The sequence below is a fragment of the Solea senegalensis genome, linkage group LG7 (assembly GCF_019176455.1).
Source record: "Solea senegalensis isolate Sse05_10M linkage group LG7, IFAPA_SoseM_1, whole genome shotgun sequence".
Classification (NCBI taxonomy): domain Eukaryota; kingdom Metazoa; phylum Chordata; class Actinopteri; order Pleuronectiformes; family Soleidae; genus Solea; species Solea senegalensis.
In genome coordinates this window covers 13,967,522-14,039,610 of record NC_058027.1, presented here as the reverse complement: position 1 = coordinate 14,039,610, position 72,089 = coordinate 13,967,522, and the positions used below count along the sequence as shown (strand labels likewise).

Genomic DNA, 72,089 nt, shown 5'->3' with positions numbered 1-72,089 from the left:
AAATTACCCATCAAGAATATATGGTGTAAAAAGAACAATGCTTAGAATGGACAATTTTCACCTTCAAATTTCAAAAGCTCCACACCAACCCCCTTGCTCATTCGCCATTACATTAAACAAAAATAAAAATCCTGGCATGTATACTTGGAAATGTTTATATCTGGCTGTCTCAGTGTGTCTGCGTGTGTGTGTTTGTGGGTATGCTGCTACTTTGAATGGCGACTCAATTCCGGGGCTGTGGCTGAGCACAGAGCTGTCTTTGGCTGTCACTTCTCATCATTTGCCAGTCAGGGAGACGGCTGAACAGAGAACAACATATGAGCAGTGAAGAGATGGAAGAAGTCCTCGTGTTAAGTGACAGGCTGGCATTGAGTGGTGTGCCCTGTTAGGACCCTTCCCCTTTCATGGAAATGCTGACACTCAAGTGGTATGTAAAATATAGATAATAACACTGCATATCCACAATGTGCATCCACACGCCTACACTTCCAAACACATGTCAGCAGATGCAGAGGCTTTGGAACGCATGCATGTAAATGGGTCTGCAAGCATGCGGAGTCTTACACAGCCACACGTGTGCCGAGCGGGGTAGAAATGAAAGCATTCATTTTGCATTCAGCTCGATGCGCGCACACACACACACACACCGACAATCACATCGTTGTCTCTCTCTGCCACTGATATTCCTCACAGCTGTGGTCTCCGTGCACTTACAAGTCGTCATAGGCTGCCTTCATTCAGGATGTATAATGGAACTCTTGATTTCTGTCTTTCTTTTTGTCCCCCCTCTGATGAGAGAATGTGATTGCATGCAACAATTAATTTATGCGCGCACCTGTGAATTCAGTGATACAGCACCAAAGACATACACTCCCAGAAAGCTATGCATTTAGCAACACAATAAACCATCTTTAAACTACGAGGGCCCTCAGCCATAGAGGTCTGTGATTAATGCAAAGCACAGAGTCTATGAAATTCATAGGGTGCTTTAATAAATGGGCCCTCCTTGGGATTATTATACACAAGAAAAACTGGCTTTACCCAATGTGTCAGCAAGATCCCCTTATAGCACAATTTCTCTCCACAGAAAAAAAACATCAGCATCATCTCTGAGCAAAATGTTGTACACAGAGGACTGTAAACGGGAAAGGCATCAGTGCCCGGCAGAGATTCAGTAAAGAAGACTGACAGCAAGAGAACATGGAGCCTTTCATATTCAGAGCACGATCCAGCTTCCGATAACCATCGCCCTCTTAAAATTTAATGATGATAAGACAGGTATGCATTCATATGTGGGATAAGTTTAGTGGGATAAGATAGGGGAATTTTTCTGACACAAAAACCGATAAATTCTGATCTCCAACTCTGAGAGTTAAAAGTTCAGTGCAGTGTGACTTACACCCAGTCAAAAGGAAACTATTATATCCACAGTGGCAGTGACAGCACCCTCTAGGAAACACTGCAATGTTTTTGAAAGATTAAATAGTTTTTCCTCCTTCTCTATAAAACATAATTAAATATTATAGGAGGAAGTTGTCAAAATATATGAGACATTTTTGATTAAATGAGCATACGGGCAGTGTATCAATATAATGCCACCTTTTCCCCAGCTTTGTTGTCTTTTACAGAGTTTGACAGAAAATGTTTTCCTATGAAACTACTCCCTACAAAATAACACATGTTATTGAGCTTTAATTGTGTCTAAAATATAATTTTGCTTTTTCTTTTTGCTCCCATTTTCCATTAATTGAAGTAAAAGACGTAAGATTGCTTTATTTGTTTCGCTCACATTTGGCTCACAAATGTGTAAATCTGTATTCATGAGCACTTCACCTTTACTATAATCCAACCACCTGGTAGATAAGACATACAGTAAAGATGCTGATTAAAGAGCATGGTTATTGCACTGGTGTTCCTTGGACTGGTCACAATCAAAGACTGTGCAGTTTATCTTAAAGAAACATCTTCTAAAGCTTCACACAAGCCATTTTTAAAGGGGACAGAAAACCTGTCAATAACTGTATGACCACCATTTGCAGGACAGTGTCAGGAATTGGAATCTGCTGTTGCACAACGCATGTCTGTCCATACCATAACCACCACCACTCTTCTCACACCACTGACATCAGCAAACCACTTGTCAACACAACGCCATACTTGCTACCTGTCGATACAGTATAAGCCGGGATTCATGTGTGAAGAGAACACTTCTGTTCACGCTTAATTGAAGATTGAAGAAGTTTGTCCGCGCTCATCTTCAATTAAGATCAGTCGGTTATGCCGACTTGCTGCAGTCAGCTCAAGACACTGGTAAGACTGACAAGCACTCTGCTGAGCTTCCCTGAGATGGTTTCTATGCAGGAATTCAGTGTCTGTGGAAAAACAACTTGGCGCCCGATGTCAGCTGAGATTGGCACAGCACCCCTCATCGAGGATAAAAGTGGTAGAAAATGGATGGATGGATGAAAAACAACTGTTTAATCAGCTTTTACCAGGGTCTTTGGTGAGGACATCTCTCAGGTGAAGTCACCTGATGATGCGTCCGGGGCTAGCATGGTGAAAGTGTACATGTACTGCCAACTTCTCTAAGAAAGATGTTGGAGGCGACTTATGGTGATGAAATCAACCTTCAGTTCGCCAGCAACCGCTCTGGTGGACATTCATGCAGTTAGCATGCCAACTGCTCGCTCGTGACATGCATGAAAGAACTGCACCTTTTCTTGTGACCAATCCTCTGCATTAATCATGCTAATAAATCAGCATGTTGATATGTCTCACCTGCTAGGTGGATGCATTTTTATAATAAATGTGCAGTGCCCAATCATACAGATTTGAACAAAATCATGATACAAATTTGAAATAAACCTCTTTTGTTTGTCTATAGCAAACCTTTCAACTTTTACCTCAATACATGGAAAATGGGTAAAAAAAAAACAAAACTCTGTTTACATTTTTGTGTATCTACCTAGATGGGGAAGCTCATCGCTGAGCTAAAAGGGAACTTGAACTGGGGAACTGGGGTAACCCTGAGTAAGGTACCCAATCCCAATTTCTAACTGGACACTCCTAGTTGAACCCAGTGGGTTGCATCAGGAGCGGAATTACGAGTAAAATCATGTGTGTGGATCATCCGCTGTGGCGACCCCAGATAGGGAGAAGGGAGAAAAAAAACAAAAAAAAATCTACCTACAATCCCAACTGTAGGCACAGATTAATAAACCTATGATACACTTTCCTCAAGCAGAAATCTCCCTTCAGTTAATACCTTAATTCAGGTCACGGCAGAAAGTACAGGTCTTAAAATTGACTTAAAACATGATCACTCTCCTCTTTCCTTAACCTTAATCTAAACAGAACATGCACCTGAATCTTCAAAATGTGTCTCCTTATCTGTTATGGTTCCACTTCGGGTTGTGAACCAGCTTTGGTGGATTAAACCCACGTTGTCTGCCACAAATTAAGGTAAACTCATTCCTAACATGTCTAAAATTAGGAAAAGTACATGCCTCAACGGAGCTATTCAGTAGTTTCTACAGCCACCCACTTGCCCTTTGCTCCCCGTCTTTGTCCACATTATTCACACTGTTGTTAGCACCACGGATGGAGGCATGATTGTCTGCTCTTTAGATATTCTACATATCCAGTCCCTAAAATACAACACACAGTGGGTACTAAACTTTTTGTTGTTTCTTGCTCTGGTTACCTGCTGAGATACTGTGCGTGAGCTTTGTGCGTGTGTGACAAAGAGAGAGAGAAACAGAAAAAACAACAACTGTGTAGTGCATAGCGTGACAGCTCTTTGTTTTCCAAAACAGCCAGCTGTGAGTTTGCTCAATGTGTGTTGAAGAAAAATATACAGTTGTCTAGGTTCAATTTGTCTGCCATGTTTGCCAAGTTAGTTACATTTCCAATTGTGAGTTATGGATGTTTCCAGTATCAAAATTCCCCCAGCAACTTTTTTCTTTTTTTTGCTGGGCGACAGTAGCTCAGTGGTAGAGCGAGTCGTCTTTCAACTTGAAGATTGTGGGTTCGATTCCCGGCTGCTATACAGCTGTTTCAGTAATGGCGGACTTCTGAAATGATTCACATCACATCAGCAGACATTTATAACTCTTTATAATTTTATTTGAAGATAGTGCAGACATAAACAACCCCAAGTAGAACTAAAACCCACAGGTGGCCTACAAGTGGGACAGTGTGTTCTATTTACAGAACATACACACAATAAGAAATACAAATGTTACGACTGTCAGTGTGGTGCATGTCTGTTATACTTGTGCCATCTGTACTCATTTGAGCTTGGGTGTGTTTGTTCTTCTACATTAAAGACGCCCAACATGTCAGCTTTTGGCTCAGGATGACAACTTTCCTCCTGTGTATCTACAGGCATGCAGTTCTCCATGTTTCTCAGCCTCTCTGACACAAAAGTAAGAGGCTGCCCAAATGGAGTTCTCATTTTCAAGGGGAATGGCTGCATGGCATAACGCACTTTGTCTTGGGAATTACTTTTTCTCAGCCTGTGTGGCTCAATGGGATGGACATGGCTGGCTGGCTCTAGGGGAGACAGATGGAGGCTGCTGGCTGGCCTGACACATGTTGAGAGGCTGTGATGAGTCAGTGACGAGGGGTGGGTGGGATGGCGGGGTGGGGGTGGGGTGGGGGGAGCAGAGCACTCTGTGTGATGTGTTGATGAGAGCAGGGAGAATTGGAGGGCGGAGGCCCTGCTTGGCCTGAAATCTGCTGTAGCGAGAATGGATATTGGAGGTGCTCTAACCTGTACAGTGTATGTGATTTGTATATAAATGAGCTCTTGTAGCTTAACTACTGGAGCACTCAACAGGTACTTACATAAACATGTATCATTTTAAGATTAAAAAAAATGTACGTACAATTACAAATATGGCTTTGTATTCTTTGTGACTAAACAAGATTAAGAATCCGCAGCCTTACAGAGTTCTTTGAGCTGTCTACCATGTTCAGCATCTCAGTTTAGGCAACATTTTTGACTTGGCACATGAGATACACCCGAGGCTGAATGGAACATCACTCATTTTGTAGATTACTTGATCTGATGTGGTGCCAAAGTTAATCGTAAAACACAAAGTCAGAAGAATCGATCCTGTGGACCATGAATGTCTCTACCTAATTGTAAAGGTACCCGTGGTGGATAAATACAGGATGATGTTAAAGTCTCAGGGCACCACCAGATATGTTGTTTTTATGGCTGTCAAATTCTGAGACCTTCAGCGTTTGGATCGGAATGATGTGACTGTAAGTTGGTCTTCTATTAGCAAGCTGTCAACGCATACATGTGTATGTTATGCTCAAGCATGTCTGGAATAAACCTAGAGTAATAGACATGAAATAGCAGGACAAAGACAGGTTTTACAAGTAACAATAAATAGGGTTTGGCTCCAGTTTAAAGAGTTATGCTATTTTTCAAGTGTAAGGGTAGGTTACACGATATGATAGCGATGCACCGAAAGAGAGAATCTGTCCAAGATCGGTTTGGAACACCTATAAAACGGTTCCAACAAGATGTGAGTGCACGGTGAAACAGCACCTTTTTAAATGCTGGAAAGCCTCTTTGTGTAAAAGCGAAACTTGGCTGCATACAGCGCAGATTATGAACTCCCCGCGACATTCACTTCAGACCAGAGAACACCCTCTCTCTTCTCACCCCCTTTGAGGGTGTTAACTAAAGAGATCAGCTCATCTGACGCATCTGTTATTCCCTTAATTGCAGCACTGAAGCATCTTCTACACAAAAAACGTTGAGTGAAAACAAAAACAAGGTCCGTAAGGTCCGACAATTACAATGCCTTGGCTTTAGTGAGGTAAGTGCACACAGATCAAGCCATAAGTCAGATAAAAAAGAAACTAATGGTACAGAATTGGTAATTGGTGCATCCCGACTAAATGATTGACACTTTAACCTGTAGTAGGAGTAGTAGTAAGATTTTTAGACATAGATTTTTCCAGTATTTTCTGGGTGTATTCCAATGAAGTGATTTCAAAAATAAGAATTATACAGTATGGTCATTTTAACATTGCTAAAACAACCAAGCCACTGGTGGTCTGAGACTTTTGCACAGTACTGTACATGTAAGCTAGACGTGCTGCACAAACAGCACACAATACTTCACCCACTAGATACATGCACAACTCATACTCGGAGGAAAACAATCAGTATTCTCTCCCCTGAAACCCTGGGGATGTGTCAGACACTGACACTAACCTCTTGTAAGCAGTCTCAGTTTAGTTTTATTTTAAAAGTGTTCAGGCACTTAATTCGAAAACCAAACTAACCACAGGTATGAGAGAAAAATGTGATCTCCCACCTTCAAAAAAGCTTTAAAAAAACCAAAAAAAAAACCTCTAATATCTCTGCAAGAGCTATAACGTTACACAGTGAGACAAAACAATCATCAGTGTATGGAGTTTAGCAGGTGATGATAACATTACACAAGAGGAAAATAAGATGTCCTCACTCCATGTTGGCTATGCAAACTTTAATAATGAACACATCAGGCAACATGCACACATTAATTGTGTTGTTGGGGATGGCGCTATAGATTTCCTGGGGGTTTCATTCATCCTCCTAGAAATTTTAAATCAAAGTTGAATGGTGTTGTGATATAAATGTACAGCTGTTTTTATTCAATTGGTTCTGGTCTATCCCTGTACTTTTGTAAGGGAGAATAACTATTCTTGTGATACTCCCACCTTATAAAGTCCATACGATCTCAAAGCATATCAAGAACTTCCTTACTTACTACTAATAAGCAATAATTCCGAGGTTATTGAGGGAAAACTCTTAGTGAATGGCTTACTGCTTGCATAATAAGGCCATGCAGAATAAGGCATTAATAAGTACTTAACAATGACCAATTAAGAGCCAATATGTTACATATTTGCATGCAAATAAGCAACTATTAATGGTGAATATCCGTTCCCTAATCTAAAATGTTACCGAATGAGATAAAAAGTAAAGATACAGGAAGGTATAAGAGGGTGGTTTGAGGTTAACATGGCAAAATACACGGACCGCTTCCTTATGTCATCATTCCTACAAAATGTTAATTGGTAAAGCTTGGCAGGACAGATGTGTTGCTGGCTTGCAAACTGTAGGTAGCAGGTGGTGTATTAACTTGATACTTGAGGTATGTGCACATTCTTTTTGTAATATTATTGTTTTAGGAAAGCCAAGTACAGTATCCGTGCATCCATCTATCCATCAGTGGCCCCAAATACAAAAATGATGAATAACAGTCTAACTGCACTACTCAGTTATATATAAATCTGTCTTTTCACATGATTTCAGCATTTTTAAACATCTATAATGTAAAAAAAAAAAAAAAGTACTCTCCCTTCTGTTCATGGTGGTATATGTATGTATTGCAGGATGGTTATTGGGATGGTTAGAGGTCATCATCTTCAGTGGCTTCAAACCCATTCATTTGAACATCATATGAACTTTCCTTACAAAACACGGCTCTCCATTCACAAAAAAGCTTAGCAGGGGCTTTACTTTGAAGTAGATCATAAGGCACTGCTCCACTAATAGCTGCCTGCATCCTTTCAGCAGATCTTGACTAGTTCTGTGCAAGCGCTAAGTAGAGAATAGCAGTCTTCGTCTGTAGTGTCTTCAGTGAGATCCCAGACCATGGCTTTGGGCTGCCTTAGGCAATGACATGAAACAAGAAGACACTAGGCATCAGGGCTGAGCTGAATAATTCAGCCCCTGGATCGCAGTACATTTTCATATTCATATTTTCACTGGCACGTTTATTTAAGCAATCCTCCCATTCTCTGCTTGAATGCATCTTCTCTTTCAGACCCCCATACATATCTGACTTAACTAATGACTCCTCTTGAGGAATTAAAAAGGCATCATTAGCCAGCACCTGAAGGTTGGGTCTGATGTACTGTGAGGATTTTGTCGATGCTGATTAGGGAAAACTGTCTCAAGGGTTAGAGTCTGTATCACTGCAAAGACATACAGCAGGTAATGAGGATACACGGGGTGCATTTCGTGTACAGCATTTGCCTTTGTTGACACACGATCTGAAGATTCGTTATGTCTTATTTACAAGGTATTTGTGCAGAACTCAATTGGGATGAACTTGATAAACATAGTACATAGTCAAGAACTAATACATGTCTGTTGTGTTGCAGCTCTTACGCCGACAACTGACACATGCATTACAACGTCCGCGACAGCTCTCTGAAGGTATAAATAGCTAGACTTTATATATACTTTTGAAGTCAACACAAATAATCAATACAAATGTTATATAGATACAACTATACTTTCTCTCTTTTTTCCTTGTCATGTCATTTCAGCTCTATTTACATAACAGGTCCATCACAACAGCAGCACATTGCTCTCTTAAAGTGAATGTCTAAATTCCCAGAGGACGAACATATCAAATTGATTTGACACATGAAGAAATGCCAGCAGTTCTCAAAAGCTTGCTTTTAAGAATCTTTCTTCCAGAATATCCTACTCTTGAGTGCGCTCTTTAATTGAGCCCTTGCTTGTACTGGTGACAGGTACATTAGTGGTGATTTTACTGTACCACTGAGCGAGGTGCTTGCAAGAGGAGGAAGAACAAATCTAACTACTGTCTTTATTGCAGCAAAGACAAAATAACGTATGGGACAAGGTCAAACGGGTGAAAGACCAAAAAAAAAAAAAAGTATGTTGGGGAAAAGGTGGATTAGGAGGAGCGATGAGAAAGACGTAGCAGTGGCAGAGATGACCCACATTGGTTTGACTCGTTATGAATTTGCAATGATGCTGCTGGGCTTGTTAGCACACAACGGGGGAGCCGGCAGTGATGGGAGATGCACAATCGGCTATCTCAGCTCACCTCTCTGCCATTCTATTACACTTGTTTATCGCTCTTGGCAAACATCACACCAAAGATACTTCTGACTGAGCATCTGAGAGAAGGACAGGGTTAAAGGGGGGGTGACTACTTAGAACTTCAAGTAGTCACCCCCCTACAAGGAGATAGATGGATAGATGGATAAATAGATAGATGCCAAATCAGCATTTAATATGGGATTAAATGCTGATTTGGATTAGTTTTGTCTGATCTGTGCGTGAATGTGAACCTTTATGTCTTATTCCAAGCGTAATTTAAAAAGGATTTGTAAAATTCTCCCTGGACTGGAGGAATATTGATAATAATTTCCGAGTGACATTCATTCCGTCATGCAGTCTCAAGTGTTGTGCCAGTTTAAGAGATGCCAACTGTTACAGCCAGTGTAAAGGGTGCTCTGCTCATTATTCGGCAGAGTGAGAATAATAGGAACACCTGCAAATCAGCAAGTCTTGTATCCAGCAGTAAACAAACAAACACACACAGATACACATACACCCATCATATGTGTCTGTGCGTGGATGAAACAGAGATGATGCTCTTGGTCCTCAAACATGATTGGTTATATTCACTTCTTTTTTTTTGCTCAAATGGGTCTGACCTTCAGGTGTGTTGACATGCCCTTTTTCCAGCATAAACTAAATACTTCTGTAAACTACAAAGCTTGAACGGTGAAACATTTACAAATGAACTGAACATGTTACAGACAGCTTGAATAACAACTCTAATTTGTATTCATTTGCTTGCCAAGTTAAACACAAATATATCTTGTATGACCACAGCTTCGAATAACTCGGCTGACGTTATCCATTTATTTTCCTGTTCAAAGACTGGATTTTGATTCGATATAATGTATATTTGATAATGCACATTTTCTTCCACCTTTCATCATGCAAATATTATTTCCCACTGATGCTATGAATTTAACATTTCTTAGCAGCTCATGCAGAACTGTAATCAGGGTGAATGTGCTATCAAAGCTAATCCCCTAACCCACTGTGTGTGTCATGATTAATGTTCAGAAAAGGTTTCCGTTTACTGAATTGTTGTTTCAACCTGACTGACAAAGCCAGCACACAATACACGAGCACTCTCTCTATTAGATACAGCGATTAATGTATTAACAAGCAATGCATCAACCAGCGGCTGTTATTGATGTTTATGCATTCAGAGTTCTCACTCCACTGGGCTTTTCACCCTCGAGGCAGTTAAAGTATGTATAATGGTAAGTACTGCGTGTCTTGTCTGTGCCCATGTCTATTGAGACTGCATCAGAACAGCAGGAGAAAACCACACCCACCCACAGTAAGCAGGGCCAAACCATGCATGGTAGTCGTCATCCTTGAGGTTGATGCCACAGTTATCTCAACAGTTATGTTCATTCAAGGTGTTTCGTGTTGACTTGTTGTGATTAGTTCCCAGTCGTGCAGCAGATTAAGTCAATTATCCAGCAGAGTCTTTCACTTTGTGATACAAGCACCAATTTTGGCATGGACAATGGCAAAGGCTTACTTTTTCAGAAAAGCCAATTAGCCATCTCAAAAAAATTTTAAGATGGCTGCCACATCAAATGTCTACTTAGGGTAGAATTCATGTGCCAATGATCTAAGCATCAAACTATTTGTTTTTAGACATGACCAATTCAACGGTGCAAATACAATTTCAATTTGGTGGCTGGTCAAAATTTAAGATGAAATTTAAATTTGACAAAGTGGCCCAAAGTCCACAAAATTCATGTTATAATCAATTTCAGATTTGAGAAATATTCCATGGACAAAGTCAGAGATGCTACTGCATATCTGAATGCAGATCCGGTCCCTGTCCTACAGTCACAGCAGACCAGTCAGTCTATTTACATGCCGAACAAGTCCAATGGCAATGGGCTGAACTGTATGCTGAGCATACATTTGTCATGGGGGCTCCACATAGGAATGGCTGTGATCAGGTGTCTTCATACTAGAGTTGAAACAATTACTCGATTCTTAATCGATGACTCAACTAATTGTCAACTATTTTGATAATCGATTAATCCATTTGAAGCTTTTTTCATTATTAAAACAAGATTTCTGATCGTTTCAGCTTCTTGAATGTGAATAGTTACCGGTTTCTTTGCTCCATACAACAAAGAAACCACTAAAAGTGAATCATCTCGGTTTGTGGACAAAACAAGACATTTGAGAACATCATCATTTCCAAGTTTGAACACGGATCAACATTTTTTTTTAACGTTTTCTGACATTTTTCATGGGCCAAACGATTAATCGAGAAAATAATCGACAGCGATGATGAAATGAATTGTTAGTTGCAACTCTACTTCATACCTTGCTACAAGGTGGACAGATGGAGGCTGGGTGGCTTGCTCTGGAACAGCAGTGTCATTACTTTCTTTTTGTGTTTGTCCACAAGGAGTTCTCTGGCTTGGCCAGTGGTCAAGCCCATGAACAGCAGACTAACCACTCACAGAAGGTCCAGAAGGTATTTGGTGTGATGAAGGACCTGGGAAACCCTTTTCAGGAGTGCAAAAACCTTCTCAAGTCAGACACAAAAACTGTTGCGCATCCTAGTCAGTGTTTCCCTTACCATTATATTATTGGGGCGCCAACCACCTGAAAAGCAGACAAAACCAAGGCACTAACTAACTGCATATGATTTCTACGACACAATAACAACAAGACTGAGCTTTTGGAATTACAGAATTGTGATGTTGTGTCCAGGCAATTTGGTGATTGTGCAGTTGAGCAACAGAACACATCTGTGTTGATTAAGGCCTGTGACACAGACATTCTTGCTTTTGCAATCAGTGTTTTTGTGACTCTCCGGGATGCAGGCTTAGAATAGTTGTGGATTAAATTTGAGATAGTGAAGAATGTGGGAAATAAAAAATCCTGTGGCATCCTTTTCTTTCTTGTGACGTCCCTTATATAATAATTAAATAAACATAACACTAAGCATCCTTCCTGACTGATGTTTGCAATCAAATTAAAGTTTCATGCACATAAACCTTTATTTTGATACCAAGATCATCAAAAGCCACTCATAATACAGGCCAAAAAAATAAACTTCAATTTTTTGTGTGGCTATTTTTCTGAAAAAGGGAGTTCAGGAGGGAAAACATCACCTTGTTCCACTTAGACTTAGACTTCCTTTTATTGTGGTGCATACAGGGAGATACATGCAACCCCCTTCCTCCCTGTTCTGTCACCATGTCAAATTCTAAATTACTGAGGTCTGCATTGATCCATAATAAAAAGACAGAGGTCTGCTTAGTAATTTCACCTCAAAAGCATGTCCTGAATATGATATAGGACCACTCTTGAAAATTGAACCACAAAGACCCTCTCACACCAGGGGCCCTGGTACAGTTGCATGCTCATTCCACATTTCCACCACTGGTGAGGAAAGTAAATGAGAAATCAATCAAACACTTGAGCTTCATTTCACTGTGTAAGGGCACTGATCCATCACGGGTGTTATGGTCTGAGACAGCTTCTGCTCCTCTGCATGACTGCTGGAAAAAAACAAACACACACAGACGCACAAGACTGAAATATCAAAAGGTCAAGAGACAGGCAAGAGGAGAGACGGTGTCGATGTAAGACAGACTGGGCCTCTGAGGTCGCTGTTCCTTGGTGTTTGTGTGGAGTCGAGTGCACAAGTGGAAATTGTAAATGGAGCACATTGTCAGTGCTTGGCTATATATGCTGTAGATGCCAAATGTGCCCTCAAATTTCCTTGGGTCATGGATCACCATTCGCCCGCAGTCATCAAAAAAGCCAATAATTCAACCAAAAGGAAGTTTATGGAAAAAGTCTTCAGCCTCTTAGTGAGCGTAATTTTTATCAGTGGAAGTTATGTGAATATTCATAGATTTAAATAAATAATGCTCAACATGAAGTGACTGCCAAGTTTACCACTTATTCATGGGGATGTGTTGAATTTGTATTAAAACTGCCATTAATCATCCTTTGATTGTGCCATATTTTATTATGTGATTTCCTTCACACAGGAACCTTGCCATGTAACAATAAATATTTGTGTGCAGCTTTTCTGAATAAACTGAATAGAAAAAAATAAGTAAATATTAAAATAAAAATTACTAAGTAAACCTTAGTGCCACACAATGTCCAGGAGAGGAAAAGCATATTGTAACAAATTGATTAAAGGGATAATAGACGATACTGAGGCTCATATATATCAATGGCTAAATATTAAAAACAAATCTAGCTGACATTTAAAGAACTGGCAAATTTAGTTGCGGGATGTATAGCCTTATAAGGATTTGAATTGTCCGGCATACAGATTTTGGATGCTGAGTGTTGTTTCAAATAAACAAGGCTGCATTATGTGAAAGTCTCAGACATACTGAGGTGTTATGTCTCAGTCACTTTGCAGGGAATGAGCGACTACAATACAGAAAAGGACACATTTATCAATTATGCACATCGTGAGGATGTGTGTCAGACATTTATGCAAATCATTCCAGCCTTAAAGCTCAAAATGGGTAAATGACCAATGCTGTGTATGGCACAAACAAAATGAACACTGCAGAAGGAGGAGGACATGAAGAACACATGGTCAACAGAGCCAACACAATCCACTGCAGAAGACATGGTTCTGTGTCCATACTTATTCCAATTTTTGTTTTGTACACACAATAGATTGTTATTGTCTGGCAGGACACTTATTAAGCACATTCCCAATATGTCAGTATATGCGTTTAATATTTCCTCTCATGCAACTTTGATATTCACCTACCAGTGTCAGGCTTTAAACAAACAACAGCTTTTTGGATGACAGGCGGCATCTTTTATTTCATCATCTACTGCCAAGGATTTTCTATTACACATTAAATTGGCATCACTTGAGTGAACCTGCTTAAAAATAATACAAAATGCACTAAAGTTGGTCCTCTGTGTAATCAAACATACTAGAGCTATTGATTATTTTACTAATCGAGTATTCTACAGAGTATTCCATCAATTAATAGAGGATAAAAATACTTTGAAACCACAGATAACAAACTGGATTCTTTAAATAGTTTACATCATTTTATTTTTATATTATATATACACATACATGTGTATATATATATATGTATATATATATATATATATATATATATACATATATATATATATATACATAGTTTCATACTTGATTTTAAAGTGTATATATATATATATATGTATATATGTATATATATATATTTATAAATAAATAAATAGATATATATAAATAAATATATATACATAGTTTCAGGTTTTTTTGTTTTTTTTTGGACTTTGATTTTTAAAGTGTATATATATATATGTATATATGTATATATATATTTATAAATAAATAAATAGATATATATAAATAAATATATATACATATACAGATATATGTATGTATATATATATATATATATATATATATATATATATATATATGAATAAATTACTTTGAAATAACATTTGAAAACTCAAACAGATATAAACTATTTATATCTGTTTGAAAATATATTAATCCATATGACTACACAATAACCATTGCCTTTAGGTTGTGCATCTTCACTTTCAGAACCAGTTCCTCAGGCCAATCATGAGCCTTACTTTAAAACACTTGAGTAAAGTTACAGGAATAACCACAAAAAAAAAAAAAAGCAGCCATCTGTCTTTATCTTAACTGAAACTTTGAATGCTTCCCTGCAGTTCCGAAATGATCTTTGAAACAGATGTACATATCACATTGTTGTTGCTGGTGTGCCTTACCATGTCCACTGCTCGGAGATTACTGTCCGTCAAAGCCGTCAGCCTTGCCCTGTGCTTTGACGCCATATTTCCCGCTGCAGAAAACAGTTGCTCTGACGATGTTAAGGTTGCAGGAATGCACAGCATGTCTTTGCCAGCATGACTGCATTTGGCATTCAACATGTTGTGGCATTACTGGCACCCTGTCCTCCGAGCAAAACGCAGAGCTCTGTTCAAACAGCAGTCAAACCTCAACGCCTCAATGCGAAGCATTTTCGCCGCGAGGATTTTTTACATTCAAATGACTCAAGTTATTCGAGGAATCGTGTCAGCCCCAACACATACTGTATGCATGAAGTGCAAACACAAGGAGGGGTATCTGTATTGATCGCTGTTGTTTGTCTCTCTCTACTTAGTAATAAAAAATAAATCCATTGCACATCTCGTTTCAGTGGCCATGAACCCAGAAACCATAGGAAACCACTGCTTCTTTGTTTATCAGATAAGTGAGAGTATGACAGCTAGGGAGGTAAACAAAGCAAGCCAACTAAAATCTATCCCAGCCTTTATTCTTATGGTACCAAATTACTAATGTAGTTTTCTCTGGATCGAAATGCCCAGCCTGCTGTTTATTTGTGTGTACTCAGAGTATCTGTGTGCCTCAGTGTATTAGTGTGTTTGTATTAGTGTGTTTATGCATATTTGTGCTTGTTTGTGAGCCTGTGCCCAACTGGGAAAAAAGAAAGGAAAAATTATGTTCTGTAAAATGTCTCCATAAATGGCATGGCACAATAAATCCAAGGCAGAAATATTAAGTGGAACCAATATTTTGCTGGACCCACTCCAGGTGCCTAGTGAATTTCACGAGTCAAGATGACCTTAGGATTAAAAAAAATGTATTTTACAGGGGAAGATATTCCAATTCCCTCCCATCGAAGGCATCACTGACATAGTGCTATCTATGCTGTGCACCTGGGCCTCCTCAACTAAGAGGTCATCGAGTATACATTCTCTCTTTCGGGGACAGTTCAATAAAATATGCCATGCATATCCAAGCAAAGGAGGTATTCTGCAATGTCAAGGAAAACAGAAAACAATGAAGAGGGGGAGAAGAGAAACGTGTTGCAAACTGAGATGGAAGCCTCGCATATGTGCAGACGGACAAAAGTAAAGTGAGGCTAGAAAAGAAACAGGGTCCAGGACACCTGTTTCTGAGAGGGAACAGTTTGTGAGCAGCATCTTGAAGGTGTGATGCCGCATCATCAGACGCAGGCACATGGCAGTTTCCGTCTTCCACACAGAGCATCATTGTCCATCGGAATGTGGCACGTAAAACATCAAGTACTAACACAGCGTGATTATGCGCAAATAACTTCTTTAAAAATGAACCAAAACAGAAAAAAAAAACTTGTTCATTTATTAATCAAAGAATTATACAGCAGAGTATTCCCCCAATTAGCCTTCGAGCATCAGCCGAGCATCTGCGATCCTGGTAGCAGAAACCACAGAGGACTGCGTAGAGGGCCTGTCTAACTTTAACCCACTCTACTTTTCTCTTTACAATTATGCAAAAGAATGCATTGACCCGCTGGCTGTTCACTACAGTAATCTGCCAAACCCCCCTGGTAACTGTGTGCTTTGCTCACGAAGTTGTCATTGTGAATTTATCTTACTGTTCCATTATCTCCTTTAGAAAACTAATTTCATATTAGGGTAAACACCTCCGGTTGTCTTGTGTTGAAAAACAAAATCCTGATGAAGAGGACAAGGAGAGGAAAAGTCACTCTGGCCCTGCCTCCCTATTTCTGTCTCTCAGTCAGATGAGGTCATCAAGCACCAACCTGCTTTGTATATTAATGATGCAACAACCCAGGAATTTTGATAATTTACCGAGACCCTAGAGGCTGCTTGGCTGGCAGTAGAGAAAGTCTTCACGTTGATTTAAGGGAGAGCTAACACCCTTGAAAGAACTGTGACAAAGGCTAGATAGGTAGAGTGAGGCACATATAGGCGCCAGCAGAGAGAAGACGGGAGAGGAGCGAGGCACAGGAGGGACTGTGCAACTCACTGTGCCTTTAAAGCACAAAGCCCCTCCTCCACAGAGCTGAGCAGAGCAGTCGAGTGGTGCTGGCAGGAACCTGAGCCCCACGATAAACTCTGGCATCAGCTTCCCTTCATCCGGCAGTCAGAGAGGACACAGTGAGGGCGCAGGGGCAGAGAGACGGGGACAGAGACAGAGAGTGACAGAAAGGGAGTAGTGCGATAAAAACAGGCAGATTGACAGAGCAGAAGAGGCTGTCATTGGAATCACAAAGCTCCTTTTTTTTTTACAGCAGCAGAACTGCCGCTCTGTTTGCTGCCTCCCAATGCAGGCGAACGCTGCCAGCGATGACGGGTGGCTTGTTTCCGGCAGCACAGCGATCTGAGTGATGGTACCGGCTGCAGCAGCATCACAATCCAAGGCAGGAGCTCTCCTCACTGCTCTAGCTCTTAGTCATCCTCAGCCTCCTCTCTCCATTCTCAGAGTGCTATCAGGGCCATTCATTGCTCCCATCTCATGCTGCCTGCCTCCTCCTCCTCCTCCTCCTCCTCCTCCACAGCCTCGTCCTCAAAATCTACTCCTCCTCTGATGAGCCACAGCCTCAGAGTGAAATATCCCCGCTAATAGAAGCTTCCCTCTCCCTGTCAAGACAGTAAGTAGAGTGTGTGCGTGTGTGTGTGAGCGACAGAGAGACAGAGGAGCTGTTAAAGATTGGGTTGTGTGTAGCTTCAACGATCTTAGTGCATGGACAGTGAGCTCAGGGCATAGCAACAGCAAAGTGATGCACAGGAAAGGGGTGTGTGTGTGTGTGTGTGTGTGTGTGTGTGTGTGTAAGTAGTTCATTCCTGTCCATCTCTGGTTCTCCCTTACTCTTTTCCTGCTTCTGTGAAGTAGAGAAACGGGGAGGAATAGAAAGGACAGAATAAGTGATTGCTTTTTTTTTCCCCCCATCTGTCCAGGTGCCATGTGTGATTGGCCAAAACACCCTGTGGTAGTGGCATCGCCCTGGATTAGGCAAGTAGCTCTCCCCCCTGCTTGTTCTCTGGGGCTCCTCTGGGAAGCTTTCAGGGGATTTATCTCATCCGACTGGATGGCACAGAGCTCTCTGCCTCTCTGAAAAGAGTCCAGAGGAAAAAAAACACATACTACATGGATAAGAAATAAAATAATTATCCAATCACAGCACAAGGAGGAAGACTGGGTTCCCTTAGCAACAACTGAAGATGAGAAGATAATCCTTCTCTCTTTCCGCTCCCTTGGTTTTTGGGCACACCCCTGTGGACTGCTGGGGGTCAGTGTTTTGTGAGAGGACTTGGAAAGCACTGTTGCTTAAGAAGAGCTGCCACCCAAATTCCAGAAGAAGGTGCTCGTTTCCCTCCCAGCCCGCTTTGTAACTGTGGCTCATCGATACCATGATCGTTTTGTTATCCCTCCACAAATTCTCATCACAAGTCACGTTCCGCTGGCTTAGAAATCAGTTCACTCCGATCCCACGCCTCCTGGAATAAGCCCTGCTTTTGGGAGATACTGGACGCTCCGTGCAAAAGCCCACACCTACCTTTCTCACTTTCATAGGAGAGAAATAAAGGACAACGTGATAAAGTCATCATTTTCAAAGAAAATGGATGTGAGGCAAAGTTTGTACTGAGAATCTTTTTTTTCTTTTTTTTTTTTAAATAATTTTTCCTGGAGGAGAAAGCGTCGCACTGCACAGAGGAATACCCCCTTTTTCCTTTTGCTCTATAAAGACAGTGGCCCTTGCTAAAGGACTATAGCAAGACAGTAAATTGTGTCCTCCCTCTAGCCACCGATAATGTAGAACAGGATCATTTTGCATTTGAGCCACTGCTGGGAATTCTATTTTTCTATCTATGCTACATAGCTCCTTTGTCTGCCATTATGTCGCTGTGTTTCACAAGTGAAAGAGATCATACAGGACACACTGACGAGGAAAGAAGTCTCTTCCCTGTATAGACAGGTGTTTTAAATAGCTCCTCCTCAAGAACAATTTTAAACACACACAATGACACATGAGATGAGTTGGCTCAACATGATTATGTAAGAGTTTCATACCAGCCTGAGCCTGTGCGTTTTTCCCCTCATCCCTTTTTCCATGGATTTACTGCATATGACTTTTCCCATGCTCATTTTCGGTTCATTTTTGGAAGCGTCTAGGCATGAGTGTCAGAGTGTGACCCGGTGCCGAGTGAGTGGGCCAGGCAAGGCGTTTCGGCTGCCCAGGTGCTTTTAAGATGTTGAGGTATCCCTGCGTGTCCGGGGCCCCTGTTCGGATCAGTAGCACTGAGGCTCCTCGTAGCCAAAGACATGGACCCCGACTCGGCTCCCCCACGCCCTCAGCCTGTTGGCCACTGGCCCCACGTCACCCTGTAAAGGATGTCCCTCAGCAGAGCTCCGGCCCGGGACACCTCTGAGACCCCCAGCCCGAGAGAACGCATCCGCAGCCACATGAAGATGGTAATCGACCAACTGGAAGGCATTCTCAAAGAGCTCAAGGATGTGGCCAAGGAACTTCGGGAGGTGAGGTTCAAAATCGTCTCACAGACACGAGGCTGTGGAGGGGGTTGAAGGAGGGAGGGAGAGAATGAGGGTGCGCTTATCAAGGAGGGTGCATTTAACTAGGTGTGAAATTCTTTTCACAGCATGGAGATTTTGATTAAGATTTGAAAGTGATGAGATATCAATTGTCTATTCTTATAACGGAAGGATATTGTTGACTGCAAATCTTTCTTTTTTTTTTCTTTTCTTTTATCAAAAAAATGGCTGATCAGCAATGACAAATGTTCGTCATGTGTTCAGTTCGAGCAGCTGAAAAGCAGCAAAGCCAGGCTGAAAGGAAGCAGGCAGAGCTTAGATAAGACACGAGATTTAGCGCTGCGGTAGTTATATAACTATTTTGTTAAGGATCGTAATGTATTTTTCAGACTGCCATAGTAACACTGGAAAAATGTCTGTGTTTGTGCAAGGGTCAGGAAAGACATATTGCGTGTGTGCATTTGCTAATAACCTGAGTGTGCTGGATATTTCCCGAGTACTTTTGTTCATGTCTGCAAGATTATAAAATGGCCATCATCATCTTTTTGAAATTATCTTTACAACAGTGAGTTCTTCTTGCAAAGCTTCTCCAGAGAAAGAAAGAAATGCTGAGCAAACAGGTGTGTGTGTGTGTGTGTGTGTGTGTGTGTGTGTAGCACATCACAGGATTAGCCTCAAAACTGTCTCGGATCAGATGCAGGGGAAACATGCATGCATCCGTGTGTGTGTGTGTGTGTGTATGTGTGTGTGTGTGCTGCCTGAGGTGAAACAGTGGATGTTGGTGTATGTAATGACTCTGGAGGTGAGGGTGGGCGAACAGCTACGGTGAAGCCGCCATAACTCACTCCATCACCGGAACCCCACAAGAACCTTTGCCCTCCCTTCTACCCGAGTCCCAGCTCTGTCCAACTCACCATGCTTTACTTTATGTACTTGCACAGTTGTAGGTGCAAGGCCACAACTAACAGCGCACCCTCTCTCTGGTGAGCAGGAGAAGCCGGCCTGTGCATGGGGGTGATTGATGATTATGGGACAACTGCAAGTGGAATAAAGCTGGCTGGAGCTATTTATAAACAAAAACACAGCCTGTGCCTCTGCCAGCTCCAACACATTTTACCATTCTTATCCCAGACGCCATTAGAGGGGGCTCTGCACAGTGGCTCAAATGTCATTTTTCTTACTGGGAGAGCAGAATCCCACACATTGCAGGGGCTAAGGCATCACATTAGCTGCAGTGGTGGACACAATACGGGTATCAATATCCTACAATTAACTGACCGGTGAGTTTGCAGAATGTATCAATGGAAGATGAAGAGACAGAAGCAGAATAGTGCCATCAGATGCATGGAAGCTTAATGTTCCATTAAATCTTTCATTCTTAGCCACATGAAAGGAACAACCTAATAGATAACAACTGTCACATAAATAAATGATGAATTGCCACATGACTGTGGTGAAATAAATAACCCAGTGGATGAGCAGTAATGACTGATTATCTCCCACAAGGGCTTTGGGGAAAGTGGAGACACTGCAGTGCTCTAAGGAGTTAAAGCTGACACCACAGAGCACGGAGCGGCCCAGAAATTAAGAAGTTACTGGTGTGTTAGTACTTCATAGCACTGCTTTCATAGCTCAAGATCACATACCTACAGTGTCCTTGTTCACTTCACAGTGCACAGAGCCAGCTGAGTCACAAAGTATATCCAGAGAGAGAATTCAACCCCACATTCGAGACACGATTAGTCGCAACTGGAAAGCGATTTGTTTTCTACACCCAATTTTGTGATTATCCATCAAATCAAACCTGCACACATTATATACTGCAGTGCTCATTTTGTCGAAATCGGTACCTCTGCATGAATTAAAATGTGAGGTTTTCTAGTCAAATCATCTTTGTGGTCTAGTGCAGCAGCCATTCAAATCTGTCTTGTGTAGATTTTTGAGGACATTGGAGTGCGAGGAATGCTTTCACAACCGCTGTTTTGTTTTTGAACCAAGTTTACACAGGGTCCAAATTGAATAACTATCAACACGCAATATTAACCAGATGACAATGAAATGAATACGGCCAGTGTGATAGTACCGACAAAACAGAGAAAACACACAGGAACATGTCCTTTGACAAAGACCTTCACCTCAATTTAAAAGACCTTTAACGAGAGAGAAAAGGGTCACCCATGACTCTTACTTTCTTGCCTGCCAGAATCCATCATCCTCATTGCTAAATATCTCTTCCCTCAAGGACCGCCTTAACTCACCTCTTAAATAATGGCGAAAATAGGTTCATCATTTTCACCAGAGAGCTTAAATCATTGCAAGCAACACCAAGCGCAGTTTCATCCAACCCTGTGGTAATGCTAAACTTTAACCACATAAATAAAAATGCTTTCCTGAGTGTCCAGCACAAAAATCGACACCATTTTTAGGAGTATTTCTACTGACATTTCACTGAATTGTCATTATGCATTTAACTATTTTAAGGGGTTTTCTGACGTCATTAATTGACGTCAGAAGCAAATTCCCACTCATATATTTGACACCTATGTTGCATATGGTAGTTTTTGTCCATCCGTCACTGATCCCTGATTAAATGTATGTTGGTTCTTACATTGTCTACCTTTTCTTTCCTACTTGGTTGAGGAGAAGTCAAACTAGTTGTTTTTGTTAACGGCTCAGTAAAAGTGGCCTTTACATGTCAAAAAAATGGAACACAGGAGACAAGGTTTGAGTTTTTAAAGAGTGATGTCTTTAAAATTCACTACCCAGATGGCATAATGGTTTGAGTAGTTGTCTCTGCTTACCACTCATGAGGGGAGGTACTGTACAATGGACAATCATTCCATCCAGGGGATGCTAGTCCATCGCCGTGCGCAATGGAGACGAGAGATAAGCACCAGGCAGAGGCTCCTTCATGGAGCATATTACACAGTCATGCATTCATCCTCTGCTTCTCATCAAAATGCAGCCTGTTTTACTGTTGACTCCCATTACAAAATGTATGGCAAGTAAAATAAGTGTGATCTAAGAGAAGGACAGTGGAAAGTAATATTCTGATAAACTACTCCATTTGTAATAATAACAGTGGCAGCACTGGCAACTCGAGATGAAGTTATTCATTTAGGTATCATGTTAACCTTGGACTTGGAAAGTCAGAGGATAAACAATGGGAAATAAATGACACTGAAGCAAGTTGGAAAGCACTAAGAAATTTCACTTGTTAAGTAGTTCCTTCTTTAGAAATTATATAACACTGAAACAAGGGCAACCCAGGCATCTAAAATGGAGGAGTGCTGTAATGGTGTTCACAAGAGACATGGCTTGGTAAATTCAAATAATTTAACAAAGTGCTGAAGAAAAATAACAGAAAAAGGGAGGCAGTGAGGAAGGTTTGGCTGTGTGTTGGGGGATAACAACAATAATCATAATAGACAATGTTGTATGTCTGCACTCATCTCAAGGCAAATGAACATAGAAAGGCAATCAGGACTTGTAGACCTAAAGCTCCACATGAGAGGAGTGAATATAAGCTGGACAAACAGCAATTAGCAGCAGCAGAGAACAGCATGTTCAGGACATCTGCCTCCATCAGTGAGCCTTGGTGTAGTTTCCTGCACATCCTCGTGCTTATGCTGGAGACTGTTTCAGCCTTAGGACAAGAGAAGAGAGGTGGCAGGAAAAACACTAGTGTCAGGTGAAAATCCATCCTCCACATGTCAGCATTTTGGGGACCTAGTACTGAGTAATAGCTTTGTTAATGACAATAGCCACCATGCAGTTACATGGGTTTTTGAAAGTGTGTCACTTTTGATGCAACAAAAATCACAGTCATCATGTTTTTAACTGTGAGCAAGTGCAGCAGGATTCATCCCTCACTTTCAGATGTGGCTTGTTTTTGGGAAAATAGTCTGGTACATGTGGTAAATGAATGAACCAAATTAAGGCATTTGTGTCCGAGTCAACTGATTTATCTCACATTTTGAAATTTGTTCGTCTAGATTAATCGCGGTTAAAAATTTGCTTTTCTTCTAATGTCTAAATCAATCAGACAGTGTGCATTTCAGACACCATTGTATCTTTCTTTTTTAAACACAGAACTATGGGACTTCAAAACGACTCTATCTCAGGCCTATCAAGTGCCAACCAGGTAATCTTAAAATAAAAGCTCAGCATGGATGACTGCCATCCTGTATGCAACAAGAACATGTGTTAACATCACAACAAAATAATCCATCTGAGAATGTCCTTAGACATGATGAAGTGAGAGAGAGAACGAAAGAGAGAGAGAACGAAAGCACAGTCAACCACGCAGGGTAGGTGTCCAAATTGGAAGTCGCCTGCTGCCAGCATATTACGCTGCCTAGAGCGGTTAGTTTGTCACTTACTTTCCACTCGTTGGCGATGTCGAGGAATTCCTCTGTCTCAGCAATTAGTCGTGCATCTGTTCTTATTGACAGTCAAGGCAAAGGATCGCAACTTCCAGTCATTGTCAAAAATTTTTTTTATCGATGGTTCTGAGGTTCTTAAAATGAAACCTTCTGCCCAACAATCCCTCACGTCCCTCCATCTTCAGCTACTATCTCAGTCTGACTGCAGCCAAGTGACTGTTCATTTCCGGGTTTCATGTCGGAGGTCAGCGCACACCAGAAGCAAATAAACTTGCGTCAACTGCATTAAATTATTTTATCGCGTTAACCTCCGCTGTATTACTCGCAACGATTAACACGTTAACTTTGACAGCCCCAGTTAAAATGGAGCACCTGCCAAAGAAAGAGTTAATAATCTTCATTATTAACTTCATTAATGACATTATAAACTGCACCTTTATGTCTGAAGTCTGTCTTTAATGCTGCAGCCAGTTATCCAAAAGGATAGCCTGCTCTGGGGCAGTTTGACAACCAGTCAGCACGCCAGCCAGCAGGGTCCCATGTTTGTGGCTGAAACCAGTTGCAACACAAACCGCATCAAGAAAAGAGCCACAGTCTCCTCTCCACTGAGGCTACGAACCAAATCTGTTATAAACCCAGAGGCAGCACACGGGAGACCAAAACCAAAATCAAAAGTCTATTTTCCTCCCACAGGGGCCGTATCCTCTCCTCACACTGCATTTCCCTCTGCTGATGCTGATGCTGCTGAGTGAGGAAACTGCCAAGGAAGCATACATCAACATTTAACCATGAGAAGGGTGACGGGGGGACACTTTCATTCAGGACGCAGACATATATCAGTGACATTGACAAACACAAACTCTTTTCATGAGTTCACACTTTTACTATGGAAAGACTGGGGCTTCAAAACAGTATTAAAACATTTACTGACCGATGGGTCACTACCGAGGCACACAATCTAAATTATGAAATTGATTTTCTCTTCAAACCATTAAAATTCTGACAAGAAAAAAAGAAAACATATGGGGAAAACTCTATTAAAATGTGTATCTACTGTGCATGTGCCAGCATGCTGAAAACAGAATTGAAGAATTGGTGACTTGACATGCCTCAGAATTATATGTATAATTTGGAAGGGGGATATGACACTTTCAGTTTGTCCAAATAAGTGCCTACATTCGGAAATTACAATCAGTCACAAAGCTGTGTGATGGTGGATCATTCCCTACAAAACAGCCACTTTGGCTCCCAGTATTTCGTGTTTACTGCTCAGTTGACCACAGCCCAGTGAGCTCAACTGGAGAATCTGTTTACATCTGATTAAGGCAGGGAATTTGCCCAGTTTCTGACCTGTGAACATGCAGACCAGCTGTCCTTGCAGGGCAAAAGCCCTCAGTGGGCAATTCTGAAAGTTTAATCACGCGTAGAAGAAGGTACCCTTCAACCTGGGCCAAAGGGTTTCTTCTCATTAAAAGTCATTTGGAAGAAATGACAAGTCCCCACCTACTATGTCTGTCAATTTGTTCCTCCCTGCCTGACCTCTTTTGTGTGTGGAAATTAAATTCCTAAATTAAACTTGGTGACGTGCCTGTAGCAGCGCTCTCTTTGCTCAGGAAAACAACAAGAACACGGCCCCTCAAGCCTTATCTATTCTTCATTGAATACAAAACACCCTCCATACCTGTGTTGCTATCTGAGCTGAGCTCCACATGAATACGTCTGTTCTTGGAATGAAACAGAGGCTGAATTATTTTCTGCACTGATGAAACGCTGCTTCCCGATTTCAAATAGAATGTCAGATTTGACCCGGTGGGAGAAATGCTCGTGCTAGCTACACATCATCTGATACAGATATCACGTAGAACCACTTCATGTGAAAGGATATTAAAAATTGTGGTGATTAAGCTGTTGCTTTAACAAAAACCATTGTGGAACTCCGAAGAAAGCGGCATTGACTGAAAGGAGAGCAGAATCAAAGAAAGGAGAGAAGCGGTACATAACGGGTTAATACTTTAGAGGCGTCTAACCTTGAGAGCTGTTGATACAATAAAACTGCACCATGCAAAGCATTCCCCTGAGCCTCTTTTACCTAGCATGGCTGTGGAGCTCCTTTAAGATGCAGGCCCAGCATATTGACGAGCCCATCATACCTGGAAGACCCACCGGATTAGCTGGACCTTTGAGCCGTGCCTCCCCCTGTGAACACTGCACTCAGCATAGACTATAATGAGGGCTTTTGGTCAGACCTCTGCTGAGGTAAACAGTCCAAAAATTGCACTGGTCGTGCTCATTGATTTTTTTTACCAACATATACGCCTACTGTGGTTGACCTATGCAGCTAAAGCAGTGATTTATATATTTATTCTACACGGTGCACATTTGTACTTTTTTAACCAAGAGCCCTTTCGCATATACGTCAGCAATGGGAGCGCTGAGGAGGACGAAACGGGGTCTTAGAGACAATGCAAAGACAGAGAATGTGAATAAGAGACATGGCGAGAGAGAAAGAAAAGGAGACAGGGAGACGAAAGGCGGATGGAGATAATGGTTTCTTCTGGTGCACAGAATCGCGACCGACTTGGTGGAACAGCTCCGATCAATTGTTGCAATTGTGCTGGTTCGTGGGTGTGTTTAGGATTGTTTTGGCCCATCGCTGTGCTGTGAATAAAACCAGTAGGATGTAGTTAATGGTGTGAAAAATGGCATCCATCGTAGTGCACAAGCAGCCTCCAAGAATAGCTACATCATCTCATTGTGTCAAAGCATACTGTACGCAGAGGGGCAGCTTGCTCCCTATTAGACCATCAGACTGTCTCATCCAACATGTGCGGTTACTACTTTTTACTGATGCAAACAAGACATACAAGAAATACCTATTAATATCATCTGATTTTGGGGGTGTGTTATATATTTGTAGCCTGCTAAAGCTGTCAGAGACGCTTGGGCCAACCCACTCACCAGTGTAGCAGCCCAATCCAGCTATGATCTTTGGAAATGTGCTATAGTGATGATCATCAGGAGGCTTTTTTTTTATTTTAAGCCAGAGTCTGTGATGCATCACAAAACAACCCAGTTTTGTTATTGTTCTGTCTTCTCAACCAGTAAAAAATGGCTGAACTGAGATGACACCTCACCATGCATCTGCAACTTAGGATATATATAAATGAATTAAATACAATAAACAGGAAGCACAAAATGTGTAGGTATTAGGCCATGAATAAACCACAGCTCAAAGATATATTATAGGATACAAGAGGAAGACGCTTAAAGGCAGTTAGGCAGCAAGAAATGTATTGGCGGTTGTAGTTTGACACATTAAAAGACTACATGGCTCATTAGGAAGCCTCAGTCTTGAATTTATGATGAAGGAAGATTTCCATGTTCTTCATCCGTTTTGGAAAACCTAATGTGAAGAATACACACTTTTACAAAGTAATTTTGTTCTTATCTTATACTGAAACACAGTTTCGACCATTCTATTTAGAGAAATAGTTAGAGTTATACATTAGATTCCAGTCTTTTGTCAATAAGTACATTTTCCCAGTCATTTTTTTGTGTAGAGGAAAAAAAAACACACAGAGACAAAGGACAAAATAAGGAGAGTTTAGCTACTGACTTCATTTAGACTTGCTTTATTAATTTACCTTGAATACAGGCAGCAAAACTGCAAACTAAATATCTTTTGTAATGAGCCCAGCTGCATTCTTGTACAATGCAATCAGTCTGTCTTTGAAAATTTAGAATTTAGATTTGGATAAATGTGTTTTGACGGTTTACTTTCAATGAAGACCAGACCTATGGTGAAGTCAGTCTATGAGATATTCTGTTAAGATAGTGAATTGGCAAAAAAGTAAAATTATTGATCGGTTGGTTGCCGATTTTGGGGGGATTGTCTTTCTCTTAGAGAAGAGAAAATATTATGGTTTTAGGTTTTGGCTTGATAGAGATAGAGATGGAGTATTTCAAATTTGGATAACATAGCCCAGATGTATTAAAGATCCAGTGCCAAACTTCGATCCCCCCCGTGGACTTCTGCCATTTTCAGCCACATTGCTTCACTAGTGATATGTAGCCATTGTGTTGCACCTCGCCTCCATCAGCCATGAAAAAAAAACATGTCATATGAGTGCAGCGCAGGAGAGTCTCGACAGACTCAAAAGCAAAAGACCGCTATCCGGATCTCATTTGGCAATGTTTGAATGTAGCAGATAATGTGTTGATATTTAAAGGTTACACAATACAGCTTGAAATTACTTGCAAATTGGTAAATTGGTCTACATATTTATGGCTTAGGCTCAAATTAATTTGAATTTTCTTTTTTGTCCTCATGTGTAAATGTAAAATGTAGACACATCTGCCAGTCCTACTAAGTATTAGAGGGCCGGATGTGATTTTCATTAACTTCTCTGAACATAAGATCACACAATCCCAAAGGGAACAGTGGGCTAATACAGAGGTAATCCACCTTGTCATGTGAGCATCAGAACTCTGGAAATGGCAAAACACTAGATTCTCTTTCTGGGATTTGTTTCTAATCCACCTAATTAATGCCAACAAGACAGGGATCCATTTAACATTTAAATGTCATTAATTACTTCACTTTGTGAGGAGCCTGTCTGTCTGAATATCTGACCCAAGTGTCTGAGCAGTGTCATATAGAGGCCGAGGCTGAGGCCAAGAGGGATTACTGAAACTCATCTAACTTGGTGCAATGTACAGCTTAAGGACCCAGCTTGTAACACAGATTCTGATTGCACAGATAAATCACACACTTTTTAAATGAATGGAAAAATCACTAAAAATAAAAAAAAGAGCTGCATTGCAGAGCTGCATTACAGCTGGACACCAGTTCACTCAGGAAGTCTGTTCGGTGCCTAAACAGAGAATAAGAGACTGTAACCACTGGTCGTAAGTTCCTTTATTCCTTTGTTTATCTTTGCTATAAAATGTGCTCAATATTCTTCTCAATTACTTTGGCTGTTGGTGTTAAATCTTGTTAAGGATCCACATACAAGAAAAGAGTTGTACACCCAACATTGACAAGTTTTGAGCCAGCAAGCACCGATGAAGCAGGTTTTAAGGCTGCAGGTGAATGACTTTTTTTCCATTCAATTTTTAATTTTTAAAATCCCCTTTTTTTCTCAGCTAATAAAAAGAGGCCTTTGTTATGTTTTTTGTACACCTGTCACCAGTCTCTGCACCCTGTAAAATATGTCTCAGATGTAAATCAAGCAATTTCAAGGTCCAGTTCAATTGGTTATAAAATGTATTGTTTTATATGAATATTCACTACAGATGCACCGGAATGAAAATTGTTGGCCAAAATCGAATATTAGGAAATACTACACCAAAATAAATGATTTGCTTTAAATTTTAATCTAATTTTGTTATGGCTGGAACTGTGTGTACTTACCTCACTAAAGTCAAGGCATTGCAATTATAAAGATTAATATTCATGCTTCAAATAATAAATCAATTAAGAATCTATGAAAATATTTAGGAGGATCTCATCGAATATATCAGACAGCGAGGGTGCATGCCTGGTGCATGCAGACAGACCGCCTCTCTGTATCTAACGCAGCCTGGATCATTTCTCTATGCGCTGCTTTATCCCCACATCCAAGAAATGATCTTTATGACGAGGATCGAGTACAGTCGCGATGAAGTGCAGGGGATCCGAGTGAATGTCATGGGGAGTTCATAATCTGCGCTGTCCGCGGTCAACTTTGAGGCTTTGCAGCATTTAATAGGTGCTGTTCCACCGTGTACTCACATGTTGTTGGCACCGTTTTATTGGTGTTCCAAACTGATCTTGGACAGACTCCACGTGGGAATAGACAGGCGCCTGCTGGCCGCAGTTTTTGCATGCGTCATCACAACGTCCAATTATTTATTTATGTTTTTTGTTTTTTGTTTTTTTTTCACAACGCCCAATTTCGGTGTTAAAAGTATTTTGGCTGGCTGGAAATCCAAATGTTTCGGTGGCCGAATGTTCGGTGCATCTCTAATACATACGAAAATGGGTAATTTCCATTCACCATAATAACAGAGACGATATCACACTATTAACAACCAAAGGTACACCAGTTTGGTGGATATATGGAAATCTAGGGGATAGAAGCAAAAAGTAAGCTCACAAAAATGATCACGATAGTCAGTAAAATGTTATTGGACCCCCAGATGCTGCTGGTGGAACTGTACAAAACCAAATCCAATCAAGCAGAAAAGTTCACCTGCCACAGCCACAGATACACAAAAAGGAGAGAGATGAGACATTAACAAATTGTGTTTTCAGAGGACTTTTCAATCAACTGCTGTAATTGTTAACACCTCAATTTTCCCTAAACCTAATCTGTTAAACATGTTTGTTTTTTTTCCTAATCCCAAAATTTTGGTTTGAGGGGGCATGACACTCGCTGCAGCAGTGTAGAGCCGGCCCTGTCACACACAGAGTATCTCTCAATCATTTATCCTGTAGTGAGCAAAAACAAATCAGAGTGTGTGTAGCTCGGACTCCAATTTTGCAGCCGGCTATACAATTTTGTACATTTTCCAGCCAGCGCTCACTGAAATGACTTACTGGCAGATCAGTCGTAGAGACGCAGGTAAGATCCAAGCAGAGTGGTCTTCATTTTAGAATGGGTATGTGATTATCTATCGAGTCAGATAGCTGGTTGTTCTGAAATCAATACCGCAGCAACGTCAAGCATTTACAAGCATTTCATCCAAAATCCAAGCACTTTTCAATCCATGAAAACACAACATCAAAATTCAAGCATTTTCAAGGATTTCAAGCACCCATATGAGCGCGCCCTCCCTCCCTCCTTCTCTCTCTTTCCATAATCACCTTTCACAGGCAGCTCACGCCCTGCCAGTGGCATAGACGGCTGCCACCACTGTCACTGTCAATCGCATGACAACACACCATCTAATGCAGGGCACAACGAGATGAAAGAGGCACAGCAGAGAGGAAGGGCTAATTATTCAGACACACAGCTAAGAGCAGACGAGGACAGAATAATGTCAACAAACTGCGGAGGTGATTAATATTTTTTGTCACTGGCTCAGTCACCTGTGCAGTTAAGAAGATGAAGACTGAGATTTGGACTTTTATGCAAAGTAGAAGATACATAAAGTGTAAGCGGGTAAAAAGAAAAAAATATAATTATTTCATTTATTTTCGAGGATATTAACTGGGGATGAGACTGCAGGTTGATGTGGGGCTGCAGAAGACCGAATGCCTTAGGTGCTGATGGGAGAGAAAAATCCTAATTATGATTATGCAAAAGGCAGATTGGAAAAAAAATTATCATTCATCGATGGATTTACTTATGAGCATGTTTTAATAAATTCCCAAGGTTAATAACCTTCCTGTCCTCTGCATCTCCTTACAAACTGTGCATACTACATTTGATATTTTCACTTTTAATATCCTCTGCCATCATGGGGAGGGTGTGTGTTGTATCTGTTTCATTTCAGTGAAAAATATTAGCTCTTTTTATTGCGGGGCTACTATTTGTAATGTAACATGGGGCAGACTAGGTGCTGTTAACAATACGTTTGAGCACCAGTGAATGCAGATATTAGTGATCACAAGTGAGAGAAACTGTTTCTGCTGGCACATGACTGCGTGTCTGAGAATCTCACCTATTATTATTATTATTGTCTATGCTTTGATAAACGTTGCTAAGTTCATCTGAAGGTTTATTTGACAGCGTTTCCTTTTTTGATGTTTACTTTTAGTTTCATATTTGGCATATACATTATTTCTATTAAAAATGCATGTGCACTGCATTGCAGACACAAAGTGCAGATTGGAGAGACACATCATAAATAAATCATATTTGATGGAAATATTGGCATCAGAGATGGGGGAGGGGGAGGGGGGAGGATGGTATCATACATCATTGTTGGCTACCTTCATTTCTAAAGTTAAGCATTGCAGGGTCCCACACCTTGGTTGACATTAAATGACATCAATTCCAGGACCTTTCAAGGACCAGTTCTCTCAAATTTAAGAACCATATGTGCCAACACAGCTTAGGATGGGAGAGCAACGTGTACTGACCACTTCACCCATGGCAGCCACTTTTATTGATTTGCAGCACGCTCTGCATCTGGCCAAGTGATTGTCCTTGGGATCTTGGGCAAGCCAGTCTTTGTAAGTTTTCTTTGGAGCGCCAGAGATCTTGGAATTTGCATTTGCCGGGCATCACATCATTTGCACTCTCTTGCTTAACGTTACTCGCCCATTGTTCTCCATGCATGGTATTACAGTGTCCACAATACCGCTAGTAATTAAGACTCTGCATTTGTTCTGCGTAGGCCAAGGCAAACATACATCAAGTGATGCAGGGCGCAGGAAACAATAGGTGGTGTCGTAACAAACAAGGGAACATTGGTAGCGGGAAACATTTACCTAAATATCAACTTAACCTCTATCGTTCACAAAATTCAACACAAAATACACTTTTGTTGTTTTTCTAATTCATAATAATAATATGACTATGAATAATTTTATTTAACTATGATTTGTGTTGAACATCAACAGTAAAAACAGTTTAAAGGTCAATTGAATTACTATTTGTATTCATTCAACAGTAAAGACCTATACGCAGAGCGCTATTTCAGTGACACTGATTATAGCGGTGGATACCTTGTCCCTGCTCATTGAGGCTTGCAATAAGGACCATACAGTGTAATTATTTCTCAATCACTACATTGAACCATAGAAACATGTATGCTGTTTTTAAGAACAAATGCTTCTACGGGTAGTAGAAGTATTCAACTAGTATCAAGTATTTAGTGTCACTTACCCCTACACTTGAACAATAGCACAACCCTATTGGAGCGAACCCTAATTAGCGGTCTATTACGCCAGGTTTATTGGAGACATGCTTGAGCACTACACACGCATGTTGCACGAGTTAAACTCACTGACACTTTGCTAATATATGAGACAAACTTTGAGTCGCATCATTTCATTCCAAATGTCAATGATCACAGAATTTGACAGACATAAAAACAACAAAGCTGGTGGTGCCCCGAGATTAAGTAAAGCCTCTCCACTGTCCTCAACTCCACTATGACTCAGAGTTGTGCGACGCCTCACGAGTGAGCACGGATAATTCAGTTGAAGTGGGAAGGACGCTATGATACTATAAGGGATTTTTGTGACAGGATAAGTCTCCTTTGCATTCATTTTCTTTCTTGATGAACATATATTCTAATCTATTTTGTTCTTTATTACAGTATACGTCACTTAAAGCCAATATACAGCTTAGTAATCAGTACAAAAATGCCGTTCAGTGTGAAGAAGGTTGTATGTGGCCATTGATAAATTGTGACTGTGCTTTGACCCGGACAAGCTACACTTTCAGCCACTACCACATAAATCATAGCGCCCAGGTCTGCAGTTTCAGGTTGATTACCAATTCTGCGTGCATCTGTGACTTTGCAAAAGGCAAACCATGTGACTAATTGACCTGATGTTTAGACTCTCTCCTTGTTTGGGTTTAAAGTCCCTGACGTGGATTAAAAAGGAGGAGAATGTGAAGCAGACTGAGGCTGAAATGATGACCTCTGCATTGCTTTTCAAGGTCATCGCAGGAATTCTAACTCCTAGAATCAGCTGTTTGTGTTGGCAAAGAGGGCAGCTTGATGGAGTGGTCTGCCCATGCACAGTCAGGACTCTCATTCGGGTGAGGGTGAAGACACACAGGTCATCCATTGCTGGTATATGGAGATTTTTGTCAGCACAAAAATATTACATTATTAAAAATAGTACAAGGGTATAAGGCACAGGAGTGCATCTGATGTCTATTGCAGTGTGCATGTGTATGAGGGGGGATATCTCACAATCAGGGATCAAAGGAGGTAAAGGAAGAGAAGATGGAGGGCATGGTGAAAAAGTGGCCAGCAGGCAGTTCTTTTTCAGAGCTGGGGACCTGTGCCCAGGGCAGGGAGGGGGAGTGCTGTTCCTCTTTGTAGTGTATAAGCCAGAATTGCACATTCAAAACAATAAAAAATGGATCTAGCTATTTAACACCTGTCAGTCCCGCATCTGCACTGAGAGCGGAGAAGAGCAGTTGTCAGCCAAGGCATATTTGTGAGAGCTCACAAAGGAATATGAAAGGTTTCTTCTGTGTATCCTTCCCATTTATTTTTGACTGATTCTTGAATTTCACAAGTCCTTTGCTCCGAAGAAACCTCAGATATATCCATCTTGCGTCACCTTTGCTCTACAATTATTAGAACCAAAAACAACTTTGGTCTACATTTAGTAAATGTCATTTGCCATAACCTAGATGTAGGAAATTTGAAATGGGTTGTGAGCAGCTAAACTTGTTGTGGCACACATTCTTTGAAGGAGTTCCAAGTATTCAGTATAGCTTTAAGTCTAAATTATGAAGAGAGGGAGAAAAACAAACAAGAAAAAAGCACACATTAAAAAATTTAAAATGCCTTTAAAGCCACAAAACACCATCTGGACAGCCTCATGCTTCCTTTAGGTAATGTTCTGAGTTTTCAGATTATATAGCATATTAGATCGGGGCAAAATGTGAGGCAACATCGTTCAGAAATGTAATGTAATGCAATATCTGTTAGGAATCATTTTTTTTAAGTGATAGAGGGCTAAAGGTGCCACACACAGTGGAGACAACATTTCCAGAACGTACAGGAACAAAATTAGTATTCAAATTGGATTTTGATTTAAAACTACAATAGCATTTTGAAAGGGCACTTGGGGGAGGGTGGTTGCATACAATCAGTGGAAAAAGCACATAGTTGCTGTCTTTTGATTGTTATTTTGCATATGTATAGCAAATGAAAAATACATATACACATATTTGCACCCATTTTTTGCTCCAATATACTTGCCACAGGATTTAAAACCGGAGTGAATCAAATTGTAAACAGCCTGAATCTGAAAATATAATGGCTGTTTGGGGAAAATGAGGTCACAGTATTGTCACAGTATATTGCCAGCTGTATAAACATACATAAACGTGTTAAACCAGGAGGTGTTTAAATAACTATCAAAACATCATTGTGAGTGTGGGGTTATTACCTCACATTGTCTTCATAGGTATCTTAAGCCATACACACTTGTCAACAAATATACAGCTTAACTAGAAAACCTAATCAATGACTATAGGGTCTTTCGATTCAAAGGGTTTAGTGTTGTACAAGCAAATCTAAATTGCTCATTTAAAACGTAACCAATATGTGATTTTGTAAAACACACAAGTTCTTTTAAAGTCAACATTTTTTTTAATTATAGGAGTGTCCAAAGCAGTATGGATTAAGACTTAGAAACATGACGTCACAACAGAACCAACAGTGCTGGCGTTTACCAAAAAGCCATCACAGAAAATAAAAAAAAAACTCATTTAGCTACTTACGAAAAGACTATGCTCAGACAAGTGCACCATCTCTTTCTCCTTTTTCCACAATGCTTTCTATTCACTGCCATTTGTTGCCATTGTGATGCCCTACTTTGATTCTTCCACAAAAGGGATCTTAACTGTGTCAATGCTTCATTTCTTTGTTGGTGCTGATCCTGCTGACTATTTTATAATGTCAGGCAAAGTCTTGAATAGAACCTCAGTAACACTTTTTTGATTTTTTGTTCTACTTTTTGTTGTCACTGAAGTCCAGAAAAATAGTATGCACATCAGGGAAGTCACGTGTTTCAAGACGATTTAAATTAAACAGCAAAGAACAGAGAGCGGGAAAAAAAGTCTAGTCTTCCACTTGATACGAACAGGAGACTGCATGACCTTTGCACAAAACATGAGGTTTCACAAAGGTGTCCACGTCCACTAAATGATGCCTACAGCAGAACATTTAGTGGCCCTTCGACCCTGCTCACACCTGGTTTTAACATTATTCACAATAGACTCTTTTGATACCTGACAATTTGGAGGTGGTTGAGGAAGAACATAGACAAATGTGGCCACAGTGTGAACTAGGGATGAACAATTAGTTGTTTTCAAGTCGACTGCAGTTTGCAAAGGCTGCTAATCGATTTGTGAGTGTTCTATGCCAATTGAATAAGTCTAATAATATATGACGGAAAGAATTCATATCTTTAGTAGATAATGTTTTGATGGTGTTAATTAAGCATCACACAAGAGGGAGCACTGTTGTACAAAATGTCAGAACAGCTGCAATCACAGATATTACAATTGTGCTGATAAACACGACATCGAGTGTGGTATTGCCTTCATACAAGAGTTCTAAAAAAGTTTAAGAAGAAATTTAGAAGCTACAACAATTTAATGAGTAGTAAAAAAAAAAAAAAACTAGCAACACATACAATCAGCATATCCTGGGTGCTTTTGACTCTATTGACTGTGCAACCAGAGAAAAAAAGTGTCTGCTGAGAGTTGCTTTAGTGGTTTAACAGTTAGGGATGGGAATCCATATTGTTCCGATACTGGTCAAAATCACTGGATCAGATATTGGACAGATACAAATGTAAAATCTGATACAATCCAAAAATCTTATATATTGCATGGTTTACTATGCACACACTACACAATTTAGTAAAAAAAACAAAAAAACAGCAAAAGCATTTCAGCTGAGCCCTCTTTTTCTTTGAAATGACATGTGGTAAGCAGCTTCATTGTTCATAAATGGTCTTAAATGACTGTCTCGGACTAATATCGGTATCAGTAGATGCTTGAGTTTGTGATCTCGGTACAGGACACAGAAAACTAAAAAGTGGTATCGCCCCATTCCTACTGACAGTACACTGCTCAAGTCATCATGCTTATTAAGCGTGTCACTGGTGCTCACTCACACCATGATCTCCCTCACTGATGTCACAATATCACGCCGGTTGGTTAGCACAGTAGTACCCTGCTCGTTCTCCTCGTCATCTTTTGACGACCATTCAAAATTTTATAAAAATGTTATTTCTAAAATAATGTACGCACTTTGCAATCGGGTAGGAAACATTCCATCTTGTTTAGTTAATAGACAGTTAATAGTAAACTGAAACTTTACTACACCTTGAAATGTCACGAAAGAAAATATTTAGCAAATCATATATCAATGTCTATCATACAAATTGCAATTAGATATTACACCCAAATCATTTGGCCTTGGTGTAAATGCAGACCTCTGACCTGCTGTGTCATATGAAACCAAAAAGCATTTTATTTATTGGCGGCTACTGCTAAAATATCAACACATACAGTATGTGTCACTCCAACAAATGACACATGAAGAAAACACTGATGAAAATATGAAGTGACCTACTTAGAGCTGTCCACTTTTGACGGATTGAAGATGTTGATATCAGGTCTGGACTATAGTTCCTCTTCTCTGCTTGGCCAGATGCAGCCCACATTGATACCTGGAAGAGAGTGACACCATGAGCCCCAGATTACAACAGGCACAACACATGGGTTTTTGCAAGTTACGGACAGGCAATTGTCACCCCCCCCACCCCCCCCTACAACACCCATTGTTTGACTAAAAAGACTTGCACCCATTTAATCGCCCATGGGTGTGCTGCACTTAAAATGAGGCGTGGGTCGGCACATTGGTATCTTGAGGCAGTGAAAAGCAATTGTGTTTTGACCAACAAAAACCTGGTCTGAAGTCAATGGTGCACGAAGAGAGACTGCTTCTCCTCTAGGGAAGCATTCTTTCTCAAACCTGGAAAATCTGCCCTTTTATAACAGCAATCTAACAAGACGCAAGCATATCTGGCTTTTAAAAAGCAATGAGTGACGGTGCTACATTTGCATGTGACATCTAAAAGACTCATGGTTAAACAAGAAACCAAATATTGCACTCATGAACCATACATCTGGCACGTTCACCGTTAAAATTGATTCGGATGCACCCAAATCACACCGACTCCATGTGCTTTATATTATGTGCTTCAGGCTCTATTACCCTTTACCACAGTCTAATTGTATGGGTGTAACATTGGCAGATGGGAAACTGTTCCGCAGCCAGATTTTGCAAGAAAGGTAGCAAGGGCTTGATACTCTGAAATTCATGATGACGGTCACTGCCTGATTGATAGATTGATAAAGGTTGACTGTGGCCCCCACACACTGCAGGTAGACGGCTCCGCGGGGCTCCAGGGAGATTGGCTTTGGGGCTGTAACAGCTCAGGAAACATTTAGTGCTGGATCTGAATCTGGCTATAGCTGTTGGTGGTCAGGCAATTAGATAAACACAGTGCAAAACACAGCCTCATGCTGTTCTCAACCCACTCCTTGCCTTGTCTGCCTCAGCATTATACATATGTATGAGTGTAAACTCCAGAAGATGGTAGAAAGCAGCAGACCACCCATAACTCTTTTTTATTATTTCTGATACAATTTGTCTTCTTGGACACAGCAGTACTGGCCAGTGTATTGTTTCACCAATATACCATCATACAATAGGGGTTTTATGTTCTTGAAAGCTAAATGTGAAGCTTTCTCTTCCCATTTATTTGCACATACAAACATATAGACAAATCCGGTGAAGTACCGGAAGTAAACAAGTATACGTGCGATTGAATGGGAGCTGTCATAAGAAGTGTATATTTCTACTTTTACCTGTACTTTTTATGCGGCATTCATTTTGACAACGGTGTCTAGGAAGTTGGGAAGAACCTGTGCAATTCTCGGCTGCACCAACAGCAGTGGGAAACTTCAAATTTGGATAAAAACTGAATGCAAACTACACAAACCTTTACCTCATGAAGAGTGCCCCTGTCTGCGGCCATACGGTCTAAATCGATTCCCTGGACGTGCAGAGGGCCGCGATGTTCGCCAGAAGTGGATCGGGGACTTTATCAGCATCAGCTGCCGTCGTCGCACAGAGTAAATGAACTCAATGTGTTGTTATTGTGAAATATGACGTAACTAGGGCAACCTGATGACCACAATGTAAACATCAAGTAGCTGAGTTAATCAGTGGTGGAGGTAAATAATTACAACTACGCACTTGACTGTAATTCATTGTGGAGTACTCGTACTTTTGTGAGTTTGTAATTTTACATCACATTGTCATTTGCTTAGTTACTTTTAAAACCCTAATTTGCTACCGAGTAGGCCTATTAGAATTAATATCCAGACCTCTCAGCTGCATAACGCTGCAGCAGGCACAGGTTTGGAGAAGTGACCGTGACCACTGTGCAGAACAGAGCAGGACAGCAGAGAGTGACAGACGACGTGCCACCGCAGTAATGGGCGAAACACACAAACGGCTTGCCGGATTCGTCTATATGTAACGCAGCCGATCTGCTATATGGTTTGCTTGCAAAGGTTGCAGTCTATGAGATTAATTCAAACTCCTTTGTGCTCTTGAACCACCAAAAGGCATAGGAGAAAGATCGTTAAATACTTATTTCGCTTCATAACTTTGTTGCAGGGCCAGAGGTTACACATCTGATGTGTTTCAAAAAACCCCCGTTGTACCTACAGCTTTGCACACAAGATCTGATGCAACCAAGCCTTACATCCCAGAACAAACAAACAAACTAAATAATGAAATAATGTTTAAGGCCCGCAATGTCAACAGTTTAGCATTACAATGAGCTGTTCAGAGAAGCATATTATTTTAGATGACTGGATCAAATCCCCTGGATACTAAAACCTCTGATCCATGAAGATGCTTCAATTGGATTTTATTTTCTACTCGTGTACTTCTTTCAAGATTTGTGTCCTTTATCTTGGGTTTACAAATAATGTGAGAGAAGTTCAGCTTGATTTTCCTTTTTAAAAAGGAAAGGATGGGAAAACAAACAACTGTAGGTCGCCTCGGGTATCATCTCTTTGAGGGGCATTGAGCCATTAAAGGCAAACACAGTCTTCAAGGATGGAAGGAAAGAAGGAAAACTGTACACTGGCACTGCTAACAACATCGTCACTCAGCCCATCCACCCACTTCTTATCCTCCTCTCACACCACATTGTCAAAATAACTGTAAGAAGTGTTTCATGCCTCTGAACTGCTGCAGAAATTGTTGGACTTTGTGGGTGGTGCTGTGCGCTCTAAATATTGAGGACAATAGAGGAAGAAACAATGTGGGATACAGTAGCAGTTCAATTTAGAAACAGAATTTATTTGATGAAAGGTGCACCACAGCAAGCCGTTCTTAATAGAACGACTTCAATATAGAGCCACATTTTCTGACATTAAAACCCACTATAAACTTTTGTGACAGCCAGTGGCTGTATTTTCCATCCATTTTATACTTTTATTATTTTATACTGGAATTATTTCCTGTATTAAGTGTTGGTGTTTTCCAAAGAGAGAGAAATAATAGGCCATTGGATTATATTAATTCACTTCACTCTTTCTCTCTTTGTCTTTGACATCCGTGCTGGGTATCTGGTGGACTACACTGTCTGTCTTTGCTGTCAGAGGACACGTTCAGAGAGACAATGGAGCAACAAGGAACTAACGCTACTGCAGCATTCACATGTTACACACCAGCAACGTTATTCTCTGTTACTCCATATTTATTCCTTTGCACTTTAGTGCTTTTGAGACACATTCTTGCCTTCATGTTTAGTCATGCCAATGATTAAAGTATCTCCCCAATGCCTTGCAACTTGAGAGAATAAATATTTCTTGATGTGTCATCTCTGAGGTGGATACTAGCAACACCATGGCAGAGCTGTGCTGGTGTAAGTGTGAGCCTAAAGCACCCTGTCAGCAGCATTGAGGCATGTCATTAGAAGCATCCAATCAAGGCCAGACACCGGAGTGTTGCTTAAGTGCCAGAATTGTGGCCAGGGGCTAAAAACACACACACACACACAAACGCTGGTCCTCCAGCAGTCCAGGCTGGTCAGCTACGTTCTGTCCGAGTTGAAAGGGTCCCGGTTTCTTATTTTTTTACTGGTTATATTTAGATCACTGTCCTACACTGCAGATAGAATACTAATCAGGCCAGTACGAAAAGATGGAGCCAAAGCCAGAGCAGCAAGAGACTCCACTCCTGTATTCCTCCTCTATTTCTACTGCATTAAAGCTTTTGGGCTTCAGGGACTCTGGACCACTGAAGTAACCCCAACGATAAGTTAAACTTACTTAACCCAAAGATATATCGACTTCCTCTCACACAGTTATGAGTCGCATTTGAACCAACTAAGGCATTATAGTGACACATTAAAGCCACTTAAAGGGACTATAAAAATAAAGTGTGATCCATTAAATGAATATTTCATATGCATTTTGATGGGATCTGTCAGAGACTTAGTGGCATCTTCTGATTTCCCTCCATTTTGCATTAAAGGTAGAAATACTTTTGTCATTTGTTTGACTATATAAATTATTGAGCAGGTACAGTATACATTCACATACATAATTTACGACTTGGACCTGTAGATGGAAAATTAGCATTTTGTGTTTCTCCATCGATCATAGTGCATCTGAATGTAGGTTGTGCGACTAAAGCTGCTGATGAATAATGTTTTACTACATTAAAAATCAGACTTAACTTGAGGTGTGTAGGCTCAACATAAAATAAGTAGTCAATCAAAAGCTTGCTCCAGTCTTTGATTTTTTTTGAAAACATACAGGAACACGTGTATAATTCATGCTACCTTAAGTGGTGGCATAGAAGGCTTTCAAGGCTACTTATAAGGCCACATTTCTGCAGAATTCTAGAGTAACATCCATGGCTGCAGACTACCAAGGTGGTGGTAGGTCCCTTTGGAAATTAGAGCACATGCCAAATGAAACCACTAAGCAGAGCAGTACTGAAATAAGAAATGGCTGTAACCAGGTCACACTGGTTGAATATTTAGAGCACATGTACATATTTTAGCATGCCATTTCATGTCATTCCAGGTCAAAGCATTGTTGTTTTCAGTGACTTAACATTTGAGAGCATGTTGATGTAAAAGTATAGTAAGTGGATAGCCAAGTATAATGTTATTTTTCAGCAGTGAGGCACAGGGTCCCTGCCATCTCTCGTTCTTCATCTCTTTCATTCTGTTCTATCGTGCTAGCTACAGTGAGTCCTTGAACTGCCCAGACTCAATAGAGACAGTCAACTCTGGGGGAACACAAGTCCATGGGCCAAGGAGAAGGTACCCACGTGTCAGCACAATGCTTGGACTGGCCTTGGAGAGAGAAAAGGGTGATTGTGAAAGTTAGAATTATGGGCGATGTGGGAGCTAAAGACGGAGAAGGAGGAAGATTCAGGGTGCTTCATCATCTCCAGTGACAACTGCACACAGAGGGAAGCAGAGTACATGTCCACTTACAATCTGCAGCCTTATTCAGCTGGCTGCCAGCTTGCGGTCACCTCGCAGACATCTGGCTAAGCCCATCTATTAACCCAGAACAACTGGCCACGTTCCAGCCTGAACAACTGCGCTTTTAATTGTGTTGCGAAGAAGGCGGAGGGGCTCCTACCAATGCATTCACATTTCAATCTTTTCCAAAGACAGCCAGAATGACAACAACCACCTTAAGCCATAAAAAACAGCTGGCGTATAGAATTTTCTGTAGGGAAATAATGGAGTGTTTATAAAAACAAATATAAAGGGTAAATATACTTGCAGCTTTTTCAGTTTTCATAACCTTGACCAAAACACATATACAAGTCAACTGCTGAATCCTGTTGATGCTGCAGAATGCACCAGCATCTACATAATAATACAACAAAACTAATTTACCTGTCTCCTACTGGACTTGAGTCAGGAAGATTTTCATTGCTGTTCTTCTGAACACAGAACAATCATCTAGGATTTATGCTTCTACTCTGTACGAAATGAATCGTGCACGGAGTGAGAAGGGTCAAGAGAACGTCTCGGAGAATTGGATTTCACATGTCGTCATATAATTGCATGATCTAAAATTATATCGCGTTTCCTTCCCTTTCATCCCAGCAAACACCACACAACTGCTGTCCCCACTATGCAGCGGCGAGATATAGTGTGGCATCGTGTAGTTAATTTCCGAGCTCGTCAGCGTGGTGTGCAGAGGGATGTAAATGCATGGCACTTCCATTGAAATGGCAACGCGAGCCAACATGTGATGAGAATACAGCCTCAGGATTATCTCAGAGCTTTGAAGTTTTCTCTTACTGTGGTGGATACTAAATGGTGAAAAGTAATTACTTCACAGGCTCACGAATAGGATCATGGATTAAGCTTGAGGAAATTTGGACATGATATTTGCGATGCTGCTCATATTGTTTCACAGTAGATGAAGCTGCTGTAGTATTCAACATTCAGCTATGATGCTGGTCATTTGAGCAAAACCTTTCAAACAGTTGCTGCCATCATTGGATATTATTATCCCCTTATTTTGATACATTTCTTTCACACTTCCACACAATCAGAGGCTCATGTCTTGAATTATAGGTGTGATGAAGCCAACAGTAATTCGGTACATCACTGGAGCACAATTACCGCACAAAGCTGACAATTAACTTCCGTCATAACACCGTTCAAAAGGTATATAACCTGTTGCTTTGGCAGGTTGTGAAATAGTGAACTGTGCATTCCACATTTCCACATTTCCACATTTTAGCTGATCTTTGCATTATAAGTGAAGTGTAGTTTCAATTGTGAGTGGTTGAACTACATTTGTGAAGCTGCAGGCCTGCATGTAAACAAAAGGATTGGAAGTGGTGTCAATGGTGTGATTCCACCGAGTGGAAAGGTTCGGTATGGTACGGTATGTCATTTTTTTGCATTTCCATTAGAATTAGTACCAAAATAACTGGCCCTGTTTCACTTATCGTAAGGGTACCAGAGTAATGGTACAGTATGGATGGAGGTAGACCCACCACAGTCAGCTGATTGGGCCACAGAAAAGCATCATTCCCTTGCGACTGGTGTTTCTTCAACACCCGCAGGCTATTCTCATACACGGCTTGAAACGTTGTTTCGTGTTCCACGTCGTTGTTCATTGTTGTTGCGCCGGTAAGATGTGACGCTACGTATCTCGCTGACAATGCCATTGGGCACAGCACACACCCCCGTCTACCTAGTAAAGGTGCTGTCCTAAGTCAAAACGCAAGCCTGACCGAGGGGATTCCCAGTTCCAAACCGTACCGTACCGTACCAAACCGTACCTTACTGCACCATGATGGAAACACAGCTAAGGCTTGGGTCAAACAATCAACCTTCTATGTCCTCAGAGAGCAGCAAAGAATTTCCACTTGCGCAGCGATAGCTGCGTCCATTCATAATAAAATGACGGTCTGCGTCAACATACTTGATCTCACATTTCATTCCAGTAGCAGCAGTCTCTCACAAGGAGCTCCCTACTGTTTGCATGTCGATATTCATTGATTAATGGGTTGTACATGTGTGGGTACTGATCCCCTGACATTAATACAAGCAAGCATCCATGGTTTCGGTCAGAGTATCTTTTTAGACCAAAACATGAGTTCAGTTAGTGTTGACTAGCAGCAGAAATCTGTTAAGGTCCTATTTTTTTCTTCGTGTTTCTCATCCATGTCAACTGACCAAATGAATGTTTGCTAAAGGGCTTTCTCACGTGGACACAAACATACGTCAATATGTAGCACTTCCTGAACTGTATTTGCAGACAGGGCAGTCCCCTAATGTACTGTAATATGTTCTCCATCTTACTAATGGACATACTGGAATGGCAGGGTTAAAGGTTCAAATCACACAGATTTGCTGTCCGTCTTTGAAATGGCTGTGAACGCCTCATAAACTTGCAATACACAGAATTAGAGTCAGACTGTACTATGGTGCACATGTTAGGGCGACATACTGTAAGTATATTTTGACATCGCTTGTGAAAGTTATTCATTGAGAAAGTTCAGCTTGTGCCACGGCAGCAGGCGCCTATTATGAGAGGAGGGGTCAAGTTATCATGAAGGGATGAAGCATGTGGAAATAAAACAGTGGAAATGAAAAGTTGTGGCACATTCATAAGGCCAGAAAAAGGGAGGGATTGACAGTAAACCCTGTAAATCCATTTGGTTCTTCAGACATAGAAGGAGAACGGAACTGACAATAGCTTGAGGGGCCAGTGCTCCATGGAGTGAATACTAGAGCGGAGGAGAGAAAAAAATAAATAATGTGTCACCTAGAGGGAGGAGGCACTGTGGCAGGATCTGTCAGAACTCTGCTGCTGTCTGCAGATTAGATCTGGGGCTATTTAAAGAGGGAGAGCCCGTCAAACCCCCCCAGCACCAGTGTCCACACTACACCCGCAAACCATCACCTTGTGACAAAAAATAAGTGTTCTTTGATGACATTCTTTTTCAGTGTACAAAGGGGCTTTAGTTGGGGGGGAGGGCGTGTGCTTTTTTTGTACGGCCATGACTAACTCAATCATGTTGCACGTTCCCTGCATCCGTGTAGATTTTGCATATTAAAGCCAAGGTCACACAGAAAGGGAAATCGTGTGATGGTGTCGGGGATGCAGTCGGAGCTGCGGTACACATTTCAAGGCGTTTTGCTGGCCTATAAATATAAGTCTACCAGCTGCCATCAGAATAATCACTGTTTTCTTTCAGAATTAGTAGCGTGAGCCAGCCTGGCAGTCAGACTGATTTGGTGTGTGCTATATGTGCATAAGAAATTTTTTATTTGAAAGGGGAAGGGGCAGTGTCTGATACGTGTGTGTGCGGGTGCCACAGTGTATTCAAATCAGTGTGTTTATAGGATTGTGTGTGTGTGCATTGTAGTTTTGCAGGTGCCAATTGTAATGTTTCCGCACAAGTGTATGTTTGTTTGGGCAAGTTTTCTGTCCTCCCACAGTAGACTGATTAGATGGAGTGCTGTTGGCAAGGCCCCACTGTGTGTTTGGTCACATCATTCTGACTGTCAGCTATGCTTCTCTTCACATATAAAGTCAAATAACGTCGACATTCGCCTCACAAATATGTGGGTCGGATGATAAATACATGCACTACCAAATTGCTCAGCCTCATTTACCCATTGATGACTTCTGCCTTCCCCTCTCTTCCTCCAGCCCGCAGCAGACTGACTCTCTGGTCGAGACTGAGTCATTCTCAACTGGGCAGTTATCTCTCCATCCAGCCTTTAGATTTCACCACTCCTCTTGGTGTCATCAATCAAAGCTCGACTGCCAGAAAGAGAGCGAGGTAGAAAACCTGGAAGTTTTGAAAACAGGGACCAACTAAGGACTTGCCCTTGTAGGCAGGCGCTGCATTTACGCATCGATGCAGAAGCCATGGATTATTAATGCGGCCCTTTTCAAATGTTTTCCAGGAATCTTGTAGAATAGTGTGTGAAATAGAGGGAGCTTGCGTCAGACAGTGACTTGGTGAATGCTGGTTATTGCATCATGTTGACTTGCACTATCGCAGGTTTGTAGGAGGCAATACGCTGGCAGACTACAAATATAGAGGCGAAGGTCACTGAGCAATGCAGGTGAAGACAGAGAAGCGAGGGAAGACCAGTAGCAGAGATTCTCACAAATGTTCCACACAGATGGCTCGATGAGGCATCCGTACTATACCCACAGTACCTGCTAATTACACGCTACGCTTGACTTCACGCTTTCCCTTTCCTTCCAATGCCAACTTTATTGAGAAGACGAATATGCCTTACATGGAACAATACATCTCCATTCTTCACACCTTCCAATTTGTGTCAACAGCACAGTGCAATGGCCCTACTATTTATGGACTGGCAATATAAAGCATGAAAGCAAAAGATGAACTGAGAAGAGAAAAGGAAGGAAAATTGCTTCTCCTGTCCTTCACCTTCACTGTACGTTGCTTATTTGTCTGTGGTAATTGGCCCTTTTAATACTCCTCGAGAATGCGGATAGAGATTCCAATGTGTTATGTGTTTTTCCCACAAGATAGCAGAGCAGAATTTGGCAGATAGGAGGAAGGCTGATGGATGGATGATGCACATTACAATGGACTGTATTCCTAGTTGGCCACCTTCTCATTTACATTAACTATACAGTATGTGATCTTTATAATACACATTCTTCCATTCTGAAGTTTGAATTATTTGCTGTTTGTCACTGGGCAAACATTTGAAATGCAAGTGACCCGAGTTCACCCCGACAGAGACAGCAGAATGTCTTCATCTTATAATTATCTGGACAATCACAACTGCTTTCCCTCCTGTAGGGAGAGGAACTGTAACAAAAAAGAGTCCATAACATCGCAGGAAAATATTAATAATCCAATTAAGTACTGCTCCAGCACTAACACAATTTTTCCCCTTACATTGGTAAGATTCATTTAATGGCTCCTCTTGCCCAGAAGGGCTTGTGACAGCAAGGTAGAACATCTCCACATACCATCATGCTTCCCTGCCAATATTCCAACCTATAATTAACAACACAGACACTCGCACACGCAGAAACACATTAAAAGTCAAATCAAGAGAATTGTTTAAGAAAAAATAAGCTGTGGTATGAGGGGGTTATATATGTATTGTCTGCTTATTTCAGGCAAATAATCAACACATTTTTGAGTTTCTGGTAAAGTGTAATTAACACACCCATCTGATCTGGCACAATGAGAGCCTGATAATAATAAAAAATATATATATATACATATATATATACATATACACACATATATATATGTATGTATATATATATATATATATATATATACATATATACAGTATATACAGTAAATATTCCTACAGCAAGGGATGTTAAAGCTCTGGAAATATTGTCACAACAGGCTTTATCAAAATGTAGAAGAATGTTTGATTAGCATGCCTGTGCACATCTGCGTGCTGTGTCCCCCACTAGGGAATGCTTGTTCAATAACATAATACCCGTGATGAGAAATCAGCCTCCTCCCCTCAAATATGAAACACTAATTGCCTTATTGATAACTCTAATAGTGCAGTGGTGGTTGACAACCGGCATATCACATCATCACAAATTTAGTACTATTCAACCTGGAATACATGAAGATTAGATCACACCCTGCTCTCCCTATCTGGCCTCACCAGACACTGCAGTAAGTTTTCTCACACTCACACTCGCATGCTTCTCTCTATCTCATAGCTCAGCTCACTACCTTAACACCGCAAAGCTAAAAATAGGTGAATTGTTTAGATAATGACAAAGAAGGTCATTGTCGGCCTCGCTATCTCCATAAGGTCTGGCAAGGAGCCGACTGATTGTTCATTTCTATTGTAAGCAACAGTAAGAGACTGTTAGGGAGATGTTATCCTCAGATTACAACGAGATGTGGTGACATATCTGTCACTCTGATGATCGATTGCCTGCAGGAGATTCTTCAGTTTGTTAGATTATGGTTGTTTTTTTTTTTTTTTTTTTTTTTTTTTACAAGATGCAATGTGCAAGCGGGTGGGTGGACAGGAGAACGTCTATAAATAGAAAAACTGGTGATAGAGGCAGGTATGTGTGGCAGCCAGATGGTGCCTTGTGGGAAATGTCTCCCAGTGATTTTGTTTGCAAATAGGTCTCTGTAAAGTCACCAGCTCCTCTCCTCCAACTCGCCTGCTTTAGGAACTGCCATATCTGATAAAGGTGCTGCAGACTCAAAGATGTCCTGCCGCTTGCCAGAGAGAGAGTGAAAGTGACGCACTGTGACAGGTTTTGTCACTCTCTGAGGTGACCGCCCTACAGATTGTCACAGATAGAAATGGCAGAACCCTGGCAGCAATGACAAATTGTTTTGAGAAAAAGAAGTAGGAGAGCGAGTCATGCCAATATCTGTGACCTACTTCAGCGGGGGAAAGAGGGGACCAAGCCATCACTCAAGATCTCTGTTTTCACTTCCCATCAATGTAAGTGTATAGGTGTCACGACCCTTTCCAAATGGGGTTCTCAGTGGAGAAAGAAATGACTGAAGACTTGTAAGATGTTTGTAAAAAAAAAAAAAAAGAAAAGAAAAGAGGGACATTTCAACACGCCGCATAATTTAATACATAAATACATTTGTATAAATAAATAAAATAAATAGTACAGTGTGTATGTGCACATGGAGGATTCCATTATTAGAAAAAAAAAACAAAAAAAAAAACTCTTGTTATATCTTTAAGAGAACAATCCTTGATGTGCTCCACTGAGTGAGCGCAAAAACGACACTGAACACAGCAACAGAAGCCAGGGTGATTTCACGGAGATATGGGCACATTTTCTGGTTCGTAACTGCTAGCACCGCACCAAATAAAGCTCATTTGGGTGTAGAAGCTCAAACAAACATTTTACGAGTACACAAATTCAATCTCCAATTATCTTTTAATACAACAGCTAAAGGTCTTTATCTCTTGAAGTCTTTACTACTATTGTTTTTTTTCCCCCCCTCTGCCTCTACCACAGTGCAATGATACAATATACTGTGTTTCAGTTCACAAGATAATGATGAATTGATATTTTTAATGGACAACAATGTAGATTATGTTATCTAATTAATAGTAATAAGTAAAGGTCTCCATGAGGCACGATTGAATTTATTTAAAGTAAATACACCCTGGTCATTGTAAATGGGAACCTATTATGGTGTATCCATTTCTACATCAAGGGAAAATAGAGTGCTCATTTCAAACAGCACACTCCTCTTGATATTGAGTCACACACAGTCACAGGCCTGAGGGTGAAAAAGCTTTGTAAAAGAGAGGTCAGAGGAAACTTGTTCAAGCTGACAGAGTGGCCACAAGTAAGAGCTTAGTGCAACAACATAGTGGAAAAAAAAGGCATCCAAGAATAGATACATCATTGACAACTGAAAGTGTCACGACTGTGGTTAATCATGCCAAGTTCAAATTCATGCAAGTGAAGTGTTTGATTGGGCCTCTCCAGGCTCATGATCACCAATTTATGATACAGAGGAACCACAGAAATCTCAGGGTTAGTTGTAACACAGAGAGTGAAGGTCATTGTCACTGTCAGTAAAGGAGGGAGGCATTTTTCCTTGGTACATTCTGTATTAGCTACTTTATTATCAATGCATGTTTATACTACAATGCAGTATCCTATTCTATTTCAATTTATTGCAGTTGCTATTTCAGTTTGCAGGGGGACTGAGTATTTCTACCCTCACATGTTATATTCTGTCCATGGATCAAGTTCTTGATTTATGGTGAATCATCCTGTAATAATGCTGCTTGGCTCACTGGTAGTCACCACAGAGAACCAAAGCAAAAATGAAATTCTCCAAATCTACAAATGCATTCCTGAGGTTCAACAACAGAGCAGAAAGGAAGTTACAGCAAGGACAACAAAAGGAAAAGGTTGCGTAAATGTTTTTCCCTCTCTGTTTTTTTGTTTGGATCCAGCTATATTTGGTTGAAAATGATATATGGGTTCACACAGTAAAAGAAAATGGGAGCACACTCCCATTAAGATAAGCACTGCAGGCCAAGGAAACCTAGAAATGCCAGGGGTATATTGATTGTATGCCCTGTATTAATAGTAGGGTTAGCTTCTGCTTTCTCAGCCTGGACATTTCATCCAGATCCGTGGCCCGAGAACAATGAGCAGCAATGAAAGCTAACCCCACGTTTAGCTCAAATGAAAAAAACGGTGCAACTGCTGTGAAGCTGATAGGACAGTTGTGCTGCACTGAAATGCACAGCCTAGCAAAGTCAATAGTTCAATAGTTTGTTTAGACGTGTTTCAGCTCAATGTTTGTCCCAAGACCAAAAGTGGAAGCTAAATTCCTTTCAAAGCTATGTAGCCACAGATTTCCACTGAAAAGACTGGTGTTTAAACCCACTAATTGACCCAATAAAGTCAATAATTGATGGCTGATCAATAACTAGCTAAATTATATTATTACAGACATTATAACACATAGCGTATTCAAATAAACCTTTTTTTTCCTCGATACAAAGACAATTCACTTAGATTTCACTGCGGGATTTATTGGTTTCGTTGTTGGCAAGTGGTTGAAACTGTATGTCTTACCGCATCAGGGAGTGTGACTACAAATGCTGCATAGTAAACTAGCGCTGTTGCAAAAATACTCACATTATTCATTATACTGATGATGTGCAATGCATTATAGCATATGGAGCAGAGTTGCAGTTGCTATGTGAATGATAAATAACTGTGGTGAAATATTAAATATTATAAAACGGCACAGCACATGTATTTTTTGTTCAGAAACTGAAACAATCTCTTCATGTTTTTCCTGACATGTGACCTTTTTAGATTGTGCAGTAGCAAAGGCAAAAGTCACGTGAGCTTGTTACACCGTGGGAAGGAGCTTAAAGAAAGATGTTTGGGGATGACACTTGACTGCGACTATTTGACTATGACACTATGATTGTGAGATATGCAGCTCTGTTCCATACGTCATGATGTCCTGACATTCTGCGAGTATGCCCTCTTTGCCTCATGTTACATCCGAAAACCAACTGGCTCTATTTTAATTTGAAAAATGACAGTGCCATGTTTTGGACTGGACAGACAAAAACAGAGATGTTAGGCCCAACTAGTATTTGCTTCCTGACTTATTCTCCTTAGTCCCAACCCCACAATCAGTTGTGAAGGAAAAGTGCTTTTGACGATTTCCATTGAAACTTATTACAGATCATGTCATTACAGCGTCGAAATATAGATGAAGACAAATTTTTTACAAATGTTTGTTTCCTTGGGGCCTTCGAAGCAAAGACTTACTTTGCAGGTCGGGCCAGTAGATAAAGTGGCAGTGTGAATGTGAAGTGTCAAGCTGAAGGATTTACTGCTCGACTGGGCTAGTTGTGTTCTCCCTTGTGAGAAATTAAGAAAGGGAGATTAAATCTCCCTTATTTGAGGGTTGCCATCATCTTAAGAACAGTCTTTTTTTTTTCTTGCAGTTATCAAATCGTAGCTAAAGGAATTATGACTTAACACACTCTGTGTACAACATAGCATTCGTTGTTTGAGAAAATTAACCCAACAGGATCTGCCATGCGTACTTCTCATTACCATAACGCTTAGACTATTTGTGATAGAGAAAATTCAAAAACTACCAGAAAGCAGAGACATAGAGCTTAGTGGCCATATACTGTCATATATTGTCATTACGGGGGCCTTCAGGACTTCCACGGCACGACCGTCCAATCACAGACAAGATTCACCGGCGCATCACATGTTTGTGACGTCAGCTTCTCAGTACCGTAATTCCTAAATGGTTGAACGACTGCCAGATATTGAAAGTTTAAGTTATCTTGGAAAAAGGGGCATAAGCACTCACTTGACAATTCTGCAGCCAGAAAAACTAAACAAATCCAGGCGGCCTGAATATCATGATGGTCTGATGAAATTATGTCAAAAAAGAACCCATCGCAAACTACCATAATACTGTGAATGCCTAGAGCATCATGAACATGCTCTACATTTACTTACTTTGAGCTAGTCTGTTTAAGTATTAAGTATTTAAGTATTAGTATTAAGACCTGGGTTCGAGCCTTTCTGCATGAAGTGTGCATGTTCTCCCTGTGTGTGCATAGGTTTTCTGCATAGTCCAAAAACAAAGGGGATTAGGTCAATTGGTTGACGATAGGTGTGATTGTGAGAGTGAATGGTTGTTTGTCTCCATGTGTGGCCCTGCGATGGACTGGCGAACTGTCCAGGGTGTACCCCGCCTATCGCCCTATCTCAGCGGAAATTGGCACAGCACCCCCCGTGGGGATAAAAGCGGTAGATAATGGATGGATGGATGGTACTTGTTGACATGAGTGCAGAATTATAGGTCAACAACTGAATACGGAAAGGTGTCATGGATTATACAAGTCAAAAGTTAGACTCAGTTTTGCTTAGATCCTCCACTTTTTTCCCCTTCACTACCAACAGCTGATAGATCTGCCAGGAAAACAGTAAAAATATGTTCGCCTGTGATAAAAAAAAAAAAAAAAAAGGGTTTGCCCTTGGGGTAGTTTTTGGCAGCTTGGCATGTTATTCAAGATGTTTGGGGGTGTGGAAATCCATTTACACCCCCAAAATTGTGAAATAGCATCCAGTACTGTTGCATGAAAACTGTCATTAGCCAATATCATCCATCCCCAGCCCAGGAAGAAATACCGTGATAGGAGCCATAACACAAATCCAAAAATAAGGATTTTTAATTAGAAACAGAGAGCAGGTGGTATCATCTGCATGGTCATTAGACATGGATCTTTTTTTCACACAAGCATAAAAACTACTTGTTGGCTGAAGGGAATGGCTACTTCAAAATATTTGTTTCATTCATTCTTAATTATGATTAAGCTATTGGCAGCTTTGTGTCACTACATATTATGTAGGACAATGTGCTGTTCATACCTGATATTATTCTGGTGATCTGATGGACGAGTGGGAAGCTGCAGCAAGTTCACAGCTGGCATCAGAACGCATTACAAATGAACGCATCATCGTACAACCGGAGACAAAATTGCCTTAGTATGTCCTCCCATTATATGAAGGATATCAGCTTTTACCATCTTCTATTTTCTATTCAGCTTGAATACATTTTCGACTATTTGAATTATTTGTTCATAAACAGCCCGCGTGAGCCTGTAATTAGTCTATTACACTACGTTACATCGCAGTTTGTGTTTTTATTTTGATTTACTACAAATAGCTGCAGATGCCTCAGAATTTAAAATGTTACCATATTACATTGTGCATATTTAATTATGAGAGTAGACAAATCAGCTTCACTACTGTAGACAAAATAATCTCCCTGCCCCTTTTTAAGTGCAGTCTGCTTATCTATTTGTTGGTCTAGATACACTGGCAGTGTGAACGTGAAGTGTCTGGGTGAGGGATTTACCGGCGGATTGTCTGACCTGGCTCCTGTAGTTGTGTTCTCCCTGCCACAGTGATTCTCCTGTACAGGTCGCACATGCCTGCTCCGCTCTGAAAACCTACAACCGTTACACACCTTCACTGGCCTTCTACACCAAAACATGTTGTTAATGAAAACTAAGAGTCAAAACTACCAAGTCATTAAAACTGGTCAGTGGGGTCTGGCAAGCACACCTTTTTTTTTCCCGAAAAATTTGAACAGCGTGACCTGAGAGTACTCAGGCCTAATCCCAGTGCTATCTCGGGGAAGCAGACAGACTGAGGAGCCCTGTAGCGTGGCACTACCATCTTTTTCTGCTCATTACCGGCCCTAGGCTTCTCAACACAGATAGAAGCAATGAAGGAGAACCTCAATAAATGATCAGCGTGCTCTGCCAGAACCAGCGCATGCAGCATCTGCTGAGCTGTTGCTGTTCCCATCTTCCACCCTCAACGACTATACAACCCCCCAGATTTCCCATACATTAGGAGGTCTAGTCTGCCCAGTCTAATGACTTAAATTTGGCTAAGGAAGCGGTTGTTTTGCCATGCCTCAAGGACTCCCACCTCTCCTAGGGATAAACAAAGCCCATTATGTGGTTAAGTTTGAAATGATGCCTCTGATTAGTGAGTTGTCAGGACGAATTGTACCTACGTTCATCACAAGGCTTTAAAGCACTTGTATAAAAATTAGTTGTTGGGGGTTTTTTGGGGGGGAGAAAAGATGAAAAAGCGGGAGGCATGTGCCTAATGAAGTCTCGGGCTTATAGTCCCTCTCATGACAGGATAATTACACAAAATGCTTCCAACGAACACTTCAAAGGACACTTCATCTCTGTGCCAACACCATGCAACACATCTCACCAATCAAGATGGCCTGACCTACATCCAGTCCTCCTGGCTTGTCTGCATAGCTGCCCGCCCACAGACTCACTGAAGCGCGCCATGAAGTCAATTGCATTAGAATACACTCAATATACCTATGCGATAAATATACAAGAATTACCTCTTGCTGACTTTGCCGCAGAAACATATTGACAGGTTAGGCCCATAGTGTGTCGCAGGATGTTGCATGCAGTGTTAATGAAGAGTGCACTCTATGGAAACATGCATGCAAACACATGAATACTTAATCCACCTTATTCAGGCCCTGAATCATTTGTGCATTTGCTAAGTAGCCAAAGATGATGATCGAGCATAAACAGTAGTGTATTAAACGAACACATTTAGGTCGTTTTCACATCTAATAGACCGCTAGACTCGGTACAATGGGGGGTTGCAACATCCAGCCGGTCCCAGTTTGCTTTCACACTGCACTTTACTGAAACAAACCCAACCTTTTGAAGAACTTATTCCCCTCCCCGCCTGAGGCGGCGCTGCATAAAGAATTACCGAAGGAGAAGACAAACAATGAACAAGAAATCTTGCTCAGCTATTGGTGAGAGAAAAACATGGAGCTGCATCAAATCAATCCGTCTTGGGTTTTTGTTTTTGTTTTTTTTATTACGCGAACATACTACACAACATATGCTATAACAATGGGCTCAGCCATTTCTCCCGGCTATCGTTCTACACGCGTGCATGTTTTGGTTGTGTTTTCCCACAATGACCTGCATTGTGGTCTGCGTCCTGCATTCACTTGAAGCAAACAAGACCTTCTTTACTGGTGGACCAGAGTTTGGTTGTGCATTCCCACCTTCCCAAACAACCCGGACTTTTCGAGCAAACAATTTAGGGTTCAGTTAAGAAGGGCCGGTGTGAATGCCCCCCCTCATATAGCACTTATTAAGCCACATTTTCTTGTACTTTGCTTTGAGAGCCTAGGGGTTTTTATGTCATAGATCAAAGAGGCACACCAGTCAAAAAAGGGCATCAACCGTCATCTGATTCAAAACTTGCTCTGTCATAAAGAAAGGAGTCTCTCGTCAAGTTGGAAAAACTCTTATTAAGTCTCTAGCGAAATTTTCACTGTGGATAGAAGGTATAAGGAAAGACACCCACAACACATTTCATCTCTTTGCTGTCCATCCATGTGTTCAGTGCACTTTTTCAACTTTAAAATTTTAAATTTAACAAAAACAGTCTGCGTCTGTCCAAATCTACACACAACCCTGTGTGAAGATCCTCCTCCGGGCCGAGCTTTCGCATCACAAAGCCCAGGCTTTTAAATCAACACTGCTGGGCCGATATGGACCGTTGTGCATGATGAACATACAGTACATTCAGCTGGGTAATATTACATACAGAGCCACAAATACAAAGTGTTCCCAGAACGCTGTTTCATCCAATTGTAAACAAGCTGCTCGGAAAAGAGTGCACAGTGGACATTTTCTTCTGGTGAATCCCGTAATTATGTTCTTCCAGAGTACGTCAGGGATGATAAATTAGCTTCTGGGGAATGAGATGAACCATATCCCCGCAATGTGAGTGGCTTGGATGCTCCCCTTTTAACATCTAGGGACAAATTAAACAGGGGAAATAAGCACGTAAGGTGGAACTGCAAAATCTGCAGGAGCTACCGGCATTAAAAAATATCTGTGTGTTTTTAAAAAGCCAGCATGCAAGGCCATTTTGATAATTGCTGAGACTTTTTAACTGGCACACACGGCTTGCAGTGCTCAAAGTGCTGTGCAGGGGCAGGCTGGAAATCTATTGTGACACGTTGAGAAAGAAATAACACTTAGATGTGTTCGAACGGCTCCACTGAACATGTTTCAGATTTTTCCCATGAAGAAAATGCAAAGCCACGCGAGCTGCTGGATGCTGCATAATTAACAAACACGCACAGCAAACATCTCGCGGTCTACGCTGAAAATGACTCCTGGTAGAGCGGGTGGCACAGGAACAGATGGAGAGAGGCCACTTGAACACAGCATAATGAGGCAATCCACAGAACATTCACTCGTACACGGTGTATTTCAAATGAAGTGAGGATGTATTTTATTTTGTTAACGCACCTGATTTTTTTTCTTTTTCCTGAAACAAAATGGAATTCTGCAGATGCCATGTGCCACAGCAGTTTTTATTTGCTGATAAATTATAGAATAAGTAACGCAGCCGAGCGCAGAGTGAGAAAGACCCTTTTCGTTTAGGATCATTAGAAACACATTTAAGAAGTCATTTCACATAAGTATATATATAAGACTTGTAAGGGAAGGCACTTCCATCTGTTTGCTCGACAGTTTTTCTCTTTTCATATTAAAAGCAACAAATGCGCATCAAAACCAGCTCTTCCCACTGAACATCTGTTTAAAGATCAACAGAGTGATTAGACCATGTGGTAAATATACCCATCCTCACCAGGCGCAATTTGACACCCTAAGTTTCATGTTTGCAGATTTTGACCACAATCTGCCTTTCCAACACGCCGATAAACATTCACAGCGCAATAACTTATTCCTCAACTAATGTACCAGCACATTTTCAATTAGCATTAACAGAGGACAGGCAGTCACTTTGGGAGAAACCGGTACCGTACCCACTCACAATAAATAAATCATGATACCAGGTGGAGCTGAATATTAGAGAGGACTCTTGTAATGACAGTGGACAGTATACTGAATCTATTTCCCACTATTTCCCTCATTTACCACTCCACCTGAGAAGAGGCTCCTCGGAGAGTTTTTACATTACTGACCATCACTCTGTTCTTGATTATCCTTGCCTGTCTTTTCCATCACTGTACGCTTCTGTCACAGACAAGACTCCAAGTGCCCATCTTTCACTCTGACCCTCAATTACACAGCCCAATCATTTCAGACAGGTGTTGAGGTAAGTAATAAACTCTCGCCTGATGCTGCCAAGGCAGCCTGTCCGTTAGAGCAACTACAAGAACTCTGAAATGACTGAACCTGGGGTTGATCAGATGCTGTGACCAGCACTTGACTTGCGGCTGGCAGCTGATAGTTTGCAGTAAAATCTATTTTTATTTTTTTTTGACCAGTTTGTATGGATGTATAGAAGATATCAACTAAATCAGGTGTGTTTTATTAGCAACACTGCATCTGCAGTACAATGGACAGACTATATTATCACGGCCAAGAGAAAACTTTTACCGATTTGATTACTTTTCAGGAAAGGCTTTTTCATGAGTTAACACACAGACAGACAAAAAGGGGGGAAAAGCATTGATTGACAGGAAAAAAAAATAAGATGAAATATAGAGCTGCAAGGTTTCCACCCAAACTATCGTGGAAAAAGCTTTGATTTGTGTGCTAATCACTGGTAATTGCTGTAGCCGTCAGGAGTTTCCGTAGCTTCCATTTACAGTTAAGAATATAGTCGAGGTTGTCAGAGCAGGCGTCGAGATATAAATTAAAGACTTAACTTAAACTCAAATCCCCTGCACTTATATGGACACTTATACATTACAGCTTAACTGTGTTGCAAATGGAGTCTTCTCCGTCACAGGATGTGCCATCACTGCATCATAAACTTTGTAGAGTGATAGCACCATAAAGTCTATGGGGGATACAAAGTCTGACTTTAGAGGTTTATCAGAGCTTCAAGTTGCATATCCTCCATTCAACATTTTAAAGACACATATACAGTACCTACTATATATGATGCTAATGCTAGAATTGAATCTGCAGGTCTGTGTATCACTCACACAAGCATTTTCAATTACTCTGGCTGATGAGACTCGTGTGAACAGGATTAATTGTTGGCATTGTAAACACAGGCTGGTTATTTCATAAGGAAAGAGCATTGGAATAATTCCGTTTACTCTCAGAATGTTTGTTCACTTTCCTAATTGTGCATGTTACTACACAGTCACACCTATGTGTTTCCTTCACTAATGCAAATATGATGATGATGCTCCCCTGCAAAATGTTTAATTGTCAAGTCATGCAACTTGGTTTTGACCTCTAATTTAGACTTTAATGTAGATTTTTATAATGCGGTTTCAGTTTCAAACACACATCGCTCATGACTGGTTCCCAATGTGCTCATTCATCTTTTGCGCTAACGCAATCTGCTCCTGCAGTTCACTCCTCAGCTCCTTCGTCACACATTCTCGGACGGGAAGAAAAAGCATGTGCGCTTGTGCTGCATTGTGACCTAGAAAGATCCAGCAGACCCTTAGAGCTGAGACAGTTATCAAGTGAGATTAGCTCACACACTGCAAGCGGGGGTCAGACTACCCAGTAGTGCAGCTTGTGCAGCTTAGTGAGTGCACTAAGAACGCATCCGAAAATGGAAAATAAGCAGACATGAAAAAAGGCATCAAAATGGGTGATAATGGGAAACTTTATTTATTTATTTCACCCTTCTTCCTACAGTACAGTACATATCACTGTATAGTGTCAGATGTTACCATTCAAAATAATAATAGTTTTTGGTTCCATTACAATATCTGCCTTCGTAACGTGGCTGGCTTTTTTGTTTTACCCTGATTGATTAAATCAAGTCCGACGTTCAAGTTATGTAATCAAGTAAACAAAGCTGTTCTGGCACCTGTGCGTCTGAGAAACGTTGTACATGAACAAGTGAGTGAGTTGAAAACCTGCAAATCATAATGCAAACAGGTTAAGTAATCCCAGTATTAGGGGACTCATACAGAGCCACTCTCTCTGGGAAGTCTGCCAACGTGCTCATGAGATGTACGACGCCGCGGCCAACACGATTTACCAAGAAGCTAACAGACGGAAGAGGGAATGCCACAAACGTAGATGAACATATTCAGATATAGAGTAAATGCAGGTGGTTTTAAAAGCACAAAAATATCACTTTTCTGAGCAGAGGAGCTACAAACAGATATGCAGCATCGAATCATCCATTACACTCTTTCTAAAGATTTATTCTTTCCTAAATTTGTTGCTGCTAATATAAGTCAGTGTTCTCATGTTTAATTCAAGGATTTATTGAGTAAATTTATGTTAGATTTAGAACATCGTCTTGATATATTTGCATAAGATCATTGGGCTCAACAATGTCAGCTGCCTCATTTGCCTTGCCGATCACCGGCTTTTAGCGAGCAGAGCGGTACTCCTCCTGTTTGCTTTTTCATTTTCTTCAGACTCATAACTTTGCTTTTAAAGTTGGGCAGCAAAAAACGAAAAAAAGGATTTTTACCCCACATGCACCGATAAGACTTTTTGTGCTGCTGATACAACCGTTCTCATTTGTAGTCATAAGAGGCTGAAGGAAGCAAGCACTGCATATAATTATGGAGACAAAAAAGGGATCATGTTCCACAAATCTCAGGGTAAAACCACACGCTCTCTGCTACTCAGCAGCAATTATGTTGCAAGCCCATATATTCACGTTCTAAAAAACAATTTAAAAGTTTTTGGAGTTCAACCCACAAGGCTTAATTGCTGAATGGTTTGAGGAAATGTATAATTTACAAGCTTCAGTACATGCATGCTGAGTGCTTCCATTTCACAATAGGTTGTTATTGAGAGCAGAACATGCTGATTGAAGATGCAAAAATGTCGAGTATAGAGGGCATGGATTTTGAGTGTTGTCTGCAAAACAGTACAATTCCAGCTGAAGTGCTTTCTGTTCATCCGACACTCAACACTGTGGCTAGTGGGGTGAAATTGTACGCAGCAATAAATAAAATGCTTTATAAGTGATGCATTTACATGGAGCGAGAGAACATTTGATTGCATATTGTTTGTGGATACAGCAATAGTACTGGAATTAAAATTCTGTATTTGTGTATATATATATATATATATATATATACACACACATATATATATACATATATACATACATATACATATGTTTTAGCCATAGTGCTGGATGTGTGCGTGGGCTCATCTCATTCATTCACAGTAACTATAGAGTGTAATATGAAGACGAAATTAATCAACCACTGGACTGAGTATTCGCAGCTTTTACCACTCATCTAAGAGACTCCTTCAGTTCATCTCCTTCACTCTCAGAGCTGAAGATGCCTCCTTGATGAGCTGTGACACATCCACATCCAGGTGGCCTTGGCAGAAGTTAGAAAAAAAAAAAAAAAATGAGGCATGAAAAATACGATTTATAGATGTAGAGGTTCAAACAAAAGATCTATTAGCAGTTGCGAATAAATATCAGCATTGGTTCAACCTGCCTTTGGGAGTAAAATCAATGAATTGTAAACATCTAAAAGTTTCTTTGCATAGAGTATTGTGTAACCTGTCACCAATATTTATAGAAATATATTGTCACAATTAATACTTCTGGTTAAGTTTTCTTTCCTACTTTGGTCAACTTTGGTCATTAGAGTGAGTGTATTCATGTGTGTGAAGACAAATATCAGTTTGTGCGTTTGTATGCAATAATGATCCCCCTGTGTACATTGTGTGGTGCAAAAAGCCATTTGTTTTGCTGTGCCACTAATGATGTTATCAAGAAAGAAAAGTGGGTGCGTACTGTATATGAAAATCCAGCTGGAACTCGAGGGGATCGAGGGGATCACATCAGCTGTGACACCTGCTACATGTTGATGTCCAGGAGGACTCATGAGTTCATTATGACTTAATTACTTAATACGAATGGTCATGCCACTGCTCTCCGCTCCCCTAATACACCACAAAGATTCATTACTTTGACAATTTTAATAATTGTTACTTTATTAGCAGTGCTGCTAGCATTGGATTATTCATAACATAGCATACAGCACTCAGAGTAGGATAGAATGAACACTCCCTGAACGGAAAATCACTGACAACAGGAGGAGGCTCCAAAAGCTTTTAAACAAAAATATTATAATGTAGAAACACACATTTGTTGATCTGATCGGGAGGAAGTGCAACTCTCTTTTTATTTTCATTATTACCCATTGATGGGAACATGCTTTGAGAATGCACAGATGTCCCTGGCACACACACACAGATATTTATGAGTCAGTGTTGAGATTTGTGGGTATACACCAAAGCAGTGGGATGCTGCCTGTAAAGAGAGGAGTCTCCCTCATGTAAGGTTCCTGTTGTCGCTGCTGCCTTTGCCAAATTCACTTGGTTTATGCAGGTCCCCAAACAGGAGCTCTATAGTATCAAAACCTTAATAGCGCCCTCTGCTGGATCCAAACGGGTACTACTTCAAATGATCTATGAGACTGCAGCATGCATGCTTTTCAAGTCCCTACAGTGGTAGAGTTAATCAAAAATGAAATTTTGAATTAAAAGGCCTTATATCTAATCAATTTTTCTTACTCATGCTCTCCCTTCTCTATTGCAGGTGGTGGGTCAGATTGATAAACTAACGTCCGACTTTGACTTTGACCTGGATCAAGATGACTGGACAGTGGCCACAGCCAGCAGCACATCCAGCAGTGAGCGAGGTTTGGGAGAGGCCTTCAGGCTGGACTTCCTCAATGCAGATGTGCTTTCTGATAGCTGGGAATTTTGCAGCTACCTGGAGGCTGCTGGTGCCACCTCCCGCAGACCTGGTGAGCAATTGGGGGATCTTCGACCGGAGATTGGTCGTGGGACCATCCCAACCCAGACACAGACCCCAACTCCACCCCCTTCCACTGCCTCAGTCTATTCCCAGATGAATGGTGGGCTGCCCATTCCTAACGGGCCCCGCATTATCACTCCAGATTCCTCCAGCGAGGAGGCAAGCAGCTCCACGCACAGCCACAAGACTTCCCGTACCTCTGGCACAAGAGAAAGAGTGCGCTTCAGTGACAAAATCCTGTACCACGCATTGTGCTGCGATGATGATGAGGAAGAGGAGCAAGATGAATTGCAGGACCAGAGTGGCTGTGCTACACCAGACAGTGATACTGAGTCCAATCTCCTGGCCAGCTCAGTCACACCCAAACGTTCTTCCTCTGAGCACTCACTTCTCCATAACTGTCTGGACCCTTCCTACATCTCCTCACCAATGAAGGGGACAACAGGAGCTCACACACTACCCAGGAAAGGTCTCTTGAACCCCGGCTGCCGCAAAAAACTTTTACGAAACAGCAGCACACAAACTGTCTCTGACAAGAGCACCCAAACTGTACTGCCCTACGTTCCAACCAAACAGAAAACAAAGGACCACTGAAAAAGCCCTAAGTTTATCATAAATCTCAAGAGGAGGACTGTGGACTATTTAATATTAAATACATAGCTCATAGATTATTACACAAATAATTAATTACTAAATAAATAAATGATATATGGGAAAACACTCGACTACCTAAAGTCATTCTGAGGCTCAGGGAAAACACAATGAAATGAAGTAGTGAAGTGATTAAAGTTGAGATCCTTATGATGAAAGTTACAGATGGACCAAAAGGTTAGTGCCTGCTCTAATGTTTAAAGATAGATTGAATGAATTCCCTATGTGTAATAATCTGAAATAATGGTGGAGATTACAAAAGCAATCATTTTTAATAGATCATTTTGGTGTGGAAATCCGGAGGTTAAAGTATGAAGAGTGTGAAGAGGTCCCTTCATCGACTCATACAATAGCATAAGTCACAAAAAAAGAGAAAACAATGCTTGTTCCTATAATGTGGATACAAAACGCTGCACATTCTGTATTCTGAATATGTAAAGGCATCTTTTTTCATGTTCAAGTTTTTTCTCAAATGTCAAGGGGATTATTGTTTTCAGCAGGGAATTGTATCTAGATGCACATATGTCAACCCTCTTTTTGATGTCAACAAACACTACGTGGAGAGCCCGAAAAATATTTACCTGCCCTTGATTTCATAAATCATCTGAATGTGATCTCTTCTTGGTCTACTGCAAAGGTCAAAACATATGGACTTTTGTGTGGTGGTGGGGGGGGGGGACAGAAATATAAAGTAATTTCAAGATTTGCGGTCCACAAAAGCAACATTTCCTATTTTCTTCCTTTTCCTCTATGCATGCTGGTGATGCTATTAGGCTTCAGATCTCTGCTAAATGGCAGTCGACAAAAAAAGTTGTTAAAGGTTTTGTCTCTCAATGCAATCACTCAGCGGGAAAGTGAACTCCGTAGAGCAGCATTTTATTCACAGGACTAACACCAATAGCCATTCCTGATCAATATGTTAGAGGGAGGCTGCAGTAAGAGGGCTTGCTGCTGAGCATGCAAGCCTCTCCCCTGGGATCTGTGAACAAAAACTCACAGTCAGACCTATTTACTGACACTGAGTGGAACAAAAATTAGAACTGGGCCATAAAGAACTGACATTTTAAAAAAGGTGTCCAAGAGTGAGAGCTGACGTTTCTGTTTAAAGATTTTTTTTTTTCTAACCATGCAATAATCTATCATGGGGGACAGCTTTGTGAGACTCCCACCTTGATGCACTTAAACTTTCCCAATGTTGTGTTTCCAGTTTGAAAAGTAAAATGCCATAGCCTCAAAGAGGAAAGTCCATGCTTTCTCCTGTGAAGCTGACCTTTGTGCCTCTCTGATCGCCGAATGTGGACCTTCTGCAGAAGTGAGAAAAGGTCAAAGCTATTGCAATTATCACCCCTGAAAAAAACACCAATCCCAACTCTACTAACATGTTTAATGCATCCTTTCTTCAGAACAACAGGACTTTGGTGAATTATATTTCACACCAAAGCTCCACATGGTGTGAATATTCTCATCATTATGCAGCCAATGTGAGCATGCCATATTATTGTGACATCAAAATCACAAGCTTTTATATGTGAGACTTTCCAACACTGTTCTATTTTTACCAATAGTTGAATTTGTGTAGACAGTGGAAGTCATCAAAAATGATCTCACACGTACATTTGGTCATAGAAATACGTTTTATATCCATCAGGCATAAGGAATCGGTATGATTTTGAAATGTTCAAAATTGTAATGTGGTAGTAAAAAAAAAAATCATTTAAATGATTATCTTAAAATATTCACACAGTATATACGGAGCACATCAAGAAAGAGAATGTTCCACAACTTTGGCAAAATCACAGAACAAGGTAAATACTGAAATACTGGTAAAGGAGAGGTTAAGGTATACCTCCACCTCCAGGTCTTCTCCAGCTGACCACTGCAGCTTTACAGATTATTAGGTCTGAGAGAAACACATCCATATTAGCTTTTGTGTGCATGTTCATGTATAACAGTTGCTTAGCATATTTCCCAGGGGAATTTCAGCTGTTTGCAACATCAAGCCCTGAGAGCAAGATATAAGAGAAGCAGAGTGAGCATTTCTTTCCTCCGACAGCTTAGTAAAAGCTGCATAAGCACCAGTTGTGGTGAAGATGGTGTACAATACATGTATATTGCAGGAATATATGGTAATTTAGAATTCCCCCCCCCCACCCCTTCATTTATTGACATTTTCTTTGTCATGCTGTGGCTCAGTTAATCCAAAGTACCTGTGAAGAATGAGGCGGTGAAGAGAGAGAGATCAATGGCTCACTCCCCAAAGCATTGGATGCCATTTTCCTTGCTAGATTGGGGACCAACAGGTCATCACATCCATTAACATAAACAAACAAAGCTATGTCACCACACAGGGAAGTCATCAACTGTAGAAAAACAAACTCAGCTTTTAGGGTGATGCTAATACACCCGCGAGATATGTGTGTGAGAAAAAGTGTGAGACGTTTTCTCGTCTTTCTACAATGACATCACTTCTACATATAAGGAGCTGTGTGGCACTGATGCAGAATACATTATCATCAGGGACAGATTTGAAACATATGGACACAACATTAGCGATGTCTCTTTTGCCAAAAAAGATTAATATTCATTTCTAACAGGGCAGAGCTTTGTCCTCTGTTCTCTGTAGGACAACGATGGGAGGCATTCAAAGAGTACACCGATGGCAAATTGTCTGCCTACAGGGACGATCTTTTAATGACGTCACTGCATTATCAGATATCGGTTTATGAGAGCAAACATATGTGTCTCTTTTGTCTGTTTGTCCATAGCCACACTGTGTAAAGAGATGAGCAATATTTCTCAGACCAACACCATCGCCTTGAGTTGAATTTCATATTTCACTGTCAAAGCAATTAACGATGATCAATACTAAGTAGAGATTTGTCCAGAGTTGTCCATAAGACAAGATTAAACAAAATCTCTTTGAGAAGGCTGCAAACTGAGTCATGCCATCTGTATTTTGACATGAGCAGTGGGTGTGCATTAGTTCATATCGCTGATCAATCCTCTAATCACAGCCAGCGGGACACGCTGTTGAATGACTGACAAGAAACTGTGGAGCAAAACCACAATTTAAATATGCGCCTCTCAGCCCAGTCCTTAACTATCCTTAGATTTAATTACCACACCTCACTCTCGCTGCTTTTACCTCCATCACTGAGCAGAGGAAAAGAGATGACAGCCCTGTGTTTTCTCTGCTGAATGTAAGGGTCCATGAAGCAGAGATTTCAATGCAGTCTCACTGATTACTATGGATTGTCCAAATGCTGTGGCTACCTAAGGTTTATTTGCTTCATCTTTGTGCCATTTATACCCTGCAGCTACAATAACGATATTTACTTTCCACCTCCCTTCACCTTTTCAAAACCGAAGCTCTTTTCAGATTCCTTTCCATTCATGATATTGCTTGTCATGTACTGCACATGGACAACTGAGCTCACAATCAGCTGGGACAATTATTCAGTGTCCGATCAGAGTTATCAAGCTGAAATAACACAGCCGTCACATTTTACCAAATCATAGGTGAGCTCAAATCTGCTAATGAGACCAGGATGTTGACCTTCAGGTACTTTGGACACATCGTTACTATGGCACAGAGTTGTGCGGTTACGATTGTCTTACGTAGACAATATTATCATGTTTACACAAGCAGAGAGACACCAGTGATTACAGGATCTAAACCACAATGTGGCCTGTCCAACCAACAGACAGCACGCAGAACCCAGCACCTGTGGTATGGACAGACAAGGCCACGACAACCATCAGTCACCATTTGATTGGGCCGGGGGAATGATTAATGAAGAGCCATGCAACAGCCACAGATAAGATTAGACCTTCACAGGTGATGAAGGACAGGGCCTGTGGGTGTAAGTGGGGGGCTGGGCCGTTCCTGAGACAAAACACTGCCTTCAGATGACTTGGCACACAGTAATTAAAGTTAATGGGAATCCTGCCACTTTCACTTACACTGTGGCATTGTGATTGAACAGTATGTCGAGCAAAACAAAGAAAGGTAATAGGAGGCGATAATTATTCTATGATAGGTCAAAGAGAAGGCAACCAAAAGACCTTGATCAAATGAAGCTACCCAATCATTGTTCATGTTTGTGCTGGACATGGGTTGGGGAATGGTTATTACTGCAGGTCAGGTAATGGACATAAACAGCACACAAACGTGACATTTAAGTACTTGTAGCACTGACTTTATTCAGGCAAACTAACCACCAGTTACCTAGGACAGGTCAAATTAATTGTACAAATGTAATGGTTACTGCTACAGGTGCACATATAGTCTATTTCATGTCACAATAATTAAGATGTCACAAAAGTGAACAGGGAAAGTCAAACAAAAAGGTCTTCAAAAATTGCAAAACGCCGTGGAGCAAAACAAAGGGAAGTGAGAACTACAGAGACCATTGTTCCACCCCTGCCCATCATCCTGTCCAGTGTTTGTAGTGATGGAGACCATAGCAAGGATGTCAGGAAGAGAGAGGGAAAGAGAGATTTTGAAAGAGTGGATGCTCCAGCAGCTTTCCACTCAGACATTTGGAAGCATTTCGGATTCTCATTGTCAAGAAATGAGAAAGGAGAGAAGGTGACGGGCAATCGAAATAACAATATGCAGACACTGCATGACTGCAGTGGCCAACACACTGGGGAATATGAGTAAATTGAGGGGCCTCTTGGTAAATCATCACTGCAAAATGATTTGAAAAGTTGCAGGGGAAAAAAAAATATTCGCCCAGCCAATAGATTGTAAAGGAAGAATTTATAATCTTTAACAGTCTGAGAGTGTAAGAGATGACAAGATGTATCAAATACCTATGTTCATTTTCTGTAGTGGAAAACAGAGGATTCAGAAAGTTAGTGAACACACTGAAGCCAAAATGTAAAATTCTTTCACAGACACACTTTAGTTAATCACTATTACCAGCTCTCTACAAAAATACAAAAGCTAAAATTACACAGAGCCTCAAGCAAGCATAAGACATCCCACTCACCTCGGATGAGCTATATTGCAATTTCAATATTGGAAAAAAAATATTGTACCATTCTATCAAAATATCGTAATAAATAACGCACGGTTAACTTCTTATCGCTGGATTATAGTAAGATTTTAATGTCATTACATCCCAGGTTATTACCATTTGTTAGCACAGCACAACATAAGCTGTCTTGAAACCAGAAACACGGCAATCATCTTCCAAGATGACATTAGACACAACAATGAAACCGCTACATCCAATGAAAAAGACATAAAGCTACAGATGGATATAATTTCATGATGCAGTGCACTTGGAGGGAACTGATCAGCACACCCCGGCTAAATTTACCATATTCATCACATTACCTGACTGATAATTGGAATATCAATGGGAACTCAAAATGTGGCATGACCGAGCAGGTGCAAAATCATCTCCAAGGCAATTTCTGAGTGCAAGTGAAAAAGAGAAACAGAGACAGAAATGATTGCATCTGAAATGCTTCCAGTCCTCAAATTGAACTACCACAGAAATATAACCTTGTTGCATACCACATTAAATTGCACACAAATGACGGGTGTAATGACATGCTCAGCTGAGCGAGGAATACATCAAGAGACAATTGAATCGATCCAGAAAAATAGACAATTACAGCAGAGCTCACTGACGCAGACTACAGGAATGGGTGAAACATGTTTTGGAGAAGAGGATGATTGGGGAAATATGCATGTTACCAAGTCACCAGTGGATTGTGAAAGGAAAGAGTCAATTAGTATTTGTATTACAATTTGTATTAGCAGACCGGGTAGACTACGGAATATGAACGCACGTGAGTGGAGCCCAATGTGTGTGTGTGTCTACTTTTGACAGTACATGGTGGTTGTCAGAGAAAAGGCGGCTGCAGTCGTTTCCAGACAGCTCGAGTTTGGCAGCCTGTCAGCATTTCCATGGCATTTTACAGGTAAAGGCCAAGAAGGCAGGGAATTGCTGACAGTTTAGTAAGACCAACAAATAAGAGTTAAATGGTGATAAGACAGGTGCAATGTACAAAGCCAGTCCCCAAGTGCCCCTTATTTCACCTAACTAGGGGCTTTTCCTATTGCTCATATTTACTACGTTCTCTGTACTCTCTCTTTCTCTCCATGTGTCTTTCTCACTCATTCACACTCTCCTCTGTTTCGGTTTTTTTCCAATGTACCCGTCTCCTCTGGCTGTAATGAGCTCTCCACTCCAGCCTGGGAGGCTGTGACTGAGGTCTCCATCAAACACACAGCAATCCACAAAGTGCCAAGGACAGGTAAGAGTCATTCTTAGGAGGCTGCTCTACGTAACAGAAGGGAGGGAATATAATTGGAGTTTGATAATGCCATGGAGCCGGGAGATTGATTGTGCCATGTATTGGTTCCTTCCTCTTCGCCACTTCTCTGCCAAGACCTTGGAAACACAGCAAGGCTCTCGTTTCAGTAATTAATGTAATACGCACCTCACTCCAATTAGTAAACTTTTTTTAATGGCTGAGCAGCTTCCTCTTTACCCTGACTATAAAGTGGGTCACAAGCAGGAGAGGGGTATGTGAATGTTGTGTTACACTGCTGTACATTTCCCATAAATTATGGCAGTGATCATTCTCAAATGACTGCAATTAGTCAAATGTCAGGCTTGGTTTACGCTCTCACTGTGGCTTGCTGACCAAGTAGCTTAAAGGTATGTCAAAAGATTAATAGCTGTGGGATTTCATTAAGTCAGGTGCTTGAAAGGCAGGAGGAATAAACACAAATTAATTAAAACTTTACTGCTTTCCCTTAAGTTCAGCTTACAATTAGGCACAAAGTGTGTACATCATGATTAAACAGCATGAGACATTGATCTCGGCAAGTTACACATGACAGCCATTGCTGAAAAAGCTTTTAATACTCTTATCGTGTCAATGTCAAAACCAAGTTGCAGCCTATATAAAAGTATCTTTGTCAGCAAACGACTTCAATATTTGTACTTCAATCAGCGAGTCGGGACTGACGTATGTAATATGTTCAAATCATGATTGAAATAACATAACAAGTAAGAGTACATTGCTAGTGTCTCTCTCATGGTGTAATTATTCAAATAATGGGTTCTGGAGGTCATCAAATGGACATTTTGGAGAAGCGGGAGACCTTGAATTAATTATTTAAAAAACTAAACAGACTCCGGTTGAATGAACGAGAGGATAATTGGATCCAATCCAAAATGCAGTTGACCCAAAGAGATCCCAATAAACATCTAGCAGACACTCAGACAGCAGTACAGTATGGGTCAGTTACAAATAGGAAGCATGATACTGTTTTGAGAACTAAATGCTCACTTGTGCTGAATTAAACACCATAAGCAAAGTAAGTTTAATTGCATAAAGAATTCACATGGGCCACTGATTCCCTGATAAGACTCTGTTGCTGAGTACTCCGACATCTACATCTAGTAATTTTCACAATGATACACAGGTATGATATCCATCAAGTAGAGACCTCACCAAATTTGGTTAAGTATCAAATGGACCAGTAAATATCTGTGTAGAAACAGCAGTAACACATTTTCAAAAGGAGTTTGTTTATTCTTTTAACAGAGGTATTAAGTCGAGGTTAGTATGGGATATATGCTTGGTGGGCCGCCAAGTCGCATTACAAATAAACATCACTGCTTTTCGATTAAAATTGATCCAAAGGCAGCAAAAGGCCTGTAATGTAGCTTGGATAAAAGCAATCAGGCAGCAGTTTTAAGTTATGGCATCTTGGCCTTGTCCAAGTGGTCAATAAATGCCCTCTTTTGCTTGTGTCCTCAGTGCATCAGCGTGGACTATAAAGCCTGGAAAGCACAGCTGTTAAATTGCTGTGTGGGCCTTTTGCTGGCCTAGTGTCTGGCAATCTGGCAGAGGTTTCTGGCACCTGTGGTGTCAGACCAGGACTTTAAGAGCATGTAAAGTGTAAATCTCCCTTGCTGACAGACCGATCTCTGTGGTCTTCAAAATGGATTTACTACTTTGCACAGAGAAATAAGAATTGAGCTGCAGGGACAATGTTATTATCAGGAAGAGCAGTGACAACTTACAATCTTCATAAAAAGAATATATAATAAAGACAATATTCAATTACGGTAAAACGTGTATAGTTATATAGAGTTGTATAAAGGATAAAGCTATTTGAATCTCTGTCTGGGAAAAAAAGATGTTGAAATACATCATCCTCTTAGCTACTGGTCCAGGGTTTTCTTGGTGAATGGATGAATAAAATGCTAAGGAAATAAGATAGAACATAAACCAAACAATAACAAGTTTAGCCAGACTTTACCACCAGCTATTAGGACCTTACAGACATCTTGATACAGTTGTTTCTTTATGACAGTACCAAGCAGGCCTTGGTCCCACCAAATAGGCTGCAAGTGATAGTGGGTTTCTTTCTCCTCTTCCCTGCCTCCCTGCCCCTTTTGGTCTCCTCACACCTGTTCGCCATCATCAATCAAGAACACCTGGATGTCTGCCAATTGACTCAGCTTAAGAAGCCTGTTCACGCTGCCAGTCTCTGCCAAATTTTTTGTACCACACATGGCAGTCTATGTATGTCTCCTGCTATTGTATTTTTTAGTCTGTTTACCGTCAATTTGCAGTATATTTCTGCCTGAAGAAACACATTCTGAGACAACTTCTACTTCCAGAATCCACCTGCCTCACCTGTGTCAAACTAGCTAGCTGCATTAAAGAGTATGATTTTATTTCATGTTACCCGTGACTGTTTGCTTTCGGGTTTTGACTGGATCATGACCCGTCCTCACCAAAAACTGCCCAAAACACATCAGACAGTCAAAATTCTCTCTAAAGAAGTGTCGAGTGTGTTTACAGAGTAGTTATTCGTTCGTACTTAGCAGCACTTCGTGAATAACCAGGCACATTGGAAGATGGTGGCCCCTTTGGTGCCAGAAAATGGTGCACATGTATTAGCAGCATAACAGTAAGAAACGGGTACAAATATGTGGTAAATGGGTGTGTTTGAGGCTGCCATACAGCTCCCGTCTCCTAAAAGCTGTAAGCAACATGGTACAGTGTTATGAAGCTGAAAGTAAAAACTCACTTCCGTGTTCTCATCTTATTCCTTAAAGTGCATATGGAACTTTTTCACTTTTCAAATGCAGGTGTAACTTATATTAAGGAGGGCTTGTACATGTACCAGTAGCTAGAGTCTTATTTGACTATAATGGCATTCTGGCATGACTCGAGGATAGAGGATGCATACTATAATTAATGTTCTGTTTTTTTCCCTTATGTGAGAAGGCCTATGAGTAACATCCAGCCTCTGTATACTGTATATCTACAAAGTATACAGAACAGGTAAACCTAGAGGTAAATCAGTGGTGTGAAACCTTGACCGTTATCAAGCACCTGTGATCAACTGTACACATTGGAAAACAGAACATTGAAGGGGGAGCATCTTGTACAAACGACATTCAAAATCTGGACTGTGCAGACTGAATTTATTACATGTTTTGGGGGGAAAAAAATAAGACATTTATAATGACTGAGTTGATGGTATTCATATTCCAACACGTCATGCCACAGTGATGGGCTGCAATTAAAAATAAAATGCTAGAAAAACCAGTGAGAAAACTGTCAAATTAGGACAGTTGTTTGCCGCTTAGGTTTTACTCAGTTTTAATGAGGGGCAGACAAATTACTCACAGCATGATACATGCATAACAACCTTTGTTTTGATCACACACACACACACACACACACACCGGACTGAC

The 72,089-nt window shown here is 40.8% G+C and overlaps 1 protein-coding gene across 1 annotated transcript; it reads left to right on the top strand.

Moving 5' to 3' along the window:
- The first annotated feature begins 16,767 nt into the window (after positions 1-16,767).
- Positions 16,768-63,588, top strand: insyn1 (inhibitory synaptic factor 1). The gene is made up of 3 exons (XM_044030946.1): positions 16,768-17,316; positions 17,624-19,202; positions 61,468-63,588. The coding sequence occupies exons 2-3, from the start codon at positions 19,059-19,061 to the stop codon at positions 62,281-62,283; spliced, it is 960 nt and encodes a 319-aa protein (XP_043886881.1). The 5' UTR covers positions 16,768-17,316; positions 17,624-19,058; the 3' UTR covers positions 62,284-63,588.
- The last annotated feature ends 8,501 nt before the right edge of the window (positions 63,589-72,089 follow it).

Bases quoted from the DNA above. Each gene is read 5' to 3' on its own strand.
- insyn1 (XM_044030946.1), top strand. From the start codon at position 19,059: ATGTCCCTCAGCAGAGCTCCGGCCCGGGACACCTCTGAGACCCCCAGC. The intron at 19,203-61,467 runs GTGAGGTTCAAA...TCTCTATTGCAG, and splicing joins TGGCCAAGGAACTTCGGGAG to GTGGTGGGTCAGATTGATAA.